At 45.0% G+C, this 71,739-nt stretch overlaps 1 protein-coding gene, 1 long non-coding RNA gene and 2 pseudogenes across 3 annotated transcripts; 2 read left to right on the top strand and 2 right to left on the bottom strand.

Annotated features, from left to right (window-relative positions):
- Nucleotides 1-5,144: 5,144 nt before the first annotated feature.
- Nucleotides 5,145-5,653, bottom strand: LOC128584480 (calcineurin subunit B type 1-like; annotated as a pseudogene).
- Nucleotides 5,654-13,521: 7,868 nt separating this feature from the next.
- On the bottom strand, nucleotides 13,522-27,931 carry LOC128584233 (BEN domain-containing protein 6-like; annotated as a pseudogene).
- Nucleotides 20,017-23,948, top strand: LOC128584249 (uncharacterized). Its single transcript, XR_008379666.1, has 3 exons — nucleotides 20,017-20,112; nucleotides 21,054-21,152; nucleotides 21,809-23,948. It is a non-coding gene; the product is annotated as an uncharacterized LOC128584249 (long non-coding RNA).
- A 13,946-nt stretch (nucleotides 27,932-41,877) lies between the features above and the next one.
- Nucleotides 41,878-69,679, top strand: LOC128584228 (LHFPL tetraspan subfamily member 7 protein-like). Of its 2 annotated transcripts, XM_053589288.1 has the most exons (3): nucleotides 64,790-66,151; nucleotides 67,024-67,162; nucleotides 69,099-69,679. In XM_053589288.1, exons 1-3 carry the CDS (start codon nucleotides 65,951-65,953, stop codon nucleotides 69,365-69,367), a joined length of 609 nt encoding a protein of 202 aa, XP_053445263.1. In that variant the 5' UTR covers nucleotides 64,790-65,950; the 3' UTR covers nucleotides 69,368-69,679. The 2 variants fall into 2 exon arrangements, with proteins under 2 accessions (XP_053445262.1, XP_053445263.1); XM_053589287.1 differs by lacking the exons at nucleotides 64,790-66,151; nucleotides 67,024-67,162; nucleotides 69,099-69,679 and adding exons at nucleotides 41,878-42,814; nucleotides 49,013-49,824.
- The last annotated feature ends 2,060 nt before the right edge of the window (nucleotides 69,680-71,739 follow it).

Here is a 71,739-nt window from a genome sequence, read left to right as displayed (position 1 = left end):
AGGGTGACGGGTTCAAACCCGGCCCCAGACAAATTGCAACAAAAAAATAACCGGGCATTGTGGCGGGCGCCTGTAGTCCCAGCTACTTGGGAGGCTGAGGCATGAGAATGGCCTAAGCCCAGGAGCTGGAGGTTGCTGTGAGCTGTGTGACGCCACAGCACTCTACCAAGGACAATAAAGTGAGACTCAACAACAACAACAAAAAGTAGCCCACATCTCTAGTACCAGAGGGAGCAAAATGGAGCCAGAGCTCTTTCGAAGCCACAATTCCAATGAACTGTCATTATTTGACCTGTTTGTTACATGGAAGACCTTCCTGGAAAGGCTTGCTTCTATTTAACCTAAAAGGGTGTTTGTGGAAGATAATTATAAGAAGTGTCTTAACATGGCAGCTACATGAGGCGATGGGTAAAAGTTGGCACCTTTTACCAATAGATGGCTTGGCACCTGCAGCTCAAGCGGCTAAGGCACCAGCCACATACACCAGAGCTGGCGGGTTCAAATCCAGCCTGAGCCTGCTAAACAAGAATGACAACTACAACCAAAAAATAGCTGGGCGTTGTGGCGGGCGCCTGTAGTCCCAGCTACTTGGGAGGCTGAGGCAAGAGAATCGCTTGGGCCCAGCAGTTGGAGGTTGCTGTGAGCTGTGATGCCACCGCACTCTACCCGGGGTGACAGCTTGAGGCTCTGTCTCAAAAACCAACAAACAAAACTTAATAGAAAAGGCCTAGGAATGAGATATCCATAGGAACTCTGAAATACTCCAACATTTCCTTGTTAAACTGGAAGACCATGAGTCACATTCCTTGAAATCTGGAAGGTCATATACATATTTAGGACTGTGAGCATTGTCAGGAAACATCAGAGAAGTCCCTAACCTCTCATCCATGTCTGATTCTGAGGTTCTGCACAAAACAGGCAATGAAAGCTAAGGCAGAGCTATAAAACCATCTTGCTGAGTGCTGAAGGTACGCCCTAACACGCACACAAGCCCCTTGGGAAAATCTCGGAGACTTACTGGTTCTAGACTTTTAAGGAAATCTCTGTTCATTCATCAGCAGACTAACCTAACCTAGTAGAGATTTCAGTGGCCACACATGACAACAAATACAAGCCTTTACCAAATTAGTTCCAAAAAGTCACTAAATAAATTAATAATAACTACTATAATAAGCAGCAGTACACACCAAACCCTGGGGGCAGGGACCTGATTTCTAGAATTGTTACATTATACGTAGTATTATTTAAAATATCCAATTTTCAACACAATTTATAAGGGACACAAAGAAACCATGCACAGGGGTGGGTGTGGGGGTTGGAAATCAGTAGATACTGTCCCTGAGGAAGTCAAGATATTGGGCTTACTAGACAAGAATTTAATTCAACTATTTGAAATATGTTCAAAGACATAGGGAAAACATTTAGTTCTATAGATTAAAGCAGATCATGATCAAGGATGGGTACACAGAAGCCTAAACAAATACTAAACGAGAAACTTTGTCTTTTTGGGCCATGTGGTCCAAACATCCATCCTGAGCATAATTGTCCTCAGGATGGGGTTTATACAAAAAGAGATGTAACAGGAAATTTATTAGCCACCTTAGGACAAATCACTAAAGAGACTAAAATAAGGTGACACAACAAAAGTCTCTAAATTCCTTAGCTTAAGTGATTAAGTTTCTAAATTCCTTGGCCTTTTTGTTACAAGCCTGCAACTAAAACCTCAAAATATAGTAGCACAACACAGATCAATTAATTTTGTAGCCTTGCCTTTAACATTTTGATTTTTACCTTCATGTTGTCTAGAAGGTTTAAAAGCCTCCATGAGTACCTGTCCACCTCCAGTCCCATCTGGCCTAAAACACTTCATGGATGTAAGTCCTTTTGGCTCTTCAGTTCTCTTGGCCATTAGGGTCCCACCAAGGGCCTAGATGGAACCAGGGCAGGGGCCATACCATCCCAGCTGTTGGAGCCTAACATAGCCACAAAGACAAAAGACTTTGTCTTTCCTCCAAAGACAAAGACACAAAGGGTCTAGTTACCCACACCCCCTCAGAAATTCACAGCAAAGGACCCTAACATTCTGGGCAAGCTGTAGAATTTGCCTACCAGCTACCCTACACCCCTGTATTTGAAAGAGTTCTCTAACTGCCCCTGAGCACTGCCCAGGTGAGTCACCCTTCCCTTCTAACAAACCTGGCCCGAACATCCAGTCTTGCTCTCGGGATGGGACAAAATAAGAGTCTGGCCATCAATGGTGCCTCTGGTGGATCTGGGCCAAAAGGGAAGAATTGTGAACCAAAATAAAATCTTAAGCCGGGGGGGTGGGGGTGGGGGCACAGATCTTGGCCAAAGGGAGAAATTGTGAACCAAAATAAAATACTTAAACCAGGCGTGCTGGCTTAAGAATTTTTTTTTCAAGTTTCAAATATTTTGTCTTCTTATTCATACAGTATGAAGTTCTCTAAAGATCCCACAACGTGATGTACCATGCAGAAGAGAAACTAAACATTCAACATAAACCACCGCTCCCCTACCCAACCCACACACAAACTAAAAAAACAAAGAAAGAAAAGGAAACAAACCCATTCCCCAGTAAGGAAATAACGTCTGCACTATTTTTCTGTAACGCCAGCCAAGATATGCACAAGCAAGAGAAATAGAAAGCATTTGCTAAAATATTTGTAACAAATACTAATGTACAAAAAAGTCACAAAGACTAGGTTCCCCCTTGAAGCAGAGCACATGGCAGTTGACACTGGAACAGATTAAACCACTGGCTGAGATTATAAACCAGAGGAAGATGTTACATGAAGTGGAGATTTTCAGTTTGAATATTAACATTTCCAAAGTTTGGCAACATCGTCTTTTAAAATTATGCAAATTATGTAAACAAGAGGTACATTTTAAATTGATCTACATGCAAAATTCCATGTCATGCAAGGACACCAAGCACCGGGATTTTTCTCTCACAGGCAGAGCCCACGATGTGCAGCACTCAGTTGAAGGAACAGCCATGGCAGGAGGTGCACTCAGCTTAAGATTCAGTCACCTCTGGGCGGCACCTGTGGCTCAGCTGGTAGGGCACCGGCCCCATATGGCCAGGGTGGTGGGTTCAAACCTGGCCCCGGCCAAACTGCAAGAACAAAAAAAAATAGCCGGGCATTGTGGTGGGCGCCTAAAGTCCCAGCTACTTGGGAGGCTGAGGCAAGAGAATCGCTTAAGCCCAGGAGTTGGAGGTTGCTGTGAGCTGTGTGACGCCACGGCACTCTACCAGGGTGATAAAGTGAGACTCTGTCTCTACCAAAAAAAAAAAAAAAAAAAAGATTCAGTCAACTCGATTCAACCTGCCCTTTTCCACTCATGATTATAAAACCAGTTTTTACAGAAAAACTATATCAGGAAATACTGTCATACGAAGCTAACCAAAATGTTTTTCTTCCAGCCAATAGTACCTTTGCAGAAAAGGGAAGGGATAACATCAAGTGGTAGAACAGGATATACTACTTTTATATCACACACATCTATTAAGTTATTACCCATTACCAATTATATGGGCAAATCAAGGAAAACCGTTATGCATTCTCTATGCCTTACAGTAAAGAGAGGTACAAATTTGAATAGCATTTTGCTCTTCTGTGACATATAATTAGCAAGATTTCTCCCATTTTAATCACAAATATATATGGGTGTTTAGTACATATAGGCACATTTAATGTCCCCAGTTTTTATTTGTTGCAAGTCTTTTGAAACATAAAGGGAAATTCATGGTTCAAACACAAGTTTAATGACAAATTATCCATTTAATGAAACAAATGGATATCCTAAGCAGTTACATGATTATTTCAGGTATTCTTCATTAAGTAAGGCATATAATAAATCATGACTGCCTAAGCTAGCTTCTGGCCTTTATGTATAAAATCACAACTGGTAACTTACCCTTACTCAGGGACATTCAATAAATGCAATGACTCCTAGATGTAAAGTAACAGAATGAAGCAGCCATAAGCACTGTGCAGTTATCACATGCACACAAGAACTAGCTCTTGGCAGTAGCGCCGAACTATACTTTCTCCTCAAGGAGAGGCATATTAAAAGCTGCTCAGCAGTGAGACGTAGTCCCTGGAAATATATTCTTAAGTATAAATAAAGTTACAGACTCCTTTGTTACAAAAATGTAATTAAGGTAAATAATAAGACATTAACAAATGCTTTGTCAATCTCTCAAAGGAGAAAGCACAGGAAAAGGAAAACAGCTGGCCTAACACCGGGCTCAAATTGTACAATCTCCTATCTATATATAAAACTGTGTGAAATAAAAACACAAACAAACAAACAAAAAAAAAACAACTGTGTGAAATAAAAGTAAGGATGTTTTATGTTCTGCTTGGCACTTTTACTCTATTTTGTTTCTGAATCAAAGTATATTAAATTAAAGCCAACCTACTACATACATAGAAAGCTACATATAAATATTTACATATGTATATATACTTTCTTCTTATAAAACATGAAGAAAAATAAATTAAAAAGCCAACCCCTTCCCTTTCTCCACCACATTGATATGCTCTTTTCATGCTGCTGTTCTTCAGACTTTAAAGTGCTACACTGAGTCATTCAGAGAGTAAGTTCAATAACACTTGGTTGGCTTCATGAGGCTCATGTTGGAAAACGTGGCTTCACAGAGAAAAATACTTCCATTTAAATACACAGAGAGCATTGCTGGGCATCTTGAGCAGATCTTCAGAGATGGATGAGAAAGCAAAAGTGTTGAGTGGTACTCTTTAAAAAGAGTCACACAACGGGCGGCGCCTGTGGCTCAGTGAGCAGGGCGCCGGCCCCATATGCCCAGGGTGGCGGGTTCAAACCCAGCCCTGGCCAAACTGCAACAAAAATAGCCGGGCGTTGTGGCAGGCACCTGTAGTCCCAGCTGCTCGGGAGGCTGAGGCAAGAGAATCGGGTAAGCCCAAGAGTTAGAGGTTGCTGTGAGCCATGTGACGCCAGGGCAATTTACCCAAGGGCAGGATAGTGAGACTCTGTCTCTACTAAATAAATAAATAATCCTGACCCCAAGCACTAGCAGAGTAGTTTCTCCTTCCTCTTCCACACCCTACCCTCTGGGGATCTTTGACCCAAGTAAAAAGTCATTTAAAAAAAAAGAGCCATACATCTACCACCATCTCTTTGTGGATGTCTAGGCCACCTACAACAGCACAGAATTCTTCAAAGGATATTCTTCCATCTCCATCCTTATCTGCATTTATTATGGTTTTGTCTACGATTTGCTGTAACTGTGTCTCTTTCAGATTGTTCCCCACCATCATCTTCAACACCTGCAAGAGTTCCCCATTGGAAATACAGGCATCCTTATCCACGTCTTAGATAGGAAAAGCAAACCTTAACTTCTGCCCCTTATCTCCTTTGACACTCAACTGAGAGACTCCCTCGATAAATTCTTTGAAATCTACTTCTCCATTCCCATCTGTGTCGAATCTATTACTCGCTGTACTAAAGAATTCTGTTGTAACTCAGGCAGAGACACGAACTCTTCCACACTCAAAGAACCAAACTTGTCCAAATCAAGCTTCTTAAATCTTTTTCCTAACGTTTTAATTTCATCTGCACCAAAGTTTGAGCACATTTCCAAAGAATAACTTGCCTCATTTCCCATTTTGCTCGGCGGGTCGGAGGCCCGCTGACCTGGAGAAGTGTCGGCGCTGAGACGGGCTCCAGGCCAAGCAGGCCCAGCTGCGGCCCCCGTGTGGCCTGCGGGGAGGGGGTGGCGGTTGGGGGAGGGGAGGAGGCGTGGCAGGGCCCACGCGGCCTGGTGACTGGGCACGCGAGGGACCCGGCAGGGCGGGGTGGAAGAAATGAAGGTCGAGATTCACAGACCGAGAGCGCGGGAGGAAGAGACGGCGACAGGGAGGAGAGGCAGACAGGCAGAAAAGAGGGGGAGAGGGCTGGGTGGCCGGGGCTGCAGCCGCACGCTCACGCTGGAGGCTCTTGCTGACCCGCAAGCTCAGGCGGAACAAGGCGGACGGCGGGAGAGGGAGGGGAGGGCCGAGCGCAGCAGCGCGCGGGGCGGAGGTGGGGGGCGCGCGCGGGCCGGCGGCGGGGGCGGGGCTTCCGGGAGCTCCGTTCATCCGGAACCCGCGTGCCCGGCTCGGCTGCGGCAGGTGAGGCCTTCTAAGGAGCTGTGGTTTGTAAGGTTTTATTTTAGTTCACAACTCCCCTTTTGGCCGAGATCCGCCAGAGGCAGCATCGATGGTCAAACTCTTACTCTGTTATATTGGTCGCCAGCGAAAGGTGTAAGCGGAGATGAGATGACACCACAGCACTCTACCAGGGGGTGACAAAGTAAGATTCTGTCTCAAAAAAATAATAATAATAACTAAAAATAAAATCTTAAGGCTCCCCCCTCCAGCTGACTAATTGGACCCCCCTCTTGGCCAAAGGGCTGAGTTGCTAGCGCTAAGAGGGGAAGTCAGAAATGCCTCATCAAGCCCCCTCCCTTCTGGGAGACTCCTTAACAGGCCTGAGGCTATAGAGGACAAACCTGTAGGTCCTCTGCTTACTTAACAGTTCACTGGAGTCTAGGTATTTGGCAGACCTGTTGTCTCTAATTAACAGATGTCCTTAACTTAAAGGATCCCAAGCCTTTAGCCCCGGGGTCCTCAAACTGCGGCCCGCGGGCCACATGAGGCCATGTGATTGTATTTGTTCCTGTTTTGTATTTTTACTTCAAAATAAAGTTTGTGCAGTGTGCATAGGAATTTGTTCATAGTTTTTTTTTTTTTTTTGAAGTATAGTCTGGCCCTCCAACGGTCTGAGGGACAGTGAATTGGCCTCCTGTTTAAAAAGTTTGAGGACGCCTGCTTTAGACAAAGCTTCATTTCTTTAACCAATTACAAATCAAAGAGTTTTAAGACCCACCTATAACCTGTAAACCTCCATTTTGAGATGTCCCACCTTTTTAGGCCAAACCAACTTACACCCTGCCTTGTATTGATTTATGACTTTACATGCAACGCCTGTCTCCCTGAATTGAATAGAATCCAGTCACAGTGAGTCCACTTGCTCAAGGTTTCTTGGGCATGGGTCCAGGCCATGGTCCTCAAATTCAGTTCTTAGAATAGACCTCTTCAAATTATTTTACAGAGTTTGCCTTCTCTTCTGTCGACAATGTTCAGTGAAGGTGGTGAGTTCAAGACATTTGTACTGATTCCATCTAAATCTCTTGGTGGAGGGAACTAATGAATCTGGTTCTTTGGTGTGAGGGCAAAAGAAAAACAGACCCTTGTGTTCTTCCTCTATGCAAGGCATCAGTAAATTAACAAGGGAAGAGAAGAGGTCCCTATAAGACCAGCCTCTGTAGAAACTGTTAATCAGTTCCACACACACCCTAAACCCCTCCCTCTAACCCAAAATGAATGGTGTGAAATTAGACTTCCAAACCTCAAGACAGGTGGACAGTCTTTTCCAAAGTCAAGTTTAGAAGAGGATCTTCACCTTGAGTCTGAAATTTCCTTCAGGCCATAGATCATATATACCTACCATGATCTGCTTGTGTCACAGAGAAATTATTGAATTTTGAGCTGAAAGAAAATAAAACCTACATAGCTTTTTTTTTTTTTTTTTGAGACAAAGTCTTGCTTTGTTGCCCTTTGTAGAGTACCATAGCAAGACAGCTCATAGCAACCTCAAATACTTGGTCTCAAGTGATCCTCTTTCCTCAGCCTCCCAAGTAGCTGGGACTACAGGTGTCCACCACAACCCCTGGCTATTTTTTTCTTTTTTAGAGACAGGGTCTCATTCTTGCTCAAGCTAGTCTCGGACTCCTGAGCTCAAGAAATCCACCTGCCTCAGCCTCCTAGAGTTCTAGGACTACAGGTGTGAGCTACTGTGCCTGGCCCCTCTACATTACTTGTTGAAGGGTAGTCAGGAAAGCAAGTATATGGAATTAGGCTAAAGTAATGTATTTTCTCTCTGAACATTTTTTGCACTATAGCTTAACATGAACACCATTTTCCCCCACAGTGCAAAGATGCCCACAGATCATTCTTCATAGGTATATATTTTTTAAAAAAATAAGGTATGGGGTGTCAGGGAGAGACGTGCCCTATGGCAGATTTTCTGGAATTCTTTCTGCTTTATTTATTATTATTATTTTTGGCAGGTTTTTTGGCCGGGGGCTGGGTTTGAACCCGCCACCTCCGGCATATGGGACAAGCGCCCTACTCCTTTGAGCCACAGGCACCACACTGGTTTAAAAGAAAAGAAACTGACTCTGGGTGGCACCAGTGGCTCAGTGCGTAGGGCACCGGCCTCATATACCAAGGGTGGTGGGTTCAAACCCAGCCCCGGCCAAACTGCAACAAAAATAAAGAGCCAGGCGTTGTGGCGTGCGCCTGTCGTCTCAGCTACTTGGGAGGCTGAGGCAAGACAATCGCCTAAACTCAGAAGTTGGAGGTTGCTGTGAGCAGTGTGACACCACAGCACTCTACCGAGGGCAATAAAGTAAGACTCTGTCTCTACCAAAAAAATAAATAAATAAATAAATAAATAAAAAACTAAAAGAAACTGACTCCGAGAAAACATGTTTCCCCTTTTGCACCCTGGAGGACTTTGTGTTACGCTTCATCCTTTGTGGCTAGACGCTGTATACATTTCAGCGGTTAGAAACTCTGTACATGAGTAGGAATCAAAGTTATATTCAAACGTAGGATTTCAAGGACAATTCACATATCAAAGCAGCATTGTTGGGGCTCCCAAGACAATGCTAATTTGAGCATTACTTGCTTGACATCTTTTATCACCCATTCCAAAGATCGTTTCTAGGGAAAGCAGAGCATGTCATATGGAAGTTACACAAGTCTCCTGGCCTCTTTGTACCTTAGTTTCCTCACCTGAAAATATTGGATTGGTCCTTCCTGTGAAATATAAATATAACTTTAAAAAAAATTAAAAAAGAAAAATTGGATAGATCTTAAGATATGCTATTCAGAGTTCATAATGAGCTGATACCTAGTTAACTGATAACTGAATGATGCTTTTACACATAGCTTTTTATGTGTTCATCTATTTAACTTACACCTTGTGTAAAAATTGCATTCCATGCCACGCCTGAAACGTTCGGAAGCTCAGTTCAGTGATTAAATTGCAACCAAGATTTCTACAAAAAACAACAAGAAAAAGGAAAGACATAAGCCGATAAAGAAGAAGAAAAGATATTCTTTCAGAGCATTCATCATTTGGCAGTGATTCTAACTTCTATATGACAAAACATAACCTCAGTACTTTCTCTGTACACGAAGGAAATTTTGCCGTAGAAGATATTGGCTTATGATTTATACTTTATTGCATTTACTATACATGCAATGTGTAGATACGAAACAGTGAATGCTCAGCCAATACTTGTGTTGAGAGATCTTTATTTCTCTATGACAGAGTTTTGCAACTTCAGTGCTATTGATATATTAGCTGTATAATTCTTTGGGGGATTTGTCCTGTACATTGTAGGTCAACAACATTCCTGGCTTCTGCCCACCAGGTGTCAGTAACATACCCACAGTTGTGACAACTGAAAATGTCTCCAGGCATTGCCAAATGTCGTCTGGGTACAAAATCCCACTAGTTGAGACCATTGTTCTATTATGATCCCCTCTGATCTGTGTAATAATTCTCACACTAATAATTTTGTGTGTAATAATTCTCACACTAATCTTTGCTAGAGATTAAATGAATTTGCTATAAATTTTAGTAACTTTCTACTAGTAAAATTTTAATCATATTTCAAAGTGAATAGCAGAGGGTTTATAAGTTTAATAAAAGTTCCAAATGTAATGAAGTTCTATTTGTAACTTACACATACTGCAGAAATGGTAGTGATTCAAAGGTACGTCTTTCAATAAATTGGATTTTATTGCAGGATAAATCTCTAGAAAAAGTAAAAGAAGACACTGCCTTGATTTGATACCAAATTAGTGGGAACAACTAGTAGAATTTAGAATGATAATAATGAATATGTAGCTTTTGTCTACATTCTAAACTTTTGGACTTGTATTTGAACTTTCCATAGCCCCCTAATGCTCCCTGTATTTCATGATTTTCACCAATAAAATATACAACTGTAGATCTTAAAAGATTTTGGATGTAATCTTTCCCTGGGCAGCAGGAGACTTGACTAAACAACCTTTTGTAGCCTCATCAAATTCTAGATTAGAAGCTTCAAGTTTTTATTTTTCTATATAATTTCTAATATGAAAAGGAATAACCTCACATTTTACACCTTTCTGGTTTAATTCTGTTTTTCTAAGCTAGTTCAATACCAAAAGAGATAAAAGATATCCTTTCACATCCTTTGAAAGGAAGTTACCCTTCTAATTAATACATAACTTTGAACTAATTCAGAATTATACCATATTAATAGAAATTCATTTTGGTTTTATATTGCCTTAATATTCCATGAAAGCAATTTTTTCGGTGGTACAGTGATGGGACATAGCAAAAGGCAACACGGAACTGGATTTTTATTTGAAAACACCCCTTAACTATAGTTGACTATTTCACTTGACTCCAGTTTATCCCTCGCTCTTCACCTGGCTGTTGTCACTCTGTGCTGACTGGTATCTCTTCCTTCTAAACCAGTGGTTGTCAACCTGTGGGTCGCGACCCACAGGAACTGTGTATTAAAGGGCCACGGCATGAGGAAGGTTGAGAACCATTGTTCTAAACTATCCTGCACACAATTGACCAGATGAACTCTCCAGAAGTGATTCTCAAAGACCAGCATATGGGAATTTATGAAAGATGCAAATCCTTGGCCTTACTCTAAACTGACTGAATCAGTAGCTGTGGAGTTGTAGTCCAGAACCAAGGCCTAACAAGACCTCCAAGTGCTTGTGGTGCAGACTTAAGATGGGCGTAAAGCATGGTGGTATAGCATGGTTCCCTGCGATGGCTTTTGCTTGGCATTCAAAGCCCTAGAAAGTCTGGCTCCAGTCTCCTACTCTCTCTCCTTGCACTCTACAGTTACTCAAAGCATTCCTCAAATACTTTGCTGTATTTTGCCTTTCTCCCATTTCCCTTTTCCAAGTTTGGACTATTTCCCCCCAAATCTGTCTAAGGAAATCTGTCTAAGGATATCTGATGGCGTTCTGATAGATCCTGTTCTAGCAGCATTGCTCTAGGAACATCTTCTCTGATCCAAACTCAAGTCTTTTCTCCTTCTTCTGTGCTCCAGAAGCAGTTTGTCCCTCTTAGTGCCCATAGCTATGTCTTCTTTCCAATGTAGTTATTTTTGCTCCCATTTCTTTTAAGTATAAACTCCTTGAAAGCAGGGATTAGGTCTTGCTCATCTGCAAGCCCACTGTGTTTAAAATTGACACATGAGAATACAGTAGAACCTCTCTAAGCTGATCACTTGCTGGACTATAACAAACCAGGCAACTACAGTGGTGGTCGGCATAAGGAACTTCCATCGAGCACATGTGGCGCATGTCTGGTCTGTGAAAATGAGGTAAAATTATGGAGGTGGTCAACCATGGAGGTTCTGCTGTATTTATAAAATGAGTGAAAAGCTGAGAACGAGGAGAAGAAGAAAAAAAATGTTTTAAAAGAAATGCAATTTTATTACTTTGTATCCTTCTTCTGGGCCTTTGCAACCAGCCCTTTGTCATCCTCTTAGTGCTTGTCTCGTTATGGTTGATGCTTACATGTTTGTTTCCCCTGTGAAATGTTAAGTTCTTAGAAGGGTAGGAATCCTGTCTTACTCATCTCTCTGACTCTAATATTAGGCAAAGTGGTTGGCATATTCTCTTTGTTTTTTTAATTGGTTGGCATTTTTTAAATGAATGAGAATATATCCTAACATGAAAGATTAGCTTACAAAATATGCATATGTCATTGTGGAAGTAAGGAAGGGCCTACTCCATTGAGCAATTACGTCATTTACTTTTTTCCCCAAATGTGGCAGAGGTGCCTAAGAAGACCAGTACAAAGGTGGTCATGCCTTTAAGGCCTAGAAGGTTAGATCATTCAAAGGACTATTTTTAGTGTCATGTACCTACTTCCCTTAAGTCTTCTACATTTGAAAGAAGAATCTATTTGCTAAAGAGCAACATTAGTGAGCTTAATAAAGATTAATGATGTACACACTTCTTGACCACACTTCTTTGCCGTGGGCAAAGGATAAAACTCAGACTTTCATAGCAAGGGATATAGTATCTTCTTATCTTTAAAAAGATAGAAATAAATACTATGCAAATATTCCCTCCTTAGCAATAAGGCAGGAGAAATTTTCATTTTGTAATTTGGGAAGAATTAGGAGCATTGGTAATATGCTTATTCATTGTAAACATTTCTAGCTATACCATTTAACCATAATTTAAACAACTTTTTTTTCCTTTTTGAGGCAAAGTCTCATTCTGTTGCATCAGGCCAGAGTGCCATGGTGTCAGCCTAGCTCACAGCAACCTCAGACTCCTGAGCTCCAAGCTATCCTCCTACCTCAGCCTCCCGAGTAGCTGGGACTATAAGCACCCACCATAATGTTTGGATAATTTTTCTATTTTTTAATAGATACAGGGTCTCACTCTCAATGAGGCTCGAACACATGAGCTCAAGGGATCCTCCTACCCTGGACTCCCAGAGTGCTAGGATTACAGGTGTGAGCCACTGCACCTGTCCTTAAACAACTATTTTCAATAAGAGTATAGTAATTTCTGCTATGAAATCCTCACTGCCAGCCTATTCTCTTAAATATATATATTTACTATATGATTAAATTAAATCATATCTATATGATTTTAATATCATGTTCTTATATTAAATATTTAATATTCTTTAATATTTTATATTCTTAAATATATTTATTCTTTATAATTCATCTGCTTATTTAATAGTTAAATGTTAATTTAATTCAGATTAAATTATCAAAAAATTCTGGATTAATGGCATTCAAACTAGTGTAGATGGTCTATATTTTCCTTTCCTTTCCTTTGAGCAACAACTTAAAGTTTAATTCTTCTCATGCTACTAAACCAACTTTTTCAAATCCTTCTTCTTTCTTTTTTTTTGCATTTTTTTCAGCGGGGCTGGGTTTGAACCCACCACCGCCGGCACGTAGGGCTGGCACTCTACTCCTTCGAGCCACAGGCGCCACCCAAATTTAGCCTTTTTCTGAAGGCTAAATAGTAATATTTTAGGCTTTGTAGGTCACATATGGTCTCTGTTGCATATTCTTGTCTTTCTTTTTCTTTTACAGACCCTTTAAAAATGTAAAAGCCATTCTTAACTTACAGGCTGTAAATAAAAACAGACTGTGGATTAGATTTGCTCTATGGGTTGTAGACTAAATATAAATATAAGCAGATGATATATAAAACTTATAAAACAAGGTTCAATGGGTGTCAATAATTGCTCAGATGTTATTACCACTTTTTCCTTATAAGCAAAGTTTTTTTCTATCTGTATCTTATCTATATGATTTTAAAAACTAAAAATGCACAAAGATGGGCTAGAGACGGGCTAAAACGCTACACGGATTTAGAGAACTGCAGCATTTTATTGCTGAAAGAAGTTTTAGAGATTATCTAATTTGAACCCCTGATTCACTTTACAGATAATATCACTAAAAGCTCATAAATAAATATGATTAAATACTGGAGGGATAGCAGGCCTTCAAATGAATCTTTATGTAATTCGGTCAAATGATTTTCACTGAGAATTCTGAAAAAGGATAAGGTTATTTGTTATTTCTTTTTTAAGATTTTATTATTGTTTCGGGTTAATCTGAGGGCACAACGAAATAGGTTACAATGTTTGCATTAGTTAGGTAGAGTTCCTCTTATAATTGTGTACTGCCCCCAAGAAGTGTGCCATACACTCAAACTTTGGGCCCATTGAGTGTGAGCACCTCCATCCTCCTCCTTCCCCTCTCCCTGCTCCCTCTTTCCCCATCCCAGACCTTGAATTGATTTGAGTTTTTCTCTTATGTGGGAATGTATCAGATTATCTACTGGCCTCATGTTAGTATTGAGTACATTGGATTCTTGCTTCTCTACTCTGTGATACTTTACTAAGAAGAATGTGTTTCAATTCCATCCAGATTAATACAAAAGATGTAATGTCCCCATCTTTTTTAATGGCTGAATAGTATTCCATGGTATACATATACCACAGTTTGGTATATCCATTCCTGGTTGGTGGCATTTAGATTGTTTTCATATTTTGCCAATTGTAAATTGAGCTGCGATAAACAACATAGTACAAATGGCTTGAAGATAGAATGATGTTTTTTTTTTCTTCTGAATACATGACTAACAGTGGGATTTGAGGAATCAAATGGGAGATCTAATTTGAGTTCTTTGAGGATTCTCCATACTTCTTTCCAAAGAGGTAGAATTAGTTTGCAGTCCCACCAACAGTGTAAAGGAAGAGGTTATTTCTAAATAAAAATGCAAACAATTTGCCATATCGGACTAACTCCTATCTGTGGAGGAAACCTGGGTAATGGTGCCAATTGAATACACTCATTCTTATTTAATTTCAAGGTGGCAACATCTGCTTTGTTTTCATTCAAACCTTTCTTCACATTTTCCTTTTGTGTCCGATCTCTACACACACACACCCCTACCCACTATTCCCACCAAATCGTATATTTAATACCTACTCTCTAGATCACAAAATACCTGTTAGAACCCAACTCTTGTTCTAATTTAAAACCAGCAGAACTGCCATTTCCTCATCTCTTTCCCCCCAATTTTTTTTTTGTTGTTGTTGTTGTTGTTGCTTTTTTTGAGACAGAGCCTCAAGCTGTCATCCTGGGTAGAGTGCTGTGGCGTCACAGCTCACAGCAACCTCCAACTCCTGGACTTAAGAGATTCTCTTGCCTCAGTCTCCCAAGTAGCTGGGAGAACAGGTGCCCGCAACAACACCCAGTTACTTTTTGGTGGTAGTTGTCATTGTTGTTTGGCAGGCCCAGGCTGGATTTGAACCTGCCAGCTCGGGTGTATGTGTCGGGCGCCTTAGCCTCTTGAGCTACAGGCACCGAGCTCCAAATGTTATTATTAAAGCCCCACATGGACCTATGTCAGGCTACAAGTGAAGTCATTAGGCTTTTCCCCCCATTTAAAAAATGTTGTTGTTTTTTTTTTTTTTGAGAAATACAATGTGCATAAAATGCATATAACTTAAATGTTCAGTTTAAATAATTGTAAAGCAGGTACCCATGTAATATCATCACGTCAAGAAAGAGTACCATGAGCATCCAGAAGCTCGTGTGGCCCTTTCCAATCACGACCCTCTCTCTGACCTCTGAAGATAACCACTATCTTAACTTTTATAGTAATTTCCTTGTTTTCAAAATATAGTTTTACCTGTTATATGTCAGTCATACACAACATACTTTAGTTTTGCGTCTTCCTGAACTTTATATAAATGGAATCATATTACAAGGGGACAAACTTTCATGGAAAATAAAATGACATCTCTATTTTCAAAAATGAAAACTCAGAGATCACCTATACAAGTTGAACTGATGACACACAAACTACTGTATTTTTCCAAAATAACTTATGTATCTAAATTGACTGCTTTAATAAATTAATAAGAAAATGATAAAAACAATTGAAAAGGAAAATGGATAAAGGACAGAAAACTCAGAAGAAACACAAATGTTCACCAACTTTTAACAAATAAAGGTATTTAAATTCAAGAGTAATCAGAAAAATTCAGACAGGACCCTTTTTGTTCACCCATCATATCAGCAAAGAGTTGGAGAATACTCAGTGGCAAAATGCTATCATATTCTGTTGAGTATAGTATAAGTTGGCACAACTTTTTTGAGGACAATTAAAATTTAATACCTACATTGTCCTCATATCAACCATTCCATTTCTAGATATCTGTTCTATAGAAATATTTGCCCAAGTTTACAAAGAAGCAGCAATGTACCTAACAAGAAAACTGGACATAGGAGGGTGTCACCTGTGGCTCATTGAGTAGGGTACCGGCCCCATAAACCGAGGGCGAAAGGTTCGAGCCTGGCCCCCACCAAAATGCACCAAACTGCAACAAAAAAATAGCTAGGCGTTGTGGCGGGCGCCTATAGTCCCAGCTACTCGGGAGGCTGAGGCAAGAGAATCGCCTAAGCCCAGGAGTTGGAGGTTGCTGTGAGCTGTGATGTCAGAGCACTCTACCGAGGGTGACACAGTGAGACTCTGTCTCTAAAAAAAAAAAAGAAAAGAAAACTGGACATAATCTAAACATCCATCCATAGGGGAATTATTAAATAATTCATGCCACATCCATAGTACGGAATCCATAATATGGAATGATGCAAGAGTTTAAATGAATGGGGTAACCCTCTAAGTGCTGTGAAAGAAAAATCTAACATGTATCATGAAGTGAAAGAATCAAGTTGTAAGATGTTACCATTTCTATAAAACAAAAAACGTAAGGCCACACAAAAAATTCATTTTGCTATATGTAAATATGTATGTAGGCAAATACTGGGGAAAGGTCTGGAAGGATATGCACCAAACTTAGGGGTAGTGGTTACCTCAGGGACCAGGCATCAGGGCACAAGGAGGGTTTCCATTATACCTGTTATTTAGTTTTTATATATTAAGAGTATAATGTGTATTACTTACATAATAAAAATACATTTAAATTGCCTCTTTCTTTTAAAGAGAGCCCAACAAATTTAATTTTAAAATAATCATAGAATTATAATCAACAGACATTGATTTGAGATGTGGAGGAAGAAATACCTTTCCTTAGAAGCCTTGACCTCAAAATTCTGGACCAGGAAGGATCTTACAATGCAGCTAAGTTTTTGTACTCATATCTGGAGAGAGTATACTCACAGTTTCTCAGTCCAACGGTATGATTTCCATACATTCTCATCAATGTAAGAAATAGCATTTCCTTGGAAATTTCTGTGAAGAAACACAGGAGATATTCGAATACAGAAAATACTTCCAGTTTTCTCATTTCCAGAGCTATGAGCTTCCTAGTTTGCACAATTAATCAAGAAATAATGTGGGGATTCCTGGAGATTCCAGGTGTCTCTGCAGCAGCCTCTGTCACCCTGTGACCTGCAGGTACTGGGACATCTCGGGAGCTGGGAAATGATGCACAGCCAGAAAGAAGAAGGCGGCACCGAGGATTCTGAGCAGCGTTTGTCTCTGCAGTTGGGCTCTGAGCTACGGCCTCCTCTTCAGCTGTTCCCTTTCCTGGGGATCCTAAGTGTCTCTGCAGCAGCCTCTGTCACTCTGATTCTGCAGAGAATTGACCTGCAGGACACCGGGACATCCCGGAAGCTGGGAAATGCCCAGAGCTGTCTGAGCAGCTGTCTGCCTGCAGCGCCCAGCATCCCCCCTCGTGGTAACATTCAAAAGGTCCTCAGGGAAGATACCAAAGTAGTGTTGACATTCAAGGACATGTCTGTTGAATTCTTTATGGAAGAGTGGGCCTGCTTGGACCCTGCTCAGCAGCATTTGTATGGGGAAGTCATGTTAGAGACCTACAGAAACCTGTTCTTCCTGGGTCTTACTGTCTCTAAGCCAGAACTCATCCCCTGTCTGGGGCAAAGCAAAGAACCCTGGAAGGTGAAGACACACCAGACACTAGTCAAGAACCCAGCTCTATATACTCATCATACTGAAGACCGTTTTCAAGAGTGGGGCACAAATATTTTATTTCCAGAGATGATCCTGACCAGATATCAAAGCTATGGCTCCGAGAATTTAAACTTAACAAAATATTGGGAAAGTGTGTATAAGTGTGATGAGCAGAAAGTAAGTTACAGTGGACTTCACCAATGATTAACAGCTACCTATGGCAAAGTATTCCAATGTAGTAACTCTTTGAACACCTTCAGACAATTGTTAAATCTCAATGGACAAATAATGATATATACCTTAGAGAAAACTTTTACTTGTAAAAGCTATAGGAAAGCCTCTAACTTCTGGTCACTTGTTACAGAACATAAGATCACTCATATTGGAAAAAACAGTCCAATGCAAAGAAGGTAGCCAAGTTTTTCAGTCTCGCTCAAGATTCGATACTGGAGAGAAACGACATGTGTGAAAATGATGGCAAATGTCTTAGCCACAGTTCAAAATATCGTAAGCATGAGAATTTTGATACTGGAGGAAGAACCTGCAGCTATAAGGAATGTGACAAACTTACCAAGCAACACTCACACGTTTCTGGACGAGAAAAAGAATTGATTCTGCAGAGAAACCTTTCAAATGTGAAGAATGTGGCATAACCTTTAACCAGCACTCTCTCCTCTTTAGACATCAAAGAATTCATTCTGGAGATAAATCCTACAAATGTCAGGAATGTGGCAGAGCCTTTAACAAGTACTGAAACCTTTCTGTACATCAAAGAATTCATTCTGAAGAGAAACCCTATGGATGTGAAGAATGTGACAAAGCCTTTAAACACCACTCACACCTTTCTAGACATCAAAGAATTCACTCTGGAGAGAAACCCTACAAAGGTCAAGAATGTGGAAAATCCTTTAAGTACTACACAAGCTTTTCTAGACATCAAAGAATTCACTCTGGAGGGAAACCCTACAAATGTCAAGAGTGTAGCAAAGCCTTTAACTGTGACTCAAACCTTTCTGTACTTCAAAGAATTTACTTTGGACATAAAACTTACAAATTTAGAGAATGCACTAAAGCCTTTTTCCTTAGTTAAACTCATAGTGAACATAACAGAATTTCTTGTGGAGAGAAACTCCACAAATGTGAAGAAGGGGGCAAGGCATTTACACTGTACTCGACCCTTTCTGTTCATCAAAGTAGTCATTCTTGAAAGAAACTACAGTGGTCAAAATGTGGCATAGACTTTCATTAGTTTGTGAACATTTCTAGACATTGAAGAATTTATTCTGGAGAAAAACCTTTTAAATATGGACAGTGTGGCAAAATCTAACTCAAAATCAATCCTCACTGTACATAGAGGAAATCACACAGAGAGAAACCCTCCATTTGAAGACTGCGGCAGTGCCTTGACCTGGTGTTGATAGCATGCTAAGCATAGAGGAATTCAAACTGGAGAGTAAGCCTACAAATGTGAACAGTGTGGCAATGACCTTAACCAGAGCTCAAACCTTAACATACGAACATTCATATTGGAGAGAAATCTTCCAAATATCGATAATGTGGCAAAGGTTTTCAGTGGTCCTCAGTCTTATTAAACATCACAGAAACCATAGGAGGGAAAATGGAAACGATGTGAAGATGTGGCAGAGCCTCATGCCAGTATGCACTGTTTTCTGTACACAATAGAATTCATGTGGAAGAGAAAGTCTAAAAAGAAAAAGGAAAAAAAAACCCCAAGACTTCAGCCAGGCACAGTGACTCATAGCACTCTGGGAGGCCAGGATGGGTGGATTGCTTGAGCTCACAAGTTCGACACCAGCCTGAGCAAAAATCAAGACCCCTGTCTCTACTAAAAATAGAAAACTGAGGCAAGAGGATCACTTGAACCCAAGAGTTGCAGGTTGCTATAAGCTATAGCACCATGGCACTCTACCAAGGGTGACAGCTTGATACTTTGTCTCAAAAAAGAACAATCCAAGACTTCAGATGAAAGGACCTGATTGGGTTGTGGGGAGAGGTATGAATGGTCCCCTATCATTGAAGGTAAGTGGATGTACCTGAATTGCCTCGCCACCCAGAATTGGTCATATTCTCCATTAGTTGGGTCGTGGTCTTCGTACTTCTTTCCAGTGTTTGTGTGGCATATAATAAAAAAAAAAATGGCCATCTATAATAATTCATTTGCAAATCTTACTTGATTTTGAAGCTATAGGATGCATCAACTGTTAGCTGGGATTCCTGGAGTTTAGTTTTTAATTCTAATAGCAAAACACTTCAAAGTCTACTTTAAGATCCTAAGAAGGACCTTTAATGCAAAATCTTAACAGCTTCAGGAGCTTTCTCACCTTGAAGAAAGGGAAAATGAAGATATTGTGGCACTTCAGAAGCAAAGCCTGACGTCCTTCTGTGCTTTAGAGGTGCTGCTGCCGTTCTATGAGTGCAGGAGCCTTGGAGCTGGCGGCAGAAGAGCCTGTACATAACCTGGAGGAAGGTCTGTTTTCAGTCGGGGAAGTATCTCTCTTTTTTCTTAGTTTCTGAAACTTATCATTTTAGATACCTATCAGCCCCCCACCCCTGCCCCCCCCGCTAAGCTACTAAAGTCCTGGGCAGAGTTTTTCTCCCTTATTATATAGGTTTTTGTTTTAGGCAATTCCTGATAGAGCCTTTAAGTTAACAATTTTAGAGCTGACTTCCTACCAAAAAGCTGAGGAGGAGGAGGAGGGAGATAATGTTTTTCTAGTTTTTGGTGAAGACCTTGCTTTGTGTTAAAATATTCCTTCAGATACAGATCTCTTGTGACCTTCTGTTGTCTCAGCAAAATCATCATCTGAAGATTAAAAAAAAAAAAAAAACTCCTGTGTAAACGTTCCGTCCGTTTCCTACTCATGGAAGGGCTTGAGTCAAAAAAAGAGTCACATATGGATACCTAGTTAGGGTATTAAGTTGGTACTGATACTAAATTTTTCTATAATCCATGGCCCCCAAGCTTAGGGCTGTGACTTAAGAGAGAGAGAGGTGGAATAGAGCAGGTGCCTGTGGTGACAGCCAGGGTCGAGCCAGACCATCTGCACTACCACCAAACCCTTGATGGGTAGGGTCTATAGTGGTGTAGCCTCAACTGGTCAATTTGAAATCTGTGGGTGGTATAGAATTGTACCAAGTTCTTGGCTTGTATCTCCCTTCTAGTTCTTCAGGAACTTCCAGCTTAGACAGAAGCAGTAAAACAAACAAACAAACAAAAAAAAAAAACGAGCCCTGCCAGTATGTGCTTACAACAGTGCCATTCATTCAGCCATAGGCTTGTATTCTGTCTGCCCTAATCACTAAGATAGCGATCTAAGAATCATGAATGTATTTTCATTTTTTAAACACTTAATAACCAATTATCATTCAAATAAGCATTTAAAAACCATTTGTTTTGGTTGGATTTAGGACCATTATCATTCCTTATGAAAAGGAAGATAGCTCAGAGGCTTGCTATTCAGAAAGCTTTGTCAGATGCATTACAGAAACTATTGATTGTGGTTTTAGGTAAGACTTCTTTAAATTTAATTTTTCTCATTCATGTGTATGTGTGTATCTGTATGTGTTTATCTATTTTTTGGGAGGCAGAGTTTAACTCAATTGTCCAAGCTAGAATATAGTGGCATCATCATAGCTGACTACAACCTAAACTCCTGGGTTCAAGTGATCCTCCTGCTACAGCCCAGCTAATCTGTTTTGTAGAGATGGTGTCTTACTCTTGCTTAGGTATGTCTTGAAGTCCTGGCCTCAATCAGTCCTCCCACATCAACCTCCCAGAGGACTACAGGCGTGAGCCAGTAAGCTTAGATATTTTTATAATTTTAAATAATACTTATTTTTTTTTGAGACAGACTCTCACTTTGTCACCCTTGGTAGAGTGCAGTGGTGTCACAGCTCACAGCAACCTCAAATTCTTGGGCTTAAGCGATTCTCTTCCCTTCACCTCCCAAGTATCTGGGATTACAGGTGCCAGCCACAATGCCTGGCTATTTTTTTGTTTGTTGGTTTTTGTTTAGCAGGCCCTAGCTGCGTTTAAACCCACCAGCCCTGGTACATGTGGCCAGCACCCTAACCACTGAGCTACAGGCACCAAGCCAAAATCTGTTGTTGTTGTCTTTTTCTGTTTGTTTGTTTGTTTGTTTGTTTTATTTTGTTTTATTTAGCAGGTCCAGGCTGAGTTCAAACCCACCAACACCGGTACAGGGGGCCAGCACTCTAACCATTGAGCTATAGGTACCCAGCCAATTTTAAATAATTTTTAAAAATAGAGACAAGATCTCACTATGCTGCCCAGGGTAGTCTCAAACTCCTGGCCTCAACCAATATTCTTGCCTCAGCCTCCCAAAGTACTGGGATTTTGAAAAGTTAAGTGGATGAAAATATGGATATCTAAAACACTCCATCTTATGTTCTTATTCACTAAATTCTTCTACGGAAATGGTCTCAGATTTGTTCTCTGTGACATCTGTGAGAAAAATGACAGCAAATATTATTGTACGCATTTTGTAGGTGTAGAATGACTTGCCTCAGTTCACATAGAAAGTCTTTGATCCAGGTATTCTTTCTCAATTGTTTGCCTAGCATGCAGAATACTGATTATGAGATTTTTTTTTTTTTTTTTGAGATAGAGTCTCAAGCTGTTGCCCTGGGTAGAGTGCCGTGGTGTCGTAACTCATAGCAACCTCCAACTCTTGGGCTTAAGTGGACCTCTTGCCTCAGTTCTTCTATTTTTAGTGGAGACAGCCTCATTTTTGCTCAGGCTGTTCATGAACTCGTGAACTCAAGCAATCCACCTGCCTTGGCCTCCCAGGGTGCTAGGATTACAGGCATGAGCCACCAAGCCCAGCCTGACTATAAGCTTTGAACACCTGGGTTCAAGTTCTAACTCAATCTCTTCAAGATTTTTTATGTAATTTAGGTTTTATAACCAGAGAGATTTGAAGATGGTTAATATTTCTAAGCTACAGTCATTTTCTCTGCAAAATGAAGTTAGTAATTCAACCTACCATATGGGAGATAATTGTATGAGTAAGTGAGGTGACAAATGCAAAAACTCAGAACTATGCTTACGTAGTAAACAGACAAAATATGTTAACTATTATCAGTGTTGTTTTCTACCTGAATAAATAGATAAATGAATTCTGTTGAAGAGAAAGTTTATTAGATTATGTTTTTTGAATCAAGAATTCAGTTTCAGCTTTCATTTCCGGCATTGATATTGGGTGAATGTGATTCCTATGTAGTACACATAATTGGCTGCTTTCCTGTGAGCTGTGAAAGTGGTTGTGCTATTGAATGGCACTGATTGTGTCCCTGTTGAGTTCTACAGCATTGTGACTGTTACAGGAAACTTGATGAACAGGAAGTGCCTGAACAGAATTGCTGTCTGCTTCGTAGCCCTGAAGGGTCAGAGACTGAAAAATCAGAGATGGCCCTGATAAGTCTCAGCCTTCCAACCTGGGCAGCCCTTCTACTGGAAGTCTTACTTCCCTGCTCAGCAGGTAGACTGTTTTAAAAGAGATGGCCCTGATAAGTCTCAGCCTTCCAACTGTCAAGTCTGAGTAATAACCTTCAAGCACCAGACTAGATGTTTGTGTTGTTTATCTCTCCCTAGTATGCAAAGATATCCCTCATACATACACAAAATCCTTAGACCAAAAGCCTATGGCTTTAGTTTGCCTTGAAGGAATTTGTATTGTCTACAATATATAGGCCAGTTTCTACCAATAAAATGTTCAAATGCTGTCTATCTGCGAAGCTTTGTATATTGTATTTGGTGGAATTTTGGTTCCCGGGGAGTCAATACTTGTCTCTTGCTTCTAATATGTCTACAGGGGTCTCTATCCCAGGTTTGAACTCACTTTGACCCTCATTTTGACCCCCATTTAATGCCTTACTATTTAATCATATGATGATTGAACTTTTTTATTTTGAGACTGAGTCTCACTCTGTTGTCCAGGCTATTGGAATCAGCCTAGCTTATAACAACTTCAAACTCCTGGTTTCAAATGATCCTCCTGCCTCAGCTGCCTAAGGAGTTGGGACTACAAGTACTGCCACAATGCCGGCTGGGTTGTTTTTTTTTTTTTTATTTTTGTCTTTAGTAGAAACAGGGTCTCACTCTTGCTCAGGCTGGACATGAACTCCTGAGCTCAAGTGATCCTTCCACCTCAGCTTTCTAGAGTGCTAGGATTACAGGGATGAGCCACCATGCCCAGGCATGATTGAACATTTTTGTTTTCACATTTTTTATTTCCTATAAATTGTAAATTCCTTAGTTCCTGCCTGTAAGATCATAAAGTTTTTTGGACCAAACACAGTTGATACTTCATACATATTTTTAATAAATGGTTATTGTTGTGCCCAAGTCACAAGATCCCCCACATAAATCACCCAGAGACCAAGTCTTTATTTATAAGCTTGAGCCTGGGCTCCTTGGTCCTGGTGCAGCAGGAGAGCAGAGAAACCCTCATCTCGAAAAGGAGGGAGGATTTTAAGGGTACAGAAAGGATAGAAAAAGGAGGGGGTGTGAGGTGAGCTGCTGGGGCGAGCTAATAGGGGTCTAGGGGACTGAGCAGTATTTGTCCTTGGGTGTCTGGGAGAGTGTTGCTATCACTCGGAGCAGACATTATGCAAGGGCACAGATCATGGGGCAAGGACAGGGGGGCAGGGAAGGGAGCAGGTTGCCTAATGCCTTTGGTATGCAGCTGCAAAATGAAGACTGAGGGACAAGATGAAGTTAGTTTTAACAAAATGGAGTTAACTTGGTCGTTACAGTTATGTTAAAAATTAAAATGTGAGATGAGGAAATTTCCAGGAAAATGCCCTTATTTTCTGCTTTTAGAAATCAAAAGAATGTCTCATTATGGTGTTGGCCCTTTCCCCATAATTGCATTTTTTTTAATGATGCATTTTTCAAGCTCCTCCTCATATGGCAAGCAATGCATAACTGTATGTGAAGTCCCTTAATTAGGGACTAAGTTGCTAAAGTAATTTCTAAAGTTATCATTATTTACTATGTATGAGATTTTTTTTTAAGGAGCCAAAAATGTGTTTTGTGTCAGGGGAACTTAATTTGGGGCTAGGTTTTTGATTATTTAACTTGCTCCAGAGTTGCAAAGTGTTTTGTTTTGAAGAAGGGAGTGAAAGAGAAAGTGGTTGAAGTCTGAAAAAGTATTTGAAGTTTTATTCTATTTAAGGCAAATTATTATAATTCTATTTAAATAAAACCAGTAAAGAAAATGTCAAACTTTAAGAATACTAGTTTCTTCCCAGCTACTCGGGAGGCTGAGGTAAGAGAATCGCTTAACCCAAGAGTTTGAGGTTGCTGTGATGCCACGGCACTCTACTGAGGGCCACATAGTAAGACTCTGACTCAAAAAAAAAAAAAAAAAAAAAAAAAGAATACTCATTTCCTGTGAAATGTGAGAGGAAGGAAGAAAGTCAGCACCAATTTCAGAAATCTGATTCTAACAACAGGTCATCTCTAAATGAGGTAAATCTTGGAATCACCTCCAACTTTAAAACCATTACTGTGCACCAAGTCATATGCTAGATTCTGGGAAAAAGACGAAGTACTGTTTTATCTCCAAGTGAGAGAGACAAACCTCTCTCCTGTGTCTGCACCCATATTAGAATTCTAACAGTCCTCACTTCTGCTCTCCAAACTTCAAATAAGGGGTTAGAGCCAGGAGCCAGGACTTTAGTAAAAGCACCAGAAATATTCTCAGAGTTCCACATTTTCCTAAGAGTGATACACACTGAAGAGTTGTGAAATAAGTCACTTGGGTTCTGTTATAGTAGTATTTGAAGATAATAATTTAACATGCTGACTTTAACACACTATGTGTCTTTCTCCATGTGTGCGTACAGGATAGACCTTCTAGATTATTGACTGTGTTTGCCCATTGCTGACCTAAAGGGCTATTCACTTGCAGCAATACCTTCTCTGCTAAGTTGAATTGCTCAACTCTTAAAACCCTTCCTACAGAAATTTCAGAGTCATCTCTGATTCCATGGCAGCCCCCACATGATAGAGTGGTGAATTAATTGTCAAACATGGAAGAAAGGATACTGAAAGTTGAGCAGAAATGGCAACATTTTGGAGTAAATATCCAATGGAACAAATGTGTGTTCTGCCTGCCGCCCTAACTGGTGCTCATTTTTTTTTATCTTTTCAGTGGGATTTATTTACGTTTAAGTAAAAGTAGCAAATGTTACATAAGTTATTTCTTTAAGAACATTTAATTTATACAACTACATTGTTATCAAGCAACATTTATGGAATGTGCCCTGGATCTGGGATATTGAACTTTGTAACTATTGTAGCATTCTCTTTTCCAAGTTTAAACATGACCTTGTGCAGTGAAGAAGCATGGCTTCTCATTGTAGAGTTATCATGTATGACAACCTGACCTGCAGGAAGGCTTTGGGTGTTTAATCTTCTATTGATTTACAAAATGATTTGTGTGTGTGATTATTCAACCCATATGATTGTTTCAACTCATTTTTCTTCTGCTGTGATTAAAATAAATCAGCTAAAACTAAGCTGTTTAGCAACATAGTCAACCAAATAGATATGACGTTATATCTTCTATAGGATGTCTTAGGCGATATTGATGTTTTATATTACACATATGTAGTTAATATACTTTGGGCAATAAAAAGTTAAAACATGTCTGGTAAACAAACAAAAAGAAAATTCTGAAAATCAATGCATTGTTTTAATAATCCCCCAAACCTGGATTTGTGTGTGTGTGTGTGTGTGTGTGTGTGTTAGAGTAGAGTCATATTAAAATATAAAAATCTTGACACCTGCAAGATTTTTTTCATATTCCTATTTTATACATTTTTAGATAATGGAATAATTCTATAATTTTATTGCTAAAATCTTACTACTTGTTAGTCATGATTATCAGATTTTCATTATTATCTGAATTTGCTGCTCTCATATTTGTGAACATCGATTATTTCACTGTTTACTTTTCCAAACATGTACTTACACTAAGATTCAAAAACTCTAAAGAGGAGTCATTGATAATAATAAATGTATAATGATCAGTTGGGACAATGAATAATCTTAAAGATTGAAATTTTTGTTGCTATGATAAGGATTCTGACTATCCAGTTAAGTTAGCTGTACAGAGTAGTATGGGGGGATCAGGAAATGCATGTTTCCAAAAAATGATATTGCACGCTTATTTGATTGGGAGAAATTCTCTGGTCTGATGCATCACTGGTATTTAGGAGGGATTCTACCTACATGCAGCTTCTTCAGCGAGCTTGTTGGTCCCTCAGGGAGCCCAGTGATGATACGATGTCTTACAGCTTGTCACTGCAGATGTCTGTCTCTGCTCACTGCCAGAAGGGTTGCAGATTCTCCACAAAATCCAATGCTAGATTTAGAACTGAAGGAGCTTTGTTACAGATACCTGTAATACCAAAATAATCTACTTAATATCCTGAGAGTTAGGATTTTTGCTTAAATTTGGCTTCTTGGTACAGTTGTTTAGCTTTTGCCCTATCATACTCCTAATTGAAACATCATCCATATTGGTAAATAATTGTTTTGTTACTCCTATGATTTCTTGAACTTCATTCTGATTCATAGCTGGTTTTACGGCTTTGTCCCTTGAAGTACAGGATTTTGTTCCCGTCAGGCTGTGTGTGGCCATATATTCATTTGTGTATAGCACTTGCATTAAGTCATTAATAAACTTCTGAGGCTTGCTCTTATTACAACGGGCAATCTGCCATTTCTCAATCTTGAACTGCTTCTTATCAGCCTGATGCTCTTCCTCAGCCTTCAAGGAAACTGGTGAACTGCAATTAGAATTAGAGTTACTGCATGTTGAAGTAAATGAATCTGGGGAGGAGTTGTTTGTTGCTCTCCAGGGGGTGGATGCAGACGTAGACGTGGTTCCTACACCTTTAAGCAGGGCTTCTGCCATACCAACCAGCTCTGCAAACTGGGTGACTGCCTGTGGTAACACTTGAAGCATGACCAAAGACTGTCCAAGTCCGCTGTTTTCTTTTCGTGTTTGTTAGTTTTCTTTCAGGCTTTTTATTTTGGTGCACAATTCCTCCTTAGACAGTTCTGCTAAGGGCTCTTCATCCTCACTGGAGATCTCACCGGGCAGAAAGGCATTTCCCGAATATGGGTCTCTCGGTCCTTTATCCAGGTCATTATTTGCATGTTCTGAGTTCATTGTCTCTGTCCTTTTCCTCTTTCTTTTTCTAAAAGCTTGAGTATTGGCAATTTCATCTGTTGGAAAGATCATCTGCATTTTCTCAATTTGTTATCAAAGATTTTCTGAGATGGTAGGAGGAAGGAATGTCCATGTAGATGATGCTATTCTGCACGTGGCCCAAAAGTTAATGTTTTCCCGGGCTGCCTGCTCCAAAGCCCCAGCCTCGGGGCTGGGCGCAGGGAGGTGGGAGGTAGGGGGAGCACCGCCAGGAGGCTCCCGCCAGTGCCTCGCCGTTCCCCCTGGCTCCGTGGCACCCCCTGACGCCGTACTCCCCAGCAGTTCGGCCTAGTAAGGCTGGACAGGCGAAGGCCCCCAGGTGTCCACGAAGCGAAGAGGTGCCTGGCCAGTGCACCTGAGGACAGTGCGGACAGGCCGGCGGCCCCGCGGGAGGGCACTGGGCGCTGGGCGCTCACTCCCGAGCGCAGCCCGCGGCCGCCGCCGCAGGTGCCGCAGCTGCCGCAGGCATGTCCGCGCACCCCGCAGCAGCCTCCTGGCCGTGCTGTCCAACTGGTGATCATTTTGCAGGTCAATTGTGTTTCTTGGAAGCAGTACTGCTGGGGGGAAGAAGAATATCTCTGGGATTTCAGCTTGGAGGAAGACGAGTTCAGGCTGCCAGAACTGAACTAGCACTTCTGAATGTGCCAAGAGGCGAGGCCCTGTGACGTCCTTGGGAAGCTCCGGGGCGCCCCTACCATAATGGGCTGCTGGAGTCCTGAGGCTACCCTAGTCTGTGGCCGAAATCTTGCTCTGCTAAGGGCGGGAGGGATGTTCTGGTGTGAGACAGTTGTATCTCTGTGGGGAGGGGGTTTGGGCTCAGGGACTGTGGGCAACAGCTCACCCTGACCGCATGGAGCCAGCCCCAGCATAATAAAGGTTGCTGCGTAAACAAAGGTTGTCGTAGATAAAGGGTGGGGGCGGGGCACACAGTTGCCGTGGGTGCTAGCGCTGCGGAGCTGCCATAAGAGTTCCGACTCTCATTGGCACCGGAGCCTCTGGACATTATGTCCCTACTGCGACTGTGGACCCCACGGGTCCTTCTCACGGAGCAATTGTTGTGGCTGCTGATACTGGCAGCTGCTATTTGGAGGTGGCCCCCTGACAGGGTCCAGCCTACCTCCGAATCCCCAGGGCCGAAAGAGCCCTGGTCTTCCCTCTCTTCCGATCTCTCACCCGAATCCCCTCATGTGCCTACACCCCCAGCAGATCCTGGGGACTTTGATTACCTGGGGTCTTCTGCTCCTTCCCACTTGGTGGCTTCACCTCAGGAGTTGCCTGAGAATTTGGCTCCATTCCAGGACACTGATTCAGCTCAAGAGCTACCTCAAGGGCCAGATAGGGTTACTATTCTACGTCGTCGGCTTCTGAGGAATAAGCTAAGGAGACGACGAAGCCCTCCAGAGGTGGTTCCAACGCCCGGTTGGGATCAGAACCCAGTCCTAACTCTGCCTCCTCAACTCATAAGCAAGATTCAAACTGTAAGTCCAGATGAGGTTACAGCTCAGTGTCCATTCGTGGACACGAATTCAGCTCAAGAGGTACTTCAAGCGGCAGATAGGCTTACTATTCCATGTCGTCGGCTTCTGAGGAATAAGCTAAGGAGACGACGAAGCCCTCCAGAGGTGGTTCCAACGCCCGGTTGGGATCAGAACCCAGTCCTAACTCTGCCTCCTCAACTCATAAGCAAGATTCAAACTGTAAGTCCAGATGAGGTTACAGCTCAGTGTCCATTCGTGGACACGAATTCAGCTCAAGAGGTACTTCAAGCGGCAGATAGGCTTACTATTCCATGTCGTCGGCTTCTGAGGAATAAGCTAAGGAGACGACGAAGCCCTCCAGAGGTGGTTCCAACGCCCGGTTGGGATCAGAACCCAGTCCTAACTCTGCCTCCTCAACTCATAAGCAAGATTCAAACTGTAAGTCCAGATGAGGTTACAGCTCAGTGTCCATTCGTGGACACGAATTCAGCTCAAGAGGTACTTCAAGCGGCAGATAGGCTTACTATTCCATGTCGTCGGCTTCTGAGGAATAAGCTAAGGAGACGACGAAGCCCTCCAGAGGTGGTTCCAACGCCTGGTTGGGATCAGAACCCAGTCCTAACTCTGCCTCCTCAACTCATAAGCAAGATTCAAACTGTAAGTCCAGATGAGGTTACAGCTCAGTGTCCATTCGTGGACACGAATTCAGCTCAAGAGGTACTTCAAGCGGCAGATAGGCTTACTATTCCATGTCGTCGGCTTCTGAGGAATAAGCTAAGGAGACGACGAAGCCCTCCAGAGGTGGTTCCAACGCCCGGTTGGGATCAGAACCCAGTCCTAACTCTGCCTCCTCAACTCATAAGCAAGATTCAAACTGTAAGTCCAGATGAGGTTACAGCTCAGTGTCCATTCGTGGACACGGATTCAGCTCAAGAGGTACTTCAAGCGGCAGATAGGCTTACTATTCCATGTCGTCGGCTTCTGAGGAATAAGCTAAGGAGACGACGAAGCCCTCCAGAGGTGGTTCCAACGCCCGGTTGGGATCAGAACCCTGTCCTAACTCTGCGTCCTCAACTCATAAGGAAGATTCAAACTGTAAGTCCAGATGAGGTTATAGCTCACCAGGCATTTGAAATACTTGTTCCACCTCTAGATAGTCACAGTTCAAAACCAACAACATTCATTGTTTCACCAAAGAACCTGAAGGAAGATCTAGGTCAACATCCACAGGTCACTAAAGTTGTTGGAGCTCTAGACCAATTTGAATCAAAATCTCGGTCTTACAAACAAATTCTGCAGAATGACGATTATACAGATCAAAGTATGGATTTACTTTACCCTGGCAGCATACCTCTGGGATTTGTGAGAAACCCAGAGGTGGCTCAAGAGGCCCGTGCACAAGGTGAACTTTCTCAGGAGGAGACCCCAACTCAACATCTAGAACATCCTGAGGAGGAGAAACCTTCTGCCACCCCACAAGAGACCCCAACTGAGTCTCCAGGCTCTCCTGCAGAGGCTGGACATTGCCCCAGTGAGGAAGAGCAGCCACCTCAGCCTTTTGTGTCTCCGGGGGAGATTGAACCTTCTCAAATACAGCAGGAGGCCACAGTTCAAACTCCAGAGTCCCCTATGGAGAGCATAGCTCAAAATCTACATAATCATGAGCTGACAGGTAAACCTCTGGATGTGGAGGTTTCCATAACTTCAGAGCCTGTGACAGAGGCTGAATCTCCTTCAGCCCAGCAGGAGACTCCAACTCAGCCTCCAGAGCATCCTGAGGAGGTGAAACCACCAGCCATCCAGGAGGAGACCCCAACTCAGTGCCGATACTTTTGTAGGAAGGCTGAGCCTTCCCCCAGTGAGCAGGAGCAGCCACCTCAGCCTTTTCTGTCTCCTGGGGAGACTGAACTTTCTCAAATCCAGCAGGAGGTCAAAGCTCAAGCTCCAGAGTCCCTGATGGAGAATATAGCTCAAACTCCACCTAATCATGAGGTGAGAGTTCCACGTCCAGGTGAGGATCAACCTCATCTTTATTACTTGCCCAATGTTACAGTTAAACCTCCAGATGTGGAGGTTACCATAACTTCAGAGCCTACCAAAGAGGACGAATCTTCTTTAACCAAGCAGGAGACACCAATTCAGCCTCCAGAGCATCTTGAGGAAGCAAAACCTTCTGCCACCCAGGAGGAGAACCCAATTCAACCTCCAGAGCATCCTGAGGAGGGGAAACATTCTGCCACCCAGGAGGAGAACCCAACTCAGCCTCCAGAGCATCCTGAGGAGGCAAAACCTTCTGCCACCCAGGAGGAGAACCCAATTCAGCCGGAACAGCATCCTGAGGAGGTGAAACCTTCTGCCACCCAGGAGGAAACCCCAACTGAGTCTCCAAGAATTCCAGCAGGGGCTGCACCTTGCCCCAGTGAGGAAGAGCAGCCACCTCAGCCTTTTGTGTCTACGGGGGAGATTGAACCTTCTCAAATACAGCAGGAGGCCACAGTTCAAACTCCAGAGGACCCTATGGAGAGTATAACTCAAACTCTAAATAATCATGAGTTAACAGGTAAACCTCAGGATGTGGAGGTTTCCATAACTTCAGAGCCTGTGACGGAGGCTGATTCTTCTTCAGCCCAGCAAGAGACCCCAACTCAGCCTCCAGAGCATCCTGAGGAGGTGAAACCACCTGCCATCCAGGAGGAGACACCAACTGAGTGCCTATGCTTTTGTGGGGAGGCTGAGCCTTACCCCAGGGAGCAGGAGCAGCCACCTCAGCCTTTTGTGTCTCCTGGGGAGACGGAACCTTCTCAAATCCAGCAGGAGATCACAGCTCAAGCTCCAGAGTCCCCCATGGAGAATATAGCTCAAACTCCACATAATCATAAGGTGATATTTCAAGCTCTAGGTGAGGATCAACCTCATCTTTATTACTTGCCCAATGTTACAGTTAAACCTGCAGATGTGGAGGTTACCATAACTTCAGAGCCTACCAAAGAGGCCGAATCTTCTATAACCCAGCAGGAGACCCCAACTCAGCCTCCAGAGCATCCTGAGGAGGCACAACCTTCTGCCACTCAGGAGGAGAAACCAATTCAGTCTCCAGAGCATCCTGAGGAGGGGAAACCTTCTGCCACCCAGGAGGAGAACCCAACTCAGCCTCCAGAGCATGCTGAGGAGGTGAAACTTTCTGCCACCCAGGAGGAGACCCCAACTCACCCTCTAGAACATCCAGAGGAGGGTAAACCTTCTGCCACTCAGGAAGAGACCCCAACTGAGTCTCCAGGCTTTCCTGCAGAGGGTGGACCTTGCCGCAGTGAGGAAGAGCAGCCACCTCAGCCTTTTGTGTCTCCGGGGGAGATTGACCATTCTCAAATACAGCAGGAGGCCACAGCTCAAACTACACAGTCCCCTATGGAGAGTATAGCTCAAACTCTACCTAATCATGAGGTGACAGGTAAACCTCCGGATGTGGAGGTTTCCATAACCTCAGAGCCTGTGATGGAGGCAGAATCTTCTTCAGCCCAGCAGGAGACTCCAACTCAGCCTCCAGAGCATCCTGAGGAGGTGAAACCACCTGCCATCCAGGAGAAGACCCCAACTGAGTGCCCATGCTTTTGTGGGGAGGCTGAGCCTTCCCCCAGTAAGCAGGAGCAGCCACCTCAGCCTTTTGTGTCTCCTGGGGAGACTGAACCTTCTCAAATCCAGCAGAAGGTCAGAGCTCAAGCTCCAGAGTCACCGATGGAGAATATAGCTCAAACTTCACCTAAACATGAGGTGAGAGTTCCACGTCCAGGTGAGGATCAACCACATCTTTATTACTTGCCCAATGTTACAGTTAATCCTCCAGATGTGGAAGTTACCATAACTTCAGAGCCTACCAAAAAGGCCGAACTTTCTTTAACCAAGGAGGAGACCCCAACTCAGCCTCCAGAGCATCCTGAGGAGGCAAAACCTTCTGCCACCCAGGAGGAGAAACCAATTCAGTCTCCAGAGCATCCTGAGGAGGGGAAACCGTCTGCCACCCCGGAGGAGAACCCAACTCAGCCTCCAGAGCATGCTGAGGAGGTGAAACCTTCTGCCACCCAGGAGGAGACCCCAACTCACCCTCTAGAACATCCAGAGGAGGGTAAACCTTCTGCCACTCAGGAAGAGACCCCAACTGAGTCTCCAGGCTTTCCTGCAGAGGGTGGACCTTGCCGCAGTGAGGAAGAGCAGCCACCTCAGCCTTTTGTGTCTCCGGGGGAGATTGACCATTCTCAAATACAGCAGGAGGCCACAGCTCAAACTACACAGTCCCCTATGGAGAGTATAGCTCAAACTCTACCTAATCATGAGGTGACAGGTAAACCTCCGGATGTGGAGGTTTCCATAACCTCAGAGCCTGTGATGGAGGCAGAATCTTCTTCAGCCCAGCAGGAGACTCCAACTCAGCCTCCAGAGCATCCTGAGGAGGTGAAACCACCTGCCATCCAGGAGAAGACCCCAACTGAGTGCCCATGCTTTTGTGGGGAGGCTGAGCCTTCCCCCAGTAAGCAGGAGCAGCCACCTCAGCCTTTTGTGTCTCCTGGGGAGACTGAACCTTCTCAAATCCAGCAGAAGGTCAGAGCTCAAGCTCCAGAGTCACCGATGGAGAATATAGCTCAAACTTCACCTAAACATGAGGTGAGAGTTCCACGTCCAGGTGAGGATCAACCACATCTTTATTACTTGCCCAATGTTACAGTTAAACCTCCAGATGTGGAGGTTACCATAACTTCAGAGCCTACCAAAAAGGCCGAACTTTCTTTAACCAAGGAGGAGACCCCAACTCAGCCTCCAGAGCATCCTGAGGAGGCAAAACCTTCTGCCACCCAGGAGGAGAAACCAATTCAGTCTCCAGAGCATCCTGAGGAGGGGAAACCGTCTGCCACCCAGGAGGAGAACCCAACTCAGCCTCCAGAGCATGCTGAGGAGGTGAAACCTTCTGCCACCCAGGAGGAGACCCCAACTCACCCTCTAGAACATCCAGAGGAGGGTAAACCTTCTGCCACTCAGGAAGAGACCCCAACTGAGTCTCCAGGCTTTCCTGCAGAGGGTGGACCTTGCCGCAGTGAGGAAGAGCAGCCACCTCAGCCTTTTGTGTCTCCGAGGGAGATTGACCATTCTCAAATACAGCAGGAGGCCACAGCTCAAACTACACAGTCCCCTATGGAGAGTATAGCTCAAACTCTACCTAATCATGAGGTGACAGGTAAACCTCCGGATGTGGAGGTTTCCATAACCTCAGAGCCTGTGATGGAGGCAGAATCTTCTTCAGCCCAGCAGGAGACTCCAACTCAGCCTCCAGAGCATCCTGAGGAGGTGAAACCACCTGCCATCCAGGAGAAGACCCCAACTGAGTGCCCATGCTTTTGTGGGGAGGCTGAGCCTTCCCCCAGTAAGCAGGAGCAGCCACCTCAGCCTTTTGTGTCTCCTGGGGAGACTGAACCTTCTCAAATCCAGCAGAAGGTCAGAGCTCAAGCTCCAGAGTCACCGATGGAGAATATAGCTCAAACTTCACCTAAACATGAGGTGAGAGTTCCACGTCCAGGTGAGGATCAACCACATCTTTATTACTTGCCCAATGTTACAGTTAATCCTCCAGATGTGGAGGTTACCATAACTTCAGAGCCTACCAAAAAGGCCGAACTTTCTTTAACCAAGGAGGAGACCCCAACTCAGCCTCCAGAGCATCCTGAGGAGGCAAAACCTTCTGCCACCCAGGAGGAGAAACCAATTCAGTCTCCAGAGCATCCTGAGGAGGGGAAACCGTCTGCCACCCAGGAGGAGAACCCAACTCAGCCTCCAGAGCATGCTGAGGAGGTGAAACCTTCTGCCACCCAGGAGGAGACCCCAACTCACCCTCTAGAACATCCAGAGGAGGGTAAACCTTCTGCCACTCAGGAAGAGACCCCAACTGAGTCTCCAGGCTTTCCTGCAGAGGGTGGACCTTGCCGCAGTGAGGAAGAGCAGCCACCTCAGCCTTTTGTGTCTCCGGGGGAGATTGACCATTCTCAAATACAGCAGGAGGCCACAGCTCAAACTACACAGTCCCCTATGGAGAGTATAGCTCAAACTCTACCTAATCATGAGGTGACAGGTAAACCTCCGGATGTGGAGGTTTCCATAACCTCAGAGCCTGTGATGGAGGCAGAATCTTCTTCAGCCCAGCAGGAGACTCCAACTCAGCCTCCAGAGCATCCTGAGGAGGTGAAACCACCTGCCATCCAGGAGAAGACCCCAACTGAGTGCCCATGCTTTTGTGGGGAGGCTGAGCCTTCCTCCAGTAAGCAGGAGCAGCCACCTCAGCCTTTTGTGTCTCCTGGGGAGACTGAACCTTCTCAAATCCAGCAGAAGGTCAGAGCTCAAGCTCCAGAGTCACCGATGGAGAATATAGCTCAAACTTCACCTAAACATGAGGTGAGAGTTCCACGTCCAGGTGAGGATCAACCACATCTTTATTACTTGCCCAATGTTACAGTTAAACCTCCAGATGTGGAGGTTACCATAACTTCAGAGCCTACCAAAAAGGCCGAACTTTCTTTAACCAAGGAGGAGACCCCAACTCAGCCTCCAGAGCATCCTGAGGAGGCAAAACCTTCTGCCACCCAGGAGGAGAAACCAATTCAGCCTCCAGAGCATCCTGAGGAGGGGAAACCTTCTGCCACCCTGGAGGAGAACCCAACTCAGCCTCCAGAGCATGCTGAGGAGGTGAAACCTTCTGCCACCCAGGAGGAGACCCCAACTCACCCTCTAGAACATCCAGAGGAGGGTAAACCTTCTGCCACTCAGGAAGAGACCCCAACTGAGTCTCCAGGCTTTCCTGCAGAGGGTGGACCTTGCCGCAGTGAGGAAGAGCAGCCACCTCAGCCTTTTGTGTCTCCGGGGGAGATTGACCATTCTCAAATACAGCAGGAGGCCACAGCTCAAACTACACAGTCCCCTATGGAGAGTGTAGCTCAAACTCTACCTAATCATGAGGTGACAGGTAAACCTCCGGATGTGGAGGTTTCCATAACCTCAGAGCCTGTGATGGAGGCAGAATCTTCTTCAGCCCAGCAGGAGACTCCAACTCAGCCTCCAGAGCATCCTGAGGAGGTGAAACCACCTGCCATCCAGGAGAAGACCCCAACTGAGTGCCCATGCTTTTGTGGGGAGGCTGAGCCTTCCCCCAGTGAGCAGGAGCAGCCACCTCAGCCTTTTGTGTCTCCTGGGGAGACTGAACCTTCTCAAATCCAGCAGAAGGTCAGAGCTCAAGCTCCAGAGTCACCGATGGAGAATATAGCTCAAACTTCACCTAAACATGAGGTGAGAGTTCCACGTCCAGGTGAGGATCAACCACATCTTTATTACTTGCCCAATGTTACAGTTAATCCTCCAGATGTGGAGGTTACCATAACTTCAGAGCCTACCAAAAAGGCCGAACTTTCTTTAACCAAGGAGGAGACCCCAACTCAGCCTCCAGAGCATCCTGAGGAGGCAAAACCTTCTGCCACCCAGGAGGAGAAACCAATTCAGTCTCCAGAGCATCCTGAGGAGGGGAAACCGTCTGCCACCCAGGAGGAGAACCCAACTCAGCCTCCAGAGCATGCTGAGGAGGTGAAACCTTCTGCCACCCAGGAGGAGACCCCAACTCACCCTCTAGAACATCCAGAGGAGGGTAAACCTTCTGCCACTCAGGAAGAGACCCCAACTGAGTCTCCAGGCTTTCCTGCAGAGGGTGGACCTTGCCGCAGTGAGGAAGAGCAGCCACCTCAGCCTTTTGTGTCTCCGGGGGAGATTGACCATTCTCAAATACAGCAGGAGGCCACAGCTCAAACTACACAGTCCCCTATGGAGAGTATAGCTCAAACTCTACCTAATCATGAGGTGACAGGTAAACCTCCGGATGTGGAGGTTTCCATAACCTCAGAGCCTGTGATGGAGGCAGAATCTTCTTCAGCCCAGCAGGAGACTCCAACTCAGCCTCCAGAGCATCCTGAGGAGGTGAAACCACCTGCCATCCAGGAGAAGACCCCAACTGAGTGCCCATGCTTTTGTGGGGAGGCTGAGCCTTCCCCCAGTAAGCAGGAGCAGCCACCTCAGCCTTTTGTGTCTCCTGGGGAGACTGAACCTTCTCAAATCCAGCAGAAGGTCAGAGCTCAAGCTCCAGAGTCACCGATGGAGAATATAGCTCAAACTTCACCTAAACATGAGGTGAGAGTTCCACGTCCAGGTGAGGATCAACCACATCTTTATTACTTTCCCAATGTTACAGTTAAACCTCCAGATGTGGAGGTTACCATAACTTCAGAGCCTACCAAAAAGGCCGAACTTTCTTTAACCAAGGAGGAGACCCCAACTCAGCCTCCAGAGCATCCTGAGGAGGCAAAACCTTCTGCCACCCAGGAGGAGAAACCAATTCAGTCTCCAGAGCATCCTGAGGAGGGGAAACCGTCTGCCACCCAGGAGGAGAACCCAACTCAGCCTCCAGAGCATGCTGAGGAGGTGAAACCTTCTGCCACCCAGGAGGAGACCCCAACTCACCCTCTAGAACATCCAGAGGAGGGTAAACCTTCTGCCACTCAGGAAGAGACCCCAACTGAGTCTCCATGCTTTCCTGCAGAGGGTGGACCGTGCCGCAGTGAGGAAGAGCAGCCACCTCAGCCTTTTGTGTCTCCGGGGGAGATTGACCATTCTCAAATACAGCAGGAGGCCACAGCTCAAACTACACAGTCCCCTATGGAGAGTATAGCTCAAACTCTACCTAATCATGAGGTGACAGGTAAACCTCCGGATGTGGAGGTTTCCATAACCTCAGAGCCTGTGATGGAGGCAGAATCTTCTTCAGCCCAGCAGGAGACTCCAACTCAGCCTCCAGAGCATCCTGAGGAGGTGAAACCACCTGCCATCCAGGAGAAGACCCCAACTGAGTGCCCGTGCTTTTGTGGGGAGGCTGAGCCTTCCCCCAGTAAGCAGGAGCAGCCACCTCAGCCTTTTGTGTCTCCTGGGGAGACTGAACCTTCTCAAAGCCAGCAGAAGGTCAGAGCTCAAGCTCCAGAGTCACCGATGGAGAATATAGCTCAAACTTCACCTAAACATGAGGTGAGAGTTCCACGTCCAGGTGAGGATCAACCACATCTTTATTACTTGCCCAATGTTACAGTTAAACCTCCAGATGTGGAGGTTACCATAACTTCAGAGCCTACCAAAAAGGCCGAACTTTCTTTAACCAAGGAGGAGACCCCAACTCAGCCTCCAGAGCATCCTGAGGAGGCAAAACCTTCTGCCACCCAGGAGGAGAAACCAATTCAGTCTCCAGAGCATCCTGAGGAGGGGAAACCGTCTGCCACGCAGGAGGAGAACCCAACTCAGCCTCCAGAGCATGCTGAGGAGGTGAAACCTTCTGCCACCCAGGAGGAGACCCCAACTCACCCTCTAGAACATCCAGAGGAGGGTAAACCTTCTGCCACTCAGGAAGAGACCCCAACTGAGTCTCCAGGCTTTCCTGCAGAGGGTGGACCTTGCCGCAGTGAGGAAGAGCAGCCACCTCAGCCTTTTGTGTCTCCGGGGGAGATTGACCATTCTCAAATACAGCAGGAGGCCACAGCTCAAACTACACAGTCCCCTATGGAGAGTATAGCTCAAACTCTACCTAATCATGAGGTGACAGGTAAACCTCCGGATGTGGAGGTTTCCATAACCTCAGAGCCTGTGATGGAGGCAGAATCTTCTTCAGCCCAGCAGGAGACTCCAACTCAGCCTCCAGAGCATCCTGAGGAGGTGAAACCACCTGCCATCCAGGAGAAGACCCCAACTGAGTGCCCATGCTTTTGTGGGGAGGCTGAGCCTTCCCCCAGTAAGCAGGAGCAGCCACCTCAGCCTTTTGTGTCTCCTGGGGAGACTGAACCTTCTCAAATCCAGCAGAAGGTCAGAGCTCAAGCTCCAGAGTCACCGATGGAGAATATAGCTCAAACTTCACCTAAACATGAGGTGAGAGTTCCACGTCCAGGTGAGGATCAACCACATCTTTATTACTTGCCCAATGTTACAGTTAAACCTCCAGATGTGGAGGTTACCATAACTTCAGAGCCTACCAAAAAGGCCGAACTTTCTTTAACCAAGGAGGAGACCCCAACTCAGCCTCCAGAGCATCCTGAGGAGGCAAAACCTTCTGCCACCCAGGAGGAGAAACCAATTCAGTCTCCAGAGCATCCTGAGGAGGGGAAACCGTCTGCCACCCAGGAGGAGAACCCAACTCAGCCTCCAGAGCATGCTGAGGAGGTGAAACCTTCTGCCACCCAGGAGGAGACCCCAACTCACCCTCTAGAACATCCAGAGGAGGGTAAACCTTCTGCCACTCAGGAAGAGACCCCAACTGAGTCTCCAGGCTTTCCTGCAGAGGGTGGACCTTGCCGCAGTGAGGAAGAGCAGCCACCTCAGCCTTTTGTGTCTCCGGGGGAGATTGACCATTCTCAAATACAGCAGGAGGCCACAGCTCAAACTACACAGTCCCCTATGGAGAGTATAGCTCAAACTCTACCTAATCATGAGGTGACAGGTAAACCTCCGGATGTGGAGGTTTCCATAACCTCAGAGCCTGTGATGGAGGCAGAATCTTCTTCAGCCCAGCAGGAGACTCCAACTCAGCCTCCAGAGCATCCTGAGGAGGTGAAACCACCTGCCATCCAGGAGAAGACCCCAACTGAGTGCCCATGCTTTTGTGGGGAGGCTGAGCCTTCCCCCAGTAAGCAGGAGCAGCCACCTCAGCCTTTTGTGTCTCCTGGGGAGACTGAACCTTCTCAAATCCAGCAGAAGGTCAGAGCTCAAGCTCCAGAGTCACCGATGGAGAATATAGCTCAAACTTCACCTAAACATGAGGTGAGAGTTCCACGTCCAGGTGAGGATCAACCACATCTTTATTACTTGCCCAATGTTACAGTTAAACCTCCAGATGTGGAGGTTACCATAACTTCAGAGCCTACCAAAAAGGCCGAACTTTCTTTAACCAAGGAGGAGACCCCAACTCAGCCTCCAGAGCATCCTGAGGAGGCAAAACCTTCTGCCACCCAGGAGGAGAAACCAATTCAGTCTCCAGAGCATCCTGAGGAGGGGAAACCTTCTGCCACCCAGGAGGAGAACCCAACTCAGCCTCCAGAGCATGCTGAGGAGGTGAAACCTTCTGCCACCCAGGAGGAGACCCCAACTCACCCTCTAGAACATCCAGAGGAGGGTAAACCTTCTGCCACTCAGGAAGAGACCCCAACTGAGTCTCCAGGCTTTCCTGCAGAGGGTGGACCTTGCCGCAGTGAGGAAGAGCAGCCACCTCAGCCTTTTGTGTCTCCGGGGGAGATTGACCATTCTCAAATACAGCAGGAGGCCACAGCTCAAACTACACAGTCCCCTATGGAGAGTATAGCTCAAACTCTACCTAATCATGAGGTGACAGGTAAACCTCCGGGTGTGAAGGTTTACATAACTTCAGAGCCTGTGACGGAGGCTGAATCTTCTTCAGCCCAGCAGGAGACTCCAACTCAGCCTCCAGAGCATCCTGAGGAGGTGAAACCACCAGCCATCCAGGAGGAGACCCCAACTCAGTGCCGATGCTTTTGTGGGAAGGCTGAGCCTTCCCCCAGTGAGCAGGAGCAGCCACCTCAGCCTTTTCTGTCTCCTGGGGAGAGTGAACTTTCTCAAATCCAGCAGGAGGTCACAGCTCAAGCTCCAGAGTCCCTGATGGAGAATATAGCTCAAACTCCACCTAATCATGAGGTGACAGTTTCACCTCCAGGTGAGGATCAACCTCATCTTTATTACTTGCCCAATGTTACAGTTAAACCTCCAGATGTGGAGGTTACCATAACTTCAGAGCCTACCAAAGAGGCCGAATCTTCTATAACCCAGCAGGAGACCCCAACTCAGCCTCCAGAGCATCCTGAGGAGGCACAACCTTCTGCCACCCAGGAGGAGACACCAACTCGGCCTCCAGAGTATGCTGAGGAGGTGAAACCTTCTGCCACCCAGGAGGAGACCCCAACTCACCCTCTAGAACATCCAGAGGAGGATAAACCTTCTGCCACTCAGGAAGAGACCCCAACTGAGTCTCCAGGCTTTCCTGCAGAGGGTGGACCTTGCCGCAGTGAGGAAGAGCAGCCACCTCAGCCTTTTGTGTCTCCGGGGGAGATTGACCATTCTCAAATACAGCAGGAGGCCACAGCTCAAACTACACAGTCCCCTATGGAGAGTATAGCTCAAACTCTACCTAATCATGAGGTGACAGGTAAACCTCCGGATGTGGAGGTTTCCATAACCTCAGAGCCTGTGATGGAGGCAGAATCTTCTTCAGCCCAGCAGGAGACTCCAACTCAGCCTCCAGAGCATCCTGAGGAGGTGAAACCACCTGACATCCAGGAGAAGACCCCAACTGAGTGCCCATGCTATTGTGGGGAGGCTGAGCCTTCCCCCAGTAAGCAGGAGCAGCCACCTCAGTCTTTTGTGTCTCGTGGCGAGACTGAACCTTCTCAAATGCAGCAGGAGGTAACAGCTCAAGCTCCAGATTCCCCCATGGAGAATATGGCTCAAACTCCACCTAATCATGAGGTGACAGTTCCACCTCCAGATGAGGATCAACCTCATCTTTATTACTTGCCCAATGTTACAGTTAAACCTCCAGATGTGGAGGTGACAATTCCAGATCCTGAGGTGACACTTCCGCATCCTGAGGTGACACTTTCGCATCCTGAGGTGACACTTCCACATCTTGAGGTTGCGGCGACACTTCCACATTCTGAAGTCACAGTTGCGCATCCTGAGGTGACACTTCAGCATCTTGATGTGACACTTCCACATCTAGACCAGATGGAGACTCGGCAGACAAACCCAGCTGAGGTCACAGTTAAGCTTTTGGACCTGGAACTTACCATGACTTCAGAACAAACTAGAGAGGTTAAACCTTCTCCAACCATGCAAGAGACTCCAACTCAACCTCTAGAGGTACCAAGGGATGTAGTAGCTCCAGCCTATTATGAAACAACAGTTCCAACACCGGGTCAGGATCAAGCCCAGCATACACGGTCCCCTGGTGTCACGATCACAGTTTTACCTTTGAGCCTGGAATTTGTTGTAACTTTAGCAACTACATCAGAGGTTGAACATCCTGTGGCTCAGGAGACGATGGCAGCTTCCCATCCAGACCAGATTCAGACTCAGCCTCCAATCCCGACTGAAGTTACAATTCAAATATCCGAGTCAGACATTACCGTAACTCAAAATTCGTTGCCAAATTACAACATGGAACAAGAGATTGCCAATATCAACACCGACATGAACACCAGCATATGTGAGCTCTGTACCTGCAGAGATGAGACACTGTCGTGTGTTGGTCTCAGCCCAGAGAAGAGACTCGCCGAGTGCCTGTGCAGGAGCCTGAAGCCTATAATGGCACCTTCACCGTCTTGTAAGTCACTTATCCTCATTCGTTCTCTGCATCCTGCCTCACATGGCAGCCTTTTCCTTGAGACACTTGTGGGCTTTCTTCATTGGTTGACTTTCTGCTTTTACCTTTTACTTGTCAGATTTTCCTTATCCTCATTCTCCTTTGTACTATTGTGCCCCTTCTCCAAACTTTTACCTGTGATTACTCTTTACTTCTTTATCCATTTCTCTTTAGTCCCATCATATCATTGCTTACCTCTTCTCTTCTGAGTTTGCTTCACTCTCTTCACAGAAGCATATTCCTCTGGGTGGCACCTGTGGCTCAAGGAGTAGGGTGCCAACCTCATATACCAAGGGTGGCAAGTTCAAAGCCAGCCCCGGCCAAAAAAAAACAACAACCCAGGTCTGTCATTTATTAGTTTTGTGACCTTGGGCAAGTCATTCCACTCTGTGGCTCAATTTCCTCATCTTTAATATGGGGATTGTGATACTTACCATTTCATAGGATTGTTGTGAGATTTAGGGGTGGGAGTACATGTAATACTTACATGTGTATCAGTGCCTAGCATATATATGAATGTTAACTATTATTATCATTATTCAGTCCCTTAATTATGTCCAGGCCTCATCTTTGTACCTGGTTTCCTGTATGTAGTGCCCATTTTGTGCCCAACTCAGGGAAGAGTATGACATTATCTCTAGAATATGAAAATGATAGGTAGGAAGAAAAGAAATAGGCATCAAAAGGGAGGTGGTTTATAATTAAGTCCTAAAGAGATATAGAGACCATAGATTCTGTAATTCACCAGAATCTATAATCATTGACCTATGGAGGTCAGGGAAAGCTCCCTGGATAAGCTGAAACTTTGCCTGGGGCTTAAAAAGCATCTATAATCTGTTAAAGAGAAACATTGGGAGTAAAGCCTAGGCAACGGCATGGCTGCAGGAATGATGGGGATTTAGAAGACCAGTCTTGCTTCCAAGAATTGGGTTAGGAAGCAGTGGAAAACGTGATTATGAAAAACCTTGAACATCAGATATGGGAGTTTGAAAGTTATATGCAATGAGGTATGGAGAGCCATGGAAAGTTTTTAAGCAAGAGAAAGAAATGATTAAGCGCCGTGCCTCAGTCGGTAAGGCGCCGGCCCCATATACCGAGGGTGGCGGGTTCAAACCCGGCCCCGGCCAAACTGCAACCAAAAAATAGCCGGGCATTGTGGCGGGCGCCTGTAGTCCCAGCTACACGGGAGGCTGAGGCAAGAGAATCGCTTAAGCCCAGGAGTTGGAGGTTGCTGTGAGCTGTGTGAGGCCACGGCACTCTACCGAGGGCCATAAAGTGAGACTCTGTCTCTACAAAAAAAAAAAAAAGACAAAAGGATTATTTTAGAATCCATACATAGCATGCTCTAGAGGGGGAAGCTTAACTCTGGGAGACCAAATGGTAAGCTTGTCTAGCAAAATTTAGAAGTAAAGTGAGAAAGGACTAAAGCTGAGTGCTTGTGATAGAAGTGGGAATAAAGTCCCGGGGATACTACAAAGGAAGGACAGGATTTAGTGACCAACTAATGAGTTGGGAGAGGATGTGTATAGGGAAGGGAGAAATCAAATGTGACTCCATGGTTTCTGTCCTGCATGATGAAGATAATGATGGTTGTGGAATACTATGCAGCCTTAAAGAAAGATGGAGACTTTACCTCTTTCATGCTTACATGGATGGAGCTGGAAAATGTTCTTCTTAGTAAAGTATCTCAAGAATGGAAGAAAAAGTATCCAATGTACTCAGCCCTACTATGAAACTAATTTATGGCTTTCACATGAAAGCTATAGAGGGAAGGGGGAAAGGGAGGGGGGAGTTGGGCAGAGGCAGGGTGATTGGTGGGATTACACCTGCGTTGTGTCTTACAAGGGTATATGTGAAACTTAGTAAATGTAGAATGTAAATGTCTTAACAGAATAACTAAGAAAATGCCAGGAAGGCTATGTTGACCAATGTGATGAAAATGTGTCAAACGGTCTATAAAACCAGTGTATGGTGCCCCGTGATCGCATTAATGTACACAGCTATGATTTAATAATAAAAAAAAAAGACAATGATGGTGGTATATAACAAGTGCAGCACTCAGAGCCAATTTGAGGGAGAGAAGATCAGTTTGGGCATTTTTTTAAATTTCTGAGCATTAAACAACCAGAAAGCTTCTGGTTAAATGGAAATGTGCATTAGGCAGACGACTGTCTTATTTCTACCCCTGCCCCCAACTGGGAAAAATACACCTATAAAGTAAATAGGTAAAATTATTGCTGAGGGGCGGCGCCTGTAGCTCAGTGAGTAGGGCCCTGGTCACATACACCCGGGCTGGCAGGTTCGATTCCGACCCGGGCCAGCTAAACAACAATGATAACTGCAACCAAAAAATAGCCAGGCATTGTTATGGGTGCCTGTAGCCGCAGCTACACAGGAGGCTAAGGCAAGAGAATTGCTTAAACCCAAGAGCCAAGAGTTTGAGGTTGCTGTGAGCTGTGATGCCACAGCACTCTACCCAGGGCAACATAGTGAGATACTGCCTCAAAAAAAAAATTTGTTGCTGAGGAATAGGGAACAGTGTTAAAGGTAAAGATTTAAAGTTATCCACAGAGCTGAAACTGATTGTAAGGCATTTAACAGTTTGCTTTCAAACATGTCATTCATGGATATATTTACACTTTTTTAAAAAAAGTCATGGAAATACATGTGTGTATATATGTGTATATGTGTGCATGTATATATATGATATATGATAATTTATTATTTTTTATTTCTTCATGGGTTTTCCCTGCACTCTCTTCTAGTATTTTTATAGTTTCATGTCTTAAGTTTAAATCTTTAACCCAGTGAGAATCTATCTTAGTTAATGGTGAAAGGTGTGGGTCCAGTTTCAGTCTTCTACAGGTTGCCAGCCAGTTCACCCAGCACCATTTGTTAAATAGGGAGTCTTTTCCCCGCTGAATGTTTTTAATTGGCTTGTCAAACATCAAATAACAGTAAGTAGCTGGATTCATCTCTTGGTTCTCTATTCTGTTCCAGACATCTACTTCTCTGCTTTTGTGCCAAAACATGCTGTTTTGATCACTATCGATTTATAGTAAAGTCTCAGGTCTGGTAGAGTGATTCCTCCTGCTGTGTTTTTATTTCTGAGTAATGTCTTGGCTATTCGAGGTTTTTTCTGATCCCATATAAAATGAAGTATTATTTTTTCAAGATCTTTAAAGTATGATAGTGGAGCTTTAATAGGGATTGCACTAAAATTGTATTTTGCTTCCGGTAGTATGGACATTTTAACAATGTTGATTCTTCCCAGCCATGAGCATGGCATGTTTTTCCATTTGTTAACATTTTCAGCTATTTATTTTCTTAGAGTTTCATAGTTCTCTTTGTAGAGATCTTTCACATCCTTTGTTAGATAAACTCCCAAATATTTCATCTTCTTTGGCAGTACTGTGAATGGAATATAGACCTTAACTGTTTTTTCAGCTTGACTATTGTTGGTATATATAAAGGCTACCGATTTATGAATATTGATTTTGTAACCTGAGACACTGCTGTATTCCTTGATCACTTCTGAAAGTTTTGTAGTAGAATCCCTGGTGTTTTCCAGATATACAATCATATCATCTGTGAAGAGCAAACGTTGATATATGATAATTTAGACACATAAGTGATTTTATCCATTTATTCATTCATAACTGATATTATCTTCCAAGAGATTGCACAGACAGGAAGTTAAGCTTCTGAGGAGATGCCTTATTATTTGTGCCCATAGCCCCACATTCTTTCTTTCTTTCTTTTTCTTTTTAGACTTTCTCTTCCACACGAATTCTATTGTGTACAGAAAACAGTGCATACTGGCATGAGGCTCTGCCACATCTTCACATCGTTTCCGTTTTTTCTCCTATGGTTTCTCTTATGTTTAATGAGACTGAGGACCACTGAAAACCTTTGCCACATTATCGATATTTGGAAGATTTCTCTCCAATATGAATGTTCGTATGTTAAGGTTTGAGCTCTGGTTAAGGTCATTGCCACACTGTTCACATTTGTAGGATTACTCTCCAGTTTGAATTCTTCTATGCTTAGCATGCTATCAACACCAGGTCAAGGCACTGCCGCAGTCTTCAAATGGAGGGTTTCTCTCTGTGTGATTTCCTCTGTGTACAGTGAGGATTGAATTTGAGTTAGATTTTGCCACACTGTCCATATTTAAAAGGTTTTCCTCCAGAATAAATTCTTAAATGTCTAGAAATGTTCACAAACTAATGAAAGTCTATGCCACATTTTGACCACTGTAGTTTCTTTCAAGAATGACTACTTTGATGAACAGAAAGGGTCGAGTACAGTGTAAATGCCTTGCCCCCTTCTTCACATTTGTGGAGTTTCTCTCCACAAGAAATTCTGTTATGTTCACTATGAGTTTAACTAAGGAAAAAGGCTTTAGTGCATTCTCTAAATTTGTAAGTTTTATGTCCAAAGTAAATTCTTTGAAGTACAGAAAGGTTTGAGTCACAGTTAAAGGCTTTGCCACACTCTCGACATTTGTAGGGTTTCCCTCCAGAGTGAATTCTTTGATGTCTAGAAAAGCTTGTGTAGTACTTAAAGGATTTTCCACATTCTTGACCTTTGTAGGGTTTCTCTCCAGAGTGAATTCTTTGATGTCTAGAAAGGTGTGAGTGGTGTTTAAAGGCTTTGCCACATTCTTCACATCCGTAGGGTTTCTCTTCAGAATGAATTCTTTGATGTACAGAAAGGTTTGAGTACTTGTTAAAGGCTTTGCCACATTGCTGACATTTGTAGGGTTTATCTCCAGAATGAATTCTTTGATGTCTACAGAGGAGAGAGTGCTGGTTAAAGGTTATGCCACATTCTTCACATTTGAAAGGAATGCAGAATCAATTCTTTTTCTCGTCCAGAAACATGTGAGTGTTGCTTGGTAAGTTTGTCACATTCCTTATAGTTGCAGGTTTTTCCTCCAGTATCAAAATTCTCATGGTTACGATATTTTGAACTGTGGCTAAGACATTTGCCATCATTTTCACACGTGTCCAGTTTCTCTCCAGTATCGAATCTTGAGCAAGACTGAAAAACTTGGCTACCTTCTTTGCATTTGGACTGTTTTTTCCAATATGAGTGATCTTATGTTCTGTAACATGTGACCAGAAGTTAGAGGCTTTCCTATAGCTTTTACAAGTAAAAGTTTTCTCTAAGGTATATATCGTTATTTGTCCATTGAGATTTAACAATTGTCTGAAGGTGTTCAAAGAGTTACTACATTGGAATACTTTGCCATAGGTAGCTGTTAATCATTGGTGAAGTCCACTGTAACTTACTTTCTGCTCATCACACTTATACACACTTTCCCAATATTTTGTTAAGTTTAAATTCTCGGAGCCATAGCTTTGATATCTGGTCAGGATCATCTCTGGAAATAAAATATTTGTGCCCCACTCTTGAAAACGGTCTCCAGTATAATGAGTATATAGAGCTGGGTGCTTGACTAGTGTCTGGTGTGTCTTCGCCTTCCAGGGTTCTTTGCTTTGCTCCAGACAGGGGATGAGTTCTGGCTTAGAGACAGTAAGACCCAGGAAGAACAGGTTTCTGTAGGTCTCTAACATGACTTCCCCATACAAATGCTGCTGAGCAGGGTCCAAGCAGGCCGACTCTTCCATAGAGAATTCACCAGACATGTCCTTGAATGTCAACACTCCTTTGGATTCTTCCCTGAGGACCTTTTGAATGTCACCACGAGGGAGGGACGCTGGGCGCTGCAGGCAGACAGCTGCTCAGACAGCTCTGGGCATTTCCCAGCTTCCGGGATGTCCCGGTGTCCTGCAGGTCAATTCTCTGCAGAAGCAGAGTGACAGAGGCTGCTGCAGAGACACTTAGGATCCCCAGGAAAGGGAACAGCTGAAGAGGAGGCCGTAGCTCAGAGCCCAACTCCAGAGACAAACGCTGCTCAGAATCCTCGGTGCCGCCTTCTTCTTTCTGGCTGTGCATCACTTCCCAGCTCCCGAGATGTCCCAGTACCTGCAGGTCACAGGGTGACAGAGGCTGCTGCAGAGACACCTGGAATCTCCAGGAATCCCCACATTATTTCTTGATTAATTGTGCAAACTAGGAAGCTCATAGCTCTGGAAATTAGAAAACTGGAAGTATTTTCTGTATTTGAATATCGCCTGTGTTTCTTCACAGAAATTTCCAAGGAAATGCTATTTCTTACATTGATGAGAATGTATGGAAATCATACTGTTGGAGTGAGAAACTGTGAGTATACTCTCTCCAGATATGAGTACAAAAACTTAGCTGCATTGTAAGATCCTTCCTGGTCCAGAATTTTGAGGTCAACGCTTCTAAGGAAAGGTGTTTCTTCCTCCACATCTCAAATCAATGTCTGTTGATTATAATTCTATGATTATTTTAAAATTAAATTTGTTGGGCTCTCTTTAAAAGAAAGAGGCAATTTAAATGTATTTTTATTATGTAAGTAATACACATTATACTCTTAATATATAAAAACAAAATAACAGGTATAATGGAAACCCTCCTTGTGCCCTGATGCCTGGTCCCTGAGGTAACCACTACCCCTAAGTATGGTGCATATCCTTCCAGACCTTTCCCAAGTATTTGCCTACATACATATTTACATATAGCAAAATGAATTTTTTGTGTGGCCTTACGTTTTTTGTTTTATAGAAATGGTAACATCTTACAACTTGATTCTTTCACTTCATGATACATGTTAGATTTTTCTTTCACAGCACTTAGAGGGTTACCCCATTCATTTAAACTCTTGCATCATTCCATATTATGGATTCCATACTATGGATGTGGCATGAATTATTTAATAATTCCCTTATGGATGGATGTTTAGATTATGTCCAGTTTTCTTTTCTTTTTCTTTTTTTTTTAGACAGAGTCTCACTGTGTCACCCTCGGTAGAGTGCCCTGACATCACAGCTCACAGCAACCTCCAACTCCTGGGCTTAGGCGATTCTCTTGCCTCAGCCTCCCGAGTAGCTGGGACTATAGGCGCCCGCCACAATGCCTGGCTATTTTTTTGTTGCAGTTTGGTGCAATTTGGTGGGGGCCAGGCTCGAACCTGTCGCCCTCGGTATATGGGGCCGGCACCCTACTCACTGAGCCACAGGCAACACCCTCCTATGTCCAGTTTTCTTTTTAGGTACATTGCTGCTTCTTTGTAAACTTGGGCAAATATTTCTGTAGAACAGATATCTAGAAATGGAATGGTTGATATGAGGACAATGTAGGTATTAAATTTTAATTGTCCTCAAAAAAGTTGTGCCAACTTATACTATACTCAACTGAATATGACAGCCTTTTTCCACTGAGTATTCTCCAACTCTTTGCTGATATGATGGGTGAACAAAAAGGGTCTTTTCTGATTACTCTCGAATTTAAATACCTTTATTTGTTAAAAGTTGGTGAACATTTGTGTTTCTTCTGAGTTTTCTGTCCTTTATCCATTTTCCTTTTGAATTATTTTCATCATTTTCTTATTAATTTATTAAAGCAGTCAATTTAGATACATAAGTTATTTTGGAAAAATACAGTAGTTTGTGTGTCATCAGTTCAACTTGTATAGGCGATCTCTGAGTTTTCATTTTTGAAAATAGAGATGTCATTTTATTTTCCATGAAAGTTTGTCCCCTTGTAATATGATTCCATTTATATAAAGTTCAGGAAGAGGCAAACTAAAGTATGTTGTGTGTGACTGACATGTAACAGGTGAAACTATATTTTGAAAACAAGGAAATTACTATAAAAGTTAAGATAGTGGTTATCTTCAGAGGTCAGAGAGAGGGTTGTGATTGGAAAGGGCCACACGAGCTTCTGGATGCTCATGGTACTCTTTCTTGACGTGATGATATTACATGGGTACCTGCTTTACAATTATTTAAACTGAACATTTAAGTTATATGCATTTTATGCGCATTGTATTTCTCAAAAAAAAAAAAAAAAACATTTTTTAAATGCGGGGAAAAGCCTAATGACTTCACTTGTAGCCTGACATAGGTCCATGTGGGGCTTTAATAATAACATTTGGGGCTCGGTGCCTGTAGCTCAAGCGGCTAAGGCGCCAGACACATACACCAGAGCTGGCAGGTTCAAATCCACCCTGGGCCTGCCAAACAACAATGACAACTACAACCAAAAAATAACTGGGTGTTGTGGTGGGCACCTGTAGTCCCAGCTACTTGGGAGACTGAGGCAAGAGAATCTCTTAAGCCCAGGAGTTGGAGGTTGCTGTGAGCTGTGATGCCACAGCACTCTACCCAGGATGACAGCTTGAGGCTCTGTCTCAAAAAAAGCAACAACAACAACAAAAAAAAAAAAATTGGGGGGAAAGAGACGAGGAAATGGCAGTTCTGCTGGTCTTGATTAGAACGAGAGTTGGGTTCTAACAGGGTTGTTGTGATCTAGAGAGTAGGCATTAAATATAAAATTTGGTGGGAATAGTGGGTAGGGGTGTGTGTGTGTAGAGATTTGGACACAAAAAGGAAAATGTGAAAAAAGGTTTGAATGAAAACAAAGCAGATGTTGCCACCTTGAAATTAAATAAGAATGAGTGTATTCAATTGGCACCATTACCCAGGTTTCCTCCACAGATAGGAGTTAGTCCGATATGGCAAATTGTTTGCATTTTTATTTAGAAATAACCTCTTCCTTTACACTGTTGGTGGGACTGCAAACTAATTCTACCTCTTTGGAAAGAAGTATGGAGAATCCTCAAAGAACTCAAATTAGATCTCCCATTTGATTCCTCAATCCCACTATTAGTCATGTATCCAGAAGAAAAAAAAAATCATTCTATCATAAAGACATTTGTACTAGGTTGTTTATCGCAGCTCAATTTACAATTGGCCAAATTTGGAAACAACCTAAATGCCACCAACCCAGGAATGGATATACCAAACTGTGGTATATGTATACCATGGAATACTATTCAGCCATTAAAAAAGATGGGGACATTACATCTTTTGTATTAATCTGGATGGAATTGAAACACATTCTTCTTAGTAAAGTATCAGAGTGGAGAAGCAGGAATCCAATGTCCTCAATACTAACATGAGGCCAGTAGATAATCTGATACATTCCCACATAAGAGAAAAACTCAAATCAATTCAAGGTCTGGGATGGGGAAAGAGGGAGCAGGGAGAGGGGAAGGAGGAGGATGGAGGTGCTCCCACTCAATGGGCCCAAAGTTCGAGTGCATGGCACACTTCTTGGGGGCAGTACACAATTATAAGAGGAACTCTACCTAACTAATGCAAACATTGTAACCTATTTCTTTGTGCCCTCAGATTAACCCGAAACAATAATAAAATCTTAAAAAAGAAATAACAAATAACCTTATCCTTTTTCATAATTCTCAGTGAAAATCATTTGACCGAATTACATAAAGATTCATTTGAAAGCCTGCTATCCCTCCAGTATTTAATCATATTTATTTATGAGCTTTTAGTGATATTATCTGTAAAGTGAATCAGGGGTTCAAATTAGATAATCTCTAAAACTTCTTTCAGCAATAAAATGCTGCAGTTCTCTAAATCCGTGTAGCGTTTTAGCCCGTCTCTAGCCCATCTCTGTGCATTTTTAGTTTTTAAAATCATATAGATAAGATACGGATAGAAAAAAACTTTGCTTATAAGGAAAAAGTGGTAATAACATCTGAGCAATTATTGACACCCATTGAACCTCGTTTTATAAGTTTTATATATCATCTGCTTATATTTATATTTAGTCTACAACCCATAGAGCAAATCTAATCCACAGTCTGTTTTTATTTACAGCCTGTAAGTTAAGAATGGCTTTTACATTTTTAAAGGGTCTGTAAAAGAAAAAGAAAGACAAGAATATGCAACAGAGACCATATGTGACCTACAAAGCCTAAAGTATTACTATTTAGCCTTCAGAAAAAGGCTAAATTTGGGTGGCGCCTGTGGCTCGAAGGAGTAGAGTGCCAGCCCTAGGTGCCGGAGGTGGTGGGTTCAAACCCAGCCCCGGCGAAAAAAAATGCAAACAAAAAAAAAAGAAAGAAAGAAAGAAAAAGGATTTGAAAAAGTTGGTTTAGTAGCATGAGAAGAATTAAACTGTAAGTTGTTGCTCAAAGGAAAGGAAAGGAAAATATAGACCATCTACACTAGTTTGAATACCATTAATCCAGAAGTTTTTGATAATTTAATCTGAATTAAATTAACATTTAACTATTAAATAAGCAGATGAATTATAAAGAATAAATACATTTAAGAATATAAAATATTAAAGAATATTAAATATTTAATATAAGAACATGATATTAAAATCATATAGAAATGATTTAATTTAATCATATATTAAATATATATATTTAAGAGAATAGGCTGGCAGTGAGGATTTCATAGCAGAAATTACTATACTCTTATTGAAAATAGTTGTTTAAGGACAGGTGCAGTGGCTCACACCTGTAATCCTGGCACTCTGGGAGTCCAGGGTAGGAGGATCCCTTGAGCTCATGTGTTCGAGTGCAGCCTAATTGAGAGTGAGACTCCCTGGGGAATCTTCCCTGGCAAGGGGAAGGAAGGAGGCGCCAATGTCTAGGGATGAAGGCATGTTTGTCCAAGAGCCTTGATGGATTAGTAGCAAGAAAGCCAGGCCAGGGGAGAAGGCTTGTCCAAATGTCCTGGTTACTGATTAGCCAAATCTCAGAGATTCTCTCTGCAAGGGGGGAATCAGAGGGGCAATTAACCCATTTGAAAGAAAGGTCAAGATAAATACTTCTCTAATCCTGCAGTTTAAAAAGATAGCAAGTTGGGTTTCTGGAGCCTTCACTGGCTTACTGGAGAGCAACCCCAGAGGATGGGACATGAAAAGGAAGGGCTAGAACAAGAGAGGCACTAATATTTATAGAACCCTTACTATAGAATCATAGGGATCCATCCACCAGCCCCCTAGAAGAGGAATTGTGACCCTCCCCCTTCCCTAAGCCCATTTTGTCCAGGGAGGAAATCTGGTCTCAGATAGGTTAAGTGCTTTCCCAAGGTCACGAAGAAGCTGCAAAGAAAAAGCTTTTTCTTCATGCAACAGGTACAGCCTTTTCCTTGCAAAAGGTAATGGCTGCTCCGGGCTAGAGAAAGTTCAGGCCTGACCGGCAGGAAGCCCTGTGACCTAGCGCCTGCGGAGGTCACAGGCAAGCCGGCTCCAGGACAGAGAGCAGGGTTTCAGGGCGCGGTGCCCCTGCTCCCAGACGACTGTGTGCCAGTAGGGTGTGAAAAGGTCAGGCTGGGGTGGGGGTCAATGGGCAGCTTCCCTTCCCAGGGGCCCACCCGTGTCCCCGGGCGGCGCTGCCACCCAGGCGGGGACCACGCCGGCCTGCCTGCACGCAGGCCACTGCCTGAATCCCAGCCGGGCGCCTCTGCCCACAGAAGACCAGCGCAGCGGAGCGCAGGCCTGATCCCGAGGACGCGGCCACAGCCCAGGCGTCGGGGACTCCAATCGCTGCCCTTCTCATGCCCCCGGTTGTCCCTGTGCTCCCTTCTCCCGGGGCTCAGTCTCGCTCGTCGCACTAACGCCCCACTGTCCACCTCCGGGGCCTTCAACCCGCACGGATGTCTAGATCCTAGCAGCGCCAAGCTGGGTATCCCAGATCCCCAGCGATCCCTCAGCTCCCGGCCACCAGATCTGCTTTTGGAATCCACTCTCAAGGATCAGACCGGCGTAGGAGAGACGGGGATCCTCTCGCTCCCCGCCCGGAATCACTCTACGCCGTCACTCCTGGCTGGGGATCCAGGGGGACCCCAGGCCGCCGCCGCCTGATCCCCTTCTTGGATCGACTCTCTAGTCGCCAGCCAGATGGCGCGGGATCCATTGGATGCCCTGTGCGGGATCTTCCCGCGGGATCCATTCCCAAGTCTCGGGAAACAGATTCTCTGACTTGCAACCAGAATCCTCCCTCCCAGCGGATCCAGAGCCCAGAGAGATCCTCCGGGTCCCCGCCTCTTCCCTGGCCAACTTTGCCAACTTTTCTCTCGGGGCCCCGGCCGAGCAGAAACTTGGCAGCCTTCCCCCTCGGCTGCCTCCCCTGACTCCTGGTGGGTCAGGACTGGGGGCAACTGGCCAGCCCCCACCCCCGGCGACCGCTGAGCAACCTACCCTGCAGCCGTTTCCGGCCCGCGCCGCGCCGCGCCGCCACCTGCCCGCAGCCCGCGGCACCTGCCCGCGCCGCCAGCGGCCCTGCGCAGCCCAGCCTGCTGGGGGCGGGGCCTGGTGCAGGGACGCGCCCCCGTCGCCATGGGAACTGCGGCGGCGGCGCCTGCGCGGAGGGGCTCCGGATGGAGCACTGCTCATAGGACCCGAGCCACTGCCTGGCGCCTGGGCCTGGGGACTGTCCGGCGGGTCAGAGGTCGGGAGTCTTCCCGGGACACACCAGCCGGAAGCTCTCTCGCCCCTCGAATCCCGACCCTGGTGTGTCCGACTAGGAACGTCACTTAACGGTCCCCGGAGTATCCGCAGGCACCATCTAGGTCTGCGCCCCGCAAAGCCTAAGGCAGCCCGGCGCTTGGTAAAGTCTGATCCAGCGAATCGCCGGGGCTGCGGGCGCCTGCCCGGGAGCGGCAAGGTCTGCGCGAGGCGTTGGCGCCCCCTCGCGGCAAGCACAGGCGCCTACCGTGTGAGAAGCCTCCTGCTGTTGTGCTAGGGTAAGGGTTGTGGGGTCATGGCTATAGAGACTTGCGGACGAGTTGACAGAATCATAGGTCACCCCTGGAACAGAAAATGCCTGTTCTGATATCCTTTACAAATTTCATTCAACAGATCTTTATTAAGCACTTACTGTACATCGGGTGCTGGAGACATAGCGGTGAAGCTGCTGGCAAGATCCAGGCTTTGTGAAGCTTACAAATATTGAAAAAAACAGGGCGGCGCCTGAGGCTCAGTGAGCAGGGCGCCGGCCCCATATACCGAGGGTGGCGGGTTCAAACCCAGCCCCGGCCAAACTACAACAAAAAAATAGCTGGGCGTTGTGGCGGGCGCCTGTAGTCCCAGCTGCTCGGGAGGCTGAGGCAAGAGAATTGCCTAAGCCCAGGAGTTGGAGGTTGCTGTGAGCTGTGGCCATGGCACTCTACTGACGGCAATAAAGTGAAACTCTGTCTCTACAAAAAAAAAAAAAAAAGAAAGAAAAGAAAAGAAAAAAACAATTGCATGAGTAAATGGAATTGCATTTGTGACATGTCCTCCTAAGGAAGATGTGCAAAGCATGAATAACCAGAGGCCCTAAAATCATATGTGCCTTTATTGTAAGTCGGCTGGATTTCACTAAAGAGAGAGAAAAAAAACTTCACATTGTGTGGCTTCAGAATTGACAGGAGCCCTTTTGCCTCATCTTTCTCCTAAGTTGTTGAGGTATGTTGTGTGTGTGTGTGTGGCACAAGGGCGGCTCCCGTTGCACATCCTTTTCCACCACAACCTTTTTGAAGTTGGGATCTCCACCCCCATTTTATCAACAGCCTGAGGCTCCCTAGCAGACTCTCCCATAGTGATGAAATCCAGAAATGGTGGGGGTGGTGAGGCAGAGGCTTCATCAAGTCTTTTATGTTTTAGGACGGTCTCCTTTATCATCTGGATATCTTGAGCATAATAATGGATAGGACCAAACCCAGTGGCTTTTACCTATGACTGCCACTTCCAAGAGAAGTCTGTGAGGTCAGGAACGAATTGAAAATTAAAATCCCTCAAATCCACCTTAAGTGGTGCTTTTATATGGTACCTGTATGTTAGTTACATGAGCAAAGATAAATCATTTATTGTCTGCTCTTCTCTCTAGAACTTCTCAAGGAGAGACTTTTGTCTCTTATTCACTCCCCTGATTTCCAGTGCCTAGAGCAGAGCTCCACACACAGTAGGTGATGGATGAATAGATGCTGGGTGCATGAATAACCTGCTGCTCCTTCTCCTCCCTAACTTTAGAGCAGGGGTGTCCAACCTGTGGCCCCTGAGCCGCACACTGATCTCGTGAGGACTTTTTTTGCTTGTCTGTGGTATTGCAAAGTATGCCGGACCTTTTTCTTTTGCTAATCAGCTCTCCCTAGTGCTTGTGTATATACTGTATGGCCAGAGAAGAAGTTCCAATGTGTAATAGAGAAAAGACAAGGTTGGACGCACCTGCTAGAGACTTCTTATCTCTGGTGGGAAAATTCCCATGAACAAGAATAAGTGGGCTGAAGGTTCTGCTTAACTAAATATTCCATGTTTCTCAGACAACTGAGTTTTCTGTCATGGCACTTTCTATCTCAGAACATAAACACTGAAGGGAATTAGTCATCCTTCCACCTCTCCCTAAGGCCCATTCCTCACCCTTGCAAGGCCCCCAAACCCAGATGTGTCCCCAGCCTTGACCACCTGCCCAAAAAGATATCCTCCAGCCCAGTCCAGTGTTTCAGCTTTTCCATCCCTCTCCAGCTTTGGGTGGGTGTGTGTGTCCAGAAGTGCCAAACTACAACTCCCAGCGTCCTCCTGGCCCCAGAAAGGGTGGTTCTTCCTAGTTCAGCTTGGCCTTAGCGGGCTCCCCCTGCATTCCTGTGTGCTCCCTCTCAGTGATTGTACCCTGATCAAAGAGGTGTCAGGTTGTACACTGTTTCTACAGCCACTACCCCCGCCCCTCCTGTCAGCTCTGGATTTTCTCTTCCTGAGGACAGAAGGCAATGCCACCACCCAGAGCCCTTCCCAAACCTCTTTTCTATGCCCTTCTGTCCCCTTCTCCAGGAAATCTGTCCTGATTAGACTGCCTGTTCTCAGAATCTTTGGCAGCTCTGCCCAGTAGAATTTTCTGCAGTGATAGAGGTGTTCTATGTCTGCACAGTCCAACATTGCCCACAAATGACTATGGAGCACTGGAAATGAGGTCAGCGGAACTGAGGAAATAAATCTTAAATTTTGTTTCATTTTAATTAATTTAAATAGTCACATGCCGCCATAGCTACTGTATTGAATTGTACAGCTCCACAACCCACACGCTCCTTGGCAGAGACCACGTTTATGCATTTCTTTTCTTTTTTCTTTTCTTTTTTTTTGCAGTTTTTGGCCGGGGCTGGGTTTGAACCCACCACCTCTAGCATATGGGGCTGGCGCCCTACTCCTTTGAGCCACAGGTGCTGCCCGTTTATGCATTTTTGTTGGTGCATATTTATCCATTTTGTTTTTCCTGTAATTTACCTGGTTCATGAGAGGGAGAGCCAGTATATTTGTTCCCTCAACACAAATCCTTTGCCCACGCCATGCCCTCTGCTAATAATACTTTGCCCTGGGGCGGCACCTGTGGCTCAGTGGGTAGGGCGCCGGCCCCATATACCGAGGGTGGCGGGTTCAAACCCGGCCCCGGCCAAACTGCAACCAAAAAATAGCTGGGCGTTGTGGTCTTGTAGTCCCAGCTACTCGGGACGCTGAGGCAAGAGAATCACTTAAGCCCAGGAGTTGGAGGTTGCTGTGAGCTGTGTGAGGCCACTGCACTCTACCGAGGGCCATAAAGTGAGACTCTCTCTCTCTACAAAAAAAAAAAAGAATACTTTGCCCTCTGCCTGTCCACCATCTGGTTAACAACTACATGTCCCTCAGACCTTAGATTCTTCCTCTGAAACACCATCCCTGACTACCAAGACTGATTAGGTGTCACAGCCTCTTAGTCTTGTGCACCCCCCTCCTCCATTAAACTCTGATTATACTGAGTATAATTTCACAATTACTTCTCTCTCACTTTCTAGGTCCTTGAGGGCAGAGACTAGCATAGTACCCGAAACCCAGTTGACAATATTCATGGCAATCAATGGTAAAAAAGTGTTTTCACATGATAGGACCTAGTGCCTGATTCAGTAATGATACTAATGAAAGTACTTAGCTTGTGCTGTCTTGTTAAATACCACAACACCTGTGAAAGATGCTGCACTATTATCTCCCTTTTATAGATGAAGGATCAGAAGCTCAGAGAGGTTAAGAAAGTTGCTCAAGGTCACACAGCTAGTATCTCAGTCTGATCCCTGGAAAACAGAGCCTAAGGCAATATGTGCTAATGCTTTCTTGGAGATGTAATCCCAGCCCAGCAAGGGTAAAGGGAGAGAAAAGAAAGGAGAGAAATACAAGACATGCCTTAGTGGGCTGGCCACAGTGTCTCCACAAAACACTGCTGGAGTTCCTCCATTCACGGTGTCTCTGGATAAGCCATGTGAAACAGACCACTGCAGAAATGAAGGGAAAACAGACTATTGCAGAGATGAAAAGTGTCATGGGCTGATACCTCTCACCACTTGTTCACCATTAGTCATGGTTGGGCCCAGCTGCTTCTCACAGCTGGGTTGCGTTGCCTTCACCTCCAGGAAGCCACAGGGATAGCCAGTTCCATGCACAGCTTCACCTGAGCCTGGAAGAGGAGGTTCTAAAGCTCCCTCCTTCAAAGGGTCCAGGCAGGTCAGCTTGGTTGACACCCGAGGGTGTTGGGAGCCTGAGCCATGATGCAGGCCACCTCGCTTCAGGCCTAGCTGGCCATGCGGCTGCAGCAACTGATCCAGAATGCCTGCAAGGGGAGGGGAGGGGAGGGGAGGCTGGATTGTGTCCAATGCTGCTGGGAGGCCAGGAAGGCCACAGCTGGGCACAGCTGAGTGGTGCACCAGTAAACCTGACACAGCTAGTAAACCTCAAAACTGACATGTGGTTTAGGCTGAATCCAAATCCCTTCAACAACAAATAGCGATTGAAAGGAGAAAAAATAAATGAATGATGGAATAAGTGGGAGGAAAAATTAATAAATGAATGATGGAATGAGTGGGAGGAAACCGTGACAGTCATCACTCCAGATGCCCTCATTTTACAGGTGGAGAAACTGAGGCCCAGAGAGGCAGAGATGCCCCAAACCAGGGCACACCGAATGTAGGTGGAAGAGCTGGGACTTGAGCCTGTGTCTGAGGCTTCACTCAAGTTTTCTGCATGTAACTTGCTGGAGCCTCCTGCTTCTGACAGCACCAGCTCAAGTCATACCACCATTTCCTGAACATTGTTCTCACCAGCCCCGCATCCATTCCCCCTCCTCTGCTAACAGCACCTCAGTTTTCTTCCTGGGAATGACCCCATTCCCCACACTCAGTCCATGTGGTTTAGGGAGGTGAGCCTCATGGCATTCCTATGCTACCAGAATTCCCAAACCTCAAGCCCCAATGCTATGCCCCAGGACCTAGGTCAGGCCAATCAGAACATCCCATTTTCTTGGACGCATGATTGGTCCATGGCTGAGCATGTGATCCACATCTGACAGAGTTCATCACAGCACTTGCTGTAACTGCAAAGAAGAGCAACCCTTTCTTTTCTCTAGGGTTGCTGAGTCTAGGAATGTCAGCCTGGAGCCACTGATGGCCAACACAGTTAGAAAGGATCTGCCTAAGAATAAAGCCAACCAAGCAAAACACAGAGCAGAGAGAGAGATCCTGAAGATATTGCTTATTTACCTGGATCCTGCTGTGCCTGAATCCAGTCATATCAGAGAATGTTCAGTTATGTGAGCCAATAATTTTTCATTTCTCCTTGAGCCAGTTTGAGCTGCACTTCATCTCTTGCAGTAAAAGACAAGACAAGCACCTGGTCTGTGCCAAGTATTATGTGGATGGATGCTGGGAATAAAGACGTTTAAGATACAGTGTCTGACTCTGGGAGTTCCATAGCAGGAGAAGCTTCAAGAAACTGGGTATAGGCGAAACTTACTAAATGCAGAATACAAATGCCTACTTATAGTAACTAAAAAAATGCCATGAAGGCTACGTTGAACAGTTTGATGAGAATTTTTCAGATTGTATATGAAACCATCACGTTGTACCCCTTGATTGTACTGATGTACACAGCTATGATTTAACAATAAAAATAAATAAATTAAAAAAAAAAAAAGAAAGAAATGCAAAGGTAGACTCAGCGCCTGAGGCTCAGTGGCTAGGGCACCAGCCACATACACCAGAGCTGGCGGGTTCGAACCCAGCCTGGGCCTGCCAAACAACAATGACAACTACAACCAAAAAATAGCCGGGTGTTGTGCTGGGCGCCTATATCCCAGCTACTTGGGAGAGTCGCTTAAGCCCAAGACTTGGAGGTTGCTGTGAGCTGTGACGCTACAGCACTCTACCTAGGGCAACATAGTGAGACTCTGTCTCAAAAAAAGAAACAAACAAAAGAAATGCAAAGATACGTGCACGCAGTTCCCTGGACTAGAATTACCAGGGCGAAAGGTAGCGGAGAGAGTGGCAAAGTTTTCTCCAGCTGGTGCTTAATTGTAGCTCAGTTAATCCCTTTGTGTGACTTCTGCCCAGAAAACACAGTCTCCTCACCCCGTCCCCATTTGGGGCTGGCTTTTCCTTCTTTGCCCACCCAGAGTGAAAGGCTGGATTTAAGGAACTGGAAAGGACACAGGCACACACCCTCAGAACAGCTTATCACACACGCCCGGCTTTGTTCCGCAACCTGAATGTTTCCTCCAAAGGGAAAATAACCTTTTATGAGGTCACAGACTTGGGTCTAACGCCGGAGCCTGAGCAGGAGTGTCCACATTGGAGGGTCCTGACCTGAAGTGCGGGGAGTCTGGAGGGGAGAGTGATCTGCGCTCAGGATGGGGGAGGAGAGGAAACTGGAACAGCTCCAGGGGATAGTTCAAGGTCCATAATGGGCTGGGGGGGGGCGGTCCATGAGCTCTGAAATTACAATAGTGTGTGTGTATGTGTGCACTGTGCGTTCTAATCTGCATAGGGAAAGCAAACATAGTTTTAAATCGTATTTTCAAAGGAAAGCACCACCTCCAAAAAATTAAGTCCCACGGGTCTAGGACATAGATTTAGTTCTGTACATGGGGAAACTGAGGCTCGGAGCCATCATAGAATTTGTTCCAAGGAGACACAGCCAACTTGTGACAAAGGCTGGAAGACAACCAGAATTGGACTGGCTGTGTAAGGGAGGCTCACACGAGAGGTGCAAGTCAATGTCCTCCCCAGGCCCAGCTTGGCCGTCTGTGGGTCTCAGCCTGGACAACACCTGGACCCCCCAGATTGGATCCAGTGCCCTTTCTCCATGCCTGCCCCCAGCATCACCCGGGCTTTCCTGTGGTCTGGAGCTGTGCCTGTATACATCTGTCCATACATCCAGACACGCACATACCTGCATACGACAGGCATATACCTGGACGTACCTGCTGATCAAAAGGCAGCAAAAGCACACAACTCAAGCTAGACTCATACCATGTCACACTCAGAGTCTCCCCCTCCCCTGGTGAACCCGTTCCTCCTGCAGGTGCCCCAGCTGGCGTAATGGTGGCTCCGCGGTCCCCTGTGCCCAGGTCAGACCCTAGAGGCACGCTTGCCTCCCTGCTTTCCCTCCTGCCCGGAGCCACCCCGTCAGTACGTCTGGTCAACTTGACCTTTGTCCTTCACAATAGATTCAGAATCGGACCCCCTTTCCCTTGCCTGCCTTTCCTGCACCCTACTCTGATCCACCCTTGTGGCTCACCTGACTTGACAAGGAGCTTTCTGAATGCTTCTCTCCAGCCTTCCCTTCTACCTGTTCCCCACCCAGGAGCCCGTCTTGTTCTGTCGCCCAGGCTGGAGTGGTGTTATCATACTCACTGCAGCCTCAAACTCCTGGGCTCAAGCGATCCTCTAGTCTCCTGAGTAGGTGGGACTACAGGTGTGCACCACCATGCCTGGCTAACTTTTAAAATGGTATTTTGTGTAGCGATGGGGGATTTTATTTTGTGTACGTTGTCCAGGCTCTCTCAACTCCTGGTCTCAAGTGATCCTCTCACCATGGCGTCTCAAAGTGCTGGAGTTGTAGGCATGAGCCACTGTGCTTGACGCAGAGTGCTCTCTCTAAAACTTAGGACAGGTCTCGTCATACCCCTGCCCACGACTGTCTACAGATTCTCCATCTCACTCAGAAATGAAAAGCCAAAGCCTGCAAGGCCCCCCGCTCTCTCAGTCCTCATCTTTTCCAGCCTCTGCCATGCCAAGCACCAGGGCCTTTGTACCTGCTCCATCTTCGGCCTGAAATATTCCTCCCTCCCTGACACCCCACCCTCAGGTCCCTGCTCAAAGTTCACCTTTTCTGTGGTTTTCCATGACCACTTCCCAATCACTCACTCTCTGCCTCCGTGCTTCATTTTTCTCTAGAGCACCATTAACATCCAGCATGTAATATACTGACTTGTTTATCTCCTTGCTGACTCTGTCCTTTGCTAGAAGGTAAGTTCCAGGAGGAGGGACTTTGTCTGTTTTCCTCACTGCCAAATCCCTAGCACCTAAAACAGTGCCTGGAACATAGTAGATACTCAGTAAGCATTTGTTGGATGGATGGATGGATGGACATATTGTTCTATCCTGTTTGTCTGTCTTGCCCACAAAACTCTAAACTCCTTGAAGTCAGGGACTACGTTCTGGTCATCACTGTATTCCCAGGGGTGGAGGGTTAAGGAGTCACACTGGGCTGGGCACGTCAAAGTAGAAGAAATGAATGATCAATCTGGTCTTTTAAAAACTGAGAACATGGAAGCCCAAGTCCCTATAGCAGCCACTTCTAAACTGAGTCACAGTTCTCCTCCTAAGATTCTGCCTATAGCTGAATATGACTCTTCTAGAATCATCCATGCCCCCTAGACAGAGCGGGTGAGAGAGCTGACCATGTCGTAACCTTGGAAAGCCCTGAGAAACCACTGGAGTATTTGGCTTTTATTTTATTTTTTTTTATTGGTATTTGGCTTTTAAATTAAACTTTAATACCACTTTGGGCTTAGGGCCCAGAGTTGGAGCCTGATTCCCTGAGTCCCAGCTCCACCACTTACTTCCTGAGCCTCAGTTTTATCATCTGTAAAATGGGAATGAGAATAACAGAATCTGCACTCATCAGGTGGCCATGAGGATTACATGCAAGAGGCACTGAAAGTGCTTAGAATGGGGCCTGTGAATGCTCAGGAATTGCTGACTGCTACTAAAAGTTAAGTACTGAGCAGGAGGAGAAAAGATTCCGTTCCTTTCAAGCTTCCCTTAGGTGGATTCCAGCTAATTGGAGCTTGGCCGGATGTGGTTTCAGGTTATTGCGCCTCATTTAGGTTTCTGGGCACCTGGACTGTTGGCATGATTTTCCCAGGTGACATTGAGCATTATCTAAAGAACAAAACTCCTTTCAAGGTCAGAAATGCCTAGAGGGCCACTGGTGTAGCCTGAGAGAGGCAAAACCACCAGCCTAGGTGTATTCAGCTATCCCCAGCTTCCTGGCTGGAATTACACCCCTCGGGATGCTACCAGCCCAAAGGAGAGGCTGATTTGAGTATAGAAGGGGAAAAAACAACAAAAACCATCCTCTCTCACTCAAGGGAGCACATCTCACTTGCTGGCAAGCAGCCAGGATGTTTTTCTAATCCCAGAGTAAAAAGCCCATGCAACTTGACCCTGACCTACCTTCTCAGGCTTATCTCTGCCCCTCTCCCTGCAACACACTTGCATTTTATTCCCCAGAACTATCACAACTCCCACTCCCATTTTCCAGAGAGTGTTAAATGGTGAGTATTCCCATTTTCTTAGCTCACACAGCTGGGAAGGGGACTATTCAGGCCTCTCTGCCTCTTTCCACCACATCACTCTGCTTGGTGATTCAGCCCAATACTCTCTGCCCCCAGAGATTTATAATCTTCTTGTACATATGGAGAAACTGAGGCCCAGGGCAATCTGGAACTTGTACCAGGTCCCACAGCTGGTAAATAAATAGTACAGGGCTGGTTGGCCTCCAAACCAAGAATTCTTGCCACATTTAAAGTGCTGGCCAGGCTTAGATTGATAAAGTGAAACCCAAGGTATATAACCCAGTGGTCTGGGAAGTCTGAGTGGATGCTCTTGGCATAGTTGGCAGGTAGCTGCTTTTGACCCCGGGAGTCTTTGGGCAGGCTTACCCCTCCAGGCCTCCCTTCCAGCCATCAGTGACAGGCTTGCTGTTATCAAACTGCCTTCTAAGCTCAGACATGTCATTGGTGAACTGAATATTTATATCCTCCCCAAAATTTATGTGATGAAATCCTAACTCCTATGTGATGAAATCCTAACTCCTCCCCAAAATTTATGTGATGAAATCCTAACCCCTAAGGTTGCCCTTGGGCTCTGCCTATAGGAACCCGGACCAGGACGGGTGGAATAGGTATACTCATGACAACACAAACCCTAAAAACATTATGCTTAATGCCAGAAGTAGAAACCAAAGGTAAAACCTGAAGTCATACCATTTACATACGTGAGAAGTGCACATGTATTATACAACACCAATTTTGCAAAAATACCCCCAAACGCACATAAAAGAATTAACAGTGGTATTGGGCCGTGTGTGGTAGCTCACACCTGTAATCCTAGCACTCTGGGAGGCCAAAGCAGATGGATGGCTTGAGTTTAGGAGTTGGAGACCAACCTGAGTAAGATCAAAATCTCATCTCTACTAAAAATAGGAAAAAAAAACAAAACTAGCTAGGTGTAGTGGCACATGCCTGTGGTCCCAGTTCCTAGGGAGGCTGAGGCAAGAGGATTGGTCAAGCCCAAGAGTTTCAGGTTGCTGTGAGCTATGATGCCACAGCACTCTACCCAGGACAACAGAGTTAGACTCCGTCTCAAAAATAAAAAAAAGTCTTATTGATTAAGAGGCATTAGCTGTTGGACAGGGTGGCTGCTAGAAACAGCATTATGTGTGAATTTTAAAAAGGCATGCTCCCCCAAACCCCAGTAGAAGCATCCCTTTTGGGTAGAGAAGGCTTGATGGGCAGAAAGAATGAATGAATGAATGAAACATGAGAGGTGCCTTGTTGGACCAGTGATGATGATTTACCATGCAGAAGGTGGAGATCTGTTCAAAGGTCTGTAAGTGCTAACATTTATTCTATTCTACTTCCAGAAATTGTTAGGGCAAAGGGTCTCCCCCACCCAACTCCAGGCTCAAGGGGGAAGGGGGGGCTAATGTCCTAGGGTCTGTCCCTAGCAGCAGATTCCTGGCTGGGGTCAGGGGGATCTGCCAGTCCCTGTTTCACCTCTTGCCCTGGTGGTCTCTATTACTAATCTTGCTGGTTGAAACCTAGGTCAACAATACTCCCTAATGGTGAGCAGCGTGTGGGCAGCTCTGGGGCTGTCCCTTACCTGCATCTCAGCCCTCAGCCTCATCTCCCCTGCGTGGTTCCAGACACACACTTTCTCCTTTGGTGTCCTCACCTACTGCTCTTCGCCTCAAGGTGACAGCTGGAACCAGAGCTGTGTGACCTTCAGGTCCCTCAAGGATATTTCTGACTTTCCTTGGAAGGTGAGACCTGGGTTCACTGATTCCTGAGTCCTCTGGGGGCACAGTCCAACGCATCATGGGAGGGAAGCTCAGTGAATGGGATGTGAAGGGCCTTTCCTTGCTACCTGGGTGTCCCAGTGTCTGTGAACTCACCCTTAGTCTCTCCTATGAACTGAGACAGGTTCTCAAACCTGACAGCCTTTAAGAAACACCTGTAGATCTTTGCAAAAATGCCAAGTTCTGGGCTCCACCTGCATTCGCAAGGCAGTCACCTGCCCATACAGCACCTCTGTGCATAGGAAATAGCACCCCTTCTTCAGGACACTATACTGCCATCTGCTGGGAAATAGCTGTAATCAGTATGCAAATCTATGATAACCCCAAAGGTATCTCCTAGAGTTGCTCAGTGTACAACCTGTGCACACCTACCTGGCCACTGCTCTAAGCACTGTTAGGTTTAGAAATGAAAGCTAAGTCCCTGTTGTGATGCATGTTACCAAGAGCAACAATGGGGAAAATGGGTAAGGACTCCTAGTTTGGTACCTCTAAGGAAGAATGTATAGCCTTCAAAACTGATCATTGCAAAGGTGGTGTAACAACACCCACCAGGTGCCTTTCCTGGTGATCCTGACATGTAGCAGGTACTAAAGTTATGGTGTGGTAGCCAATCAGTCTGGATCTTAATTCTGGCTCTACCATTTAACTTGCTGTGTGTCCTTAGGCAAATGATGACAATTTCATGGACCTCTGTTTATATGTAAAATGGTTATAATAATAGAATAGACCTCATGGGGACATTGTGAGGACTCAGATGCTGGTCATTTAAGAAGCAGCAGCAGCATCCACTGGCCCCTGTCCCAGCAAAAACCCTTCCTCTTATTTCTCCCTGGCAGGTCTCAGCTGTGATGCTTCTCGGAGGCTGGCTGCTATTGGTCTTCAATGCAATTCTCCTCCTGTCCTGGGCCCTGGCCCCCAAAGGGCTGTGCCCAAGCAGGGTCAGTGGCCCAATGCCAGGGGTGCAGGCAGTGGCAGGTAAATACACCGGCACATATTTAAGTGCTGTAGACATATGGAATGAATGAGTGAATGAATGAATGAGCCTATGAACAGAGTCTGGACTTCTGGGTCAGACCTCAGAGATAAATCCGAGGATTGTCAACTATCTTGGTCCTGTAACAAGCCAGAAATTGAGGGAAAGAAGAGATGGCATCCCTAATGCCACCCATTCATGCCCTTACCCAACTCAGTCCTAATAATCTGTCCCCCTTGGGCCACCATGGTTGGGCAGGCGTGTTGGGCACTACACAAAGATGCACATCCAAGAGCTCAGGAGATGCTCAAGTCTTGGCCATGCTGTACTTACTAGACTGTGAGCCTCAGGTGCTTTTCTCTAACTCACACATAGCTTTCGGATGCGGTGGCCTAAGTCTTGATTGCAACCCTCATTCAATTAATTCTCTCACCTGGATTATAGCAATACTCCACACGGGGCTCCCTGCTGCCACCCTTTCCCCCTGGAGTCTGTCTGCCACACGCTGGAAACTGAAATCGGATCATGCTAGTCAGCTCAACTTATCCACCCTCCAGTGGCTTCCCATCACCCTGAGAATAAAATCTAAACTCTTTTACCTGGCCTAAGATGGCTCACATGATCCTGCCCCCATTCCCTCTCCATCCGCATCTCCCCTACTCTGCCAGGCTCAGTGTGTTCCAGCCGTCCTGGTTTGCTCTGTTGTTCACACGCCCCATTTTTGCTTCCTCTGCCTGGAGTTCTCTTTCCCCAGATCTTCTCATATCTCGCACCCCACTTCATTTAGGGCACTGCTCAGATATCACTGCCTCCACGGGGGGCTTCCGTGACCTCTAGTGAAGGGAGCTTCCCTCTCCTTATAATCTCCATCCTCTTACCTTGCTTTATCTATTTTTGCAGCACATCTTACTTACCTGAAATATCTTATCTACCTACTTGAATTTTGTCCACTCTTTTCCACTAAATGTCAGCTCCGTGAGAGTAAGGACATGTCTATGTGCCTTCTTATCACCAGGGCCTAGCACAGTGCTCCACACATCTTAGATATCCAGTAATTCCAAGTCACTGGAATTTGCTGAGTCAATGGGTAGAGATACGGTCCTTGCTCTAGGCTCTAGTGTCTAGTTGGCAGGGCTTGGGAGGATTAGGTGGTTACAACTCACTGGATATTTGGAACAATGTGGATGAGCGCAGGGTGGTAAGAAAAACTCCAGGAGGCATCTGACTCAGTGCATGCAGCATGTTGAGGCAAGCTTCCTCAAGGAGGTATCTCTTGACCTGAGTGTGGAAGGATGGGTAGAAGTTAACCAGAGGACAAGGGCATTTCAGGTAATGGGAAGATCAGGGGCAAAGGCAGGGAGACAAGAGGGCAAGACATACACAGGGAACTGAAAGTGGGCCAGTGTGGCTGGAGACACCCGGGGAGGCTGTGGGGCATCCGACTCTTCTGTACCTTGTGGCACGGAGTGTGTCTGGTTCACTTCATTAGTATCATTAATGCCCACTACAGCACCGCTACAATTTTGAAGAATGAATGGATGAACTGATGGATGGATAGATGGATATTTTAGCACATGGATGGTGGGTGGATAGGGAAGATGGGTAGATTAGAAAATCACCAGATACATGGAAGATTAAGTGGGGGTCAAGTGGCTAAGTAGGCAGATGGATTAATGACCGGATAGGTGGGATGGAGGAATGGGGAGAAGTGGGTAAGATTATGGTTGAATGAATAGATGAGTGGATAGACAGGAGGGTAGAAGGGTAGCTGAGTGAGTGAGTGGATTGAAGGAGTGATGAGCCCCTAAATAAGTGAATGAATGGATGGGGAGGTGGTAGAGGGGTTGCTAGTGGGTGGATGAGTGAATCCTGGGATGGAAGGTTAGCCTGGTGCCCTTTGATTGACAACATAGTGGCTTTCCTTCCTGTCATTTTCAGCCACTGCCACCATTGCGGGCCTGCTGGTTTTCCCAGTCAGCCTGGCTTCCCCATTCGCCAAAGCAGTCTGTGAAGGCTCCTCTGTGTACCATGGTGGAAGGTGCCAACCAGGCTGGGGCTATGTGATTGCCATCTTCAGTGCAGTCCTGGCCAGCCTCCTGCCTGTGATCAGCTGGCCTCGTGTGACCATGACCAGCATCCAGGGGATGACCATCTTCTTCTCCAGCGACACAGAGAGAATCATCCTTATGCCGGAAATGAACAAATAAAAATCTCCCAGGAGAAGCAAAAAGAGTGCTAGATCTAGAGTTGTATGAAATGGTCACATAGCTAGTCTCAAATCCAAGCTCTACTGCTTCCTTGTGGTGTGACCTCAGGCAAGACCCTTCACCTCTCTGGACCCTAGTTTTTCCTTCTATAAAATCAAAGTTGAAATAATGCCTACCTCATGAGGTTGCTCTGAGAATTAACTCCAGTTTCTTTATATAAATAAAGCACTTCGCACCATGTCTGGCACACAACACTCAATAAATGTTAGCTACTATTATTATAATCTCTACCTCACAGGGTTGTGGTAGGAGTTAAATGTATTTATAAAAAGTGTCTAGGCCAATTCTGAGTATGTGGTTGTCACTTAAATATTTTATTTTATTATTTTACTTTCTTTTAGATAGAGTCTTGCTCTGTTGCCCTGGGCTAGAGTCCAGTGGCATCATCACAGCTCACCGCAACCTCAAACTCCTGGGTTCAAGTGATCCTCCTGCCTCAGCCTCCTCAGTAAGGATTCAGCTGGGACTAAAGGCGTGTGTCATCATGTCTGGCTAATTATTAAATCTTTTAATGGGAATGTACACTTTCTCTTTATCTTCCTTTCCTTTTTATAATGCCCCCTTTTTCTTGGAAAATTTGAAAATTATTCATTTCCCCATCAATTAGTAAGTGTCTATAAGTACAAGACTTTGTGTCAGTGTTGGGAAGGGGGATTGAGGAAGTTAAGGGCAAATAATCACAATGATGTGGAAACTTTTAGTTGGGGCACATGAAGCTCTTTACAGCCCAGTTCCAGCCACTCTCTTCAGCCTCTTTCTTGTCACCACCCAACCCCTGTGCCACTCCCTTCAGCCACAATGCACTGAGCTTTGGGAGGCCTCTCGATACCTCCGTATCTTTGCACGTGCTGCTTCCTCTGCCAAGGATGCTGCAGTCCACCTGTTAGTTTTGCCTGTCCTGACCCACTGCCCTCCTTTAGAAGTCCCAGTCTTCCCTGGGGGTTATTCTCTAGCCACAGGGTCTTTAAGGTGGACAAATGAACCCTCCAGGACATTCAGTCCTGGTCAGAATGATTGATTCATGGGCCCTATAGAAGCCTGCATGCCGGCATGGAGGAGAGCAGAACCATGAGATGGACCTCTAAGGACTGCATTTGAATACCTGGATCCAGCCATTCCTGAACTCTTCCTTGCAGGAGACAGGGTCATAGGCAGCTCCAGGCTGACCTCCCCCTAGCTTAACTGCCCCAGAAGAAAGAGTCAACTTCCTTTTCCTCTTCTGGTACATACTCATATAAGGAGGAGTCTGATTGGCCAGCACTGGGCATGTGCCCATCGCTGACACTGACTGGGAGAGGCATGCTGGCAGTCTCACTAGAAGGCCCATAATTATAGTGGAGTAGGTAGAGTTTCCTAAAGGGTGGGGGAAGGTGGTTGCTGGTACCAGAATTGAGGAAGGATGCTAAGCAGACAGAAGCAGTCAGTGGCCAGCTCTCTCTTTAAGGGAGGCTTTATTGTCCCTATTTCACAGAAGTGAAAATTGAGGCTCAGAGGTAAAGTCACTTGCCCTAGGCTGCACAGCAGATCAGTGGAAGAGCTGGGATGTGCACCCAGCAAAATAGCACCTGGATTTGCTCGCTCTGCCCCACACAACCAGCTCACCTTCATCAAACTCTTTTTGGCTTCAAATGCTCACCCAAGAATATCCATAAACACCCCCCGCCCCAGGAGTGATTCTATTACTCTGAAGACATACAAATAACAGAGAATGCACCTTGTATTTATCTTTCAGAAAGAATAATAAGCAAAAACAGAGTTTAAAAAAATTTTTTTGGTAAAGTAATAGAATAGCCAGAAAGCCACCACACAGCGTTCAAATGGATTACAAATGCAGCAGTTTATTTGGAATATCATTAGAAGCACCTCAGTGCAAATCGGTCTCATGAGGGACTGTTCCTTGAGCCCTAGGAAGTTTCCAGAACAAAGAACAGCAAGTGGAAGCCACCAAGTAGCAGCCCAAACTAAGGGCATGGTCACCTGTTGGCATTTGGTATGTGCTGCTTCCTCTCCTGTAATGGCCCCCGTGTTCCTTAATTTTCCATTTGAACTGTTTCAGCAATGCCAAAAGGTGTGATTCTCTACCCCATAAAGCAAAATCATTTACAGAAAGACTCCATCTTTATTTGGTAGTAGACAGAGACATTTCTCTATTATCTTCTTTTCATTAAAACAAGGGACACCTGTTGTTTGAAAGGAGCCCTGTACCTACAAAGTCTAGAAATCATCGTGCTCACAAATATGAAAAAAAAAAAAAAAAAAAAAAAAAAGGCCAGGAAGATAGTGGAGGCTTCTTCTACCACATCCTAATGTAA

The sequence above is a fragment of the Nycticebus coucang genome, chromosome 4, assembly GCF_027406575.1.
Source record: "Nycticebus coucang isolate mNycCou1 chromosome 4, mNycCou1.pri, whole genome shotgun sequence".
NCBI lineage: Eukaryota > Metazoa > Chordata > Mammalia > Primates > Lorisidae > Nycticebus > Nycticebus coucang.
Note: the sequence above shows the minus strand (reverse complement) of the source record. Positions and strands in the feature narration are given on the sequence as shown.

What these genes read in the sequence shown, in the direction of transcription:
- LOC128584228 (XM_053589287.1), top strand. Translation starts at nt 41,884, where the DNA reads ATGCAGCAGGAGGTAACAGCTCAAGCTCCAGATTCCCCCATGGAGAAT.